The 72,089-nt window shown below is 43.9% G+C and overlaps 2 protein-coding genes and 1 pseudogene across 9 annotated transcripts; 2 read left to right on the top strand and 1 right to left on the bottom strand.

Moving 5' to 3' along the window:
• The first annotated feature begins 262 nt into the window (after positions 1–262).
• Positions 263–2,337, top strand: LOC137362835 (probable G-protein coupled receptor 139; annotated as a pseudogene).
• Positions 2,338–8,707: 6,370 nt separating this feature from the next.
• On the top strand, positions 8,708–13,075 carry LOC137362834 (probable G-protein coupled receptor 139). Its single transcript, XM_068027048.1, has 3 exons — positions 8,708–8,779; positions 10,803–10,806; positions 12,162–13,075. Exons 1-3 carry the CDS (start codon positions 8,708–8,710, stop codon positions 13,073–13,075), a joined length of 990 nt encoding a protein of 329 aa, XP_067883149.1.
• A 33,908-nt stretch (positions 13,076–46,983) lies between these two features.
• On the bottom strand, positions 46,984–71,649 carry LOC137362837 (major histocompatibility complex class I-related gene protein-like). 8 transcript variants are annotated; one of them, XR_010972690.1, is made up of 7 exons: positions 71,345–71,648; positions 70,530–70,805; positions 62,470–62,595; positions 61,518–61,553; positions 61,154–61,201; positions 55,662–55,769; positions 46,984–47,172 (listed from the first exon to the last, which is right to left on the bottom strand). XR_010972690.1 is itself a non-coding variant. In XM_068027051.1 (6 exons), exons 1-5 carry the CDS (start codon positions 71,595–71,597, stop codon positions 61,155–61,157), a joined length of 738 nt encoding a protein of 245 aa, XP_067883152.1. In that variant the 5' UTR covers positions 71,598–71,648; the 3' UTR covers positions 57,932–59,280; position 61,154. The 8 variants fall into 8 exon arrangements, 4 of the variants coding, with proteins under 4 accessions (XP_067883152.1, XP_067883154.1, XP_067883155.1 ...); XR_010972689.1 differs by having other exon boundaries at positions 55,707–55,769; XR_010972692.1 differs by lacking the exons at positions 61,518–61,553; positions 62,470–62,595 and adding an exon at positions 66,796–66,897 and having other exon boundaries at positions 55,707–55,769; positions 71,345–71,649.
• Between the last annotated feature and the right edge of the window lie 440 nt (positions 71,650–72,089).

Raw genomic sequence — 72,089 nt, 5'->3', positions numbered from 1 at the left:
CCGAATTTGATAGATATCTGAATACTAATGACATCAAGGCATATGGAGACAGTACGGGAAAGTGACGTTGAGGTAGATGACTAGTCATGGTCTAATTGAATGGCGGAGCAGGCTCCATGGGATGAATTGCCTACTCCTGTTCCTAAGTTCCTATGTTCCTATGATTAGCTGGACTCATAATTTGGCAGTCAACCATTTTGTCAGCATGGAAAGCTGAATCTTCATCGTGCCAGAGATATTAGATTGGTTAGATGGTTGGAGAATGGCAGAGGAAGAACTACAAATGGAAAAGAGAGTGAATAACTTGGAAATCAGGGCTTACTGTATGACTGCTGGAGTTGGAAGACAGATTGGCGAACTCGCATTTGTGCCATCTAAATTAGAAAGGTGAGTGAAAATCGATGCCAAGATGGGTATGGATGGGCAGGAATAAGCCAATCGGCTGCCCGTCTTCACCTGACTGGACATTCCTTCCCGTTGAACAGAGAAACATAGGAGCATCGGAGCAGGAGTCGACCATTCAGCCCATTGAGCTTGCCCCGTCATTCAATATGATCATGGCTGATCATCCACTTCAATGCCTTTTTCCCACACTATCCTCATATCCCCTTATGTCATTTGTATTTAGAAATCTGTCAATGTCTGCTTTAAACATACTCCATGACTGAGCTTCCACAGCCCTCTGGGGTAGAGAATTCCAAAGATTTACAACCATCTGAGTAAAGAAATTTCTCCTCATCTCTGTCCTAAGTGGCTTCCCCCTTATTTTGAAATTATTTCCCCTGGTTGTAGACTCTCCAATCATGGGAAACATCTTAGCTTCATCTACCCTGTCTGTCCCTTTAAGTATTTTGTAGGTTTCAATGAGATCTCCTCTCATTCTTCGAAATTCTGGAGAATACAGTCCCGGTTTCCCCAATCTCTCTTCATAGGACAGTCCTGCCATCCCAGGAACAAGTCTGGTGAACATTCACTCCACTCCCTCTAGGGCAATAATATCCTTCCTAAGTAAGGGTACCAAAACTGCACACAGTACTCCAAGTGCAGTCTAACCAAGGGTCTATACAACTGAAGCAAGACTTCACTGTTCCTGTACTCAAATGGGAAATGGGAAGTGAATGGGAATGAAATTCTCCTTGCAACTATCAGGCAGAAAAAAACAAATTTTGGTCTGGTCGAAATCTAAAAATGCAATCACGTGTTTCACTGTAGCAAATGTTGTTCTTTTGAAGTAACTCAGAATATGTTACCGAAGTCTATCCATAAAGACATGCATCTTTCCAGGATTATTAAACTTATGTGCTAGACTAACAGAAAGAGGGAGAGAGAGAGAGACAGTTTAAAAAAAAGATGAAATATTATGCAAGAACTGGCGACTGATCATCTTTCAGAGGAAGGAGAGTTCGTAATTTAATTTTGTCTGTTTGCAGCTAATTTTCTGACAACCGTCATTCTCTCTCGTGGAAACTGTGGTCTCTCTAAATGCATCACTCTTTACTTGGTGGCGATGGTAGTGGCTGATCTCATGGTCCTGATATTTGAAGTAATTTTGCTTGAGATTAAAGATGCTTATTTCCCATATTCATTCCTGAATTATACTCCTCTTTGGAGTCTAAATCTCACCCTGCTTTTTGTTTCGATTGATTGCTCTCTGTCTGGCTAACTTTAGCATTCACCTTTGATAGATTTGTCGTTATTTGTTACCAAACGTTGCGAACAAAATATTGCACCGAGAAAACTGCAGCCACGGTTATAGCAGTGGTGTGTTTCTTATGTATTTTAGAAAATGTTCCAGTCTACTTTATATATGAACCGAGGGAAATAATTAATAATGTACCATGGTCCTGCTATGTAAAATCAAGCTTCTACACCTTACCCATATGGATCACATACTTCTGGTTGGAAACAATTTTAACTCCGTTTGCACCATTTGTGTTGGTCGTGCTGTTCAATGCCCTGACCATCAGGTATATTGTGGTGTCCAACAGAGTGAGAAGCAGACTCAGAGGAAACAAGAATGTTAAGAATCACACTGACCCAGAGATGGAGAACCGAAGGAAGTCCATCATTTTATTGCTCTTAAAATCTGGCAGTTTTATATTGTCATGGATGCTATTTTTCATATGTTTCATATGTGTTCAGTTTACAGATGTTCAACTTTTAGAAGTTAATTACAACGAATCGTTCACCATTGCAAAACAATCCGGGTATATGCTTAGGTGTTTAAGTTCTTGTGCAAACAAATTAATTTATGCAGTTTCCCAGAGCAAATTCAGAGAGGAATTGAAAAATCTGATGGAGCGTCCACTAGCTTACTTCACTAAACTAATCAAGTAAGTTTAATAACTTCATAGAACTAGAATGCAAATGCACACATCCGATGCAAACTGAAGTTGTTCAATTGATATAAACATACCAATGGAGGCTGCCATCTGGTCCGGATACAACATAAAATTGCATAGTCTCACATAGAATATAGCAGTCAGAGCCAGGTCATTCAGCCCGTGCCACCACTCGAGCCATTGGTGTCATACTGATTGAGATCGAAGATGTTTGGAGTATTATTAATTTTTGCCGATAGTCTAAGACAGCACAGCAATAGCCTACATTTATTTAACCACTTTAACTTATTACAACTTTACAATGCAATTCGCAGGAGTATTATTAAAGCAAATGGCTCCAAGCTTTAAGGAGATATTAGGGCAGATGATGAAGAGCTTGGTCAAAGATGCAGATTTTAAGTAATTCTTAAAGGAGGAAAGGGAGCTAGAGAAGAGGACATAATTAAAGAGAGAATTCCTCCAAAGTTCATGGCATTGGCAGCTGAAGGCACAATCTTCAATGGTGCAGTCATTAAAATTGGGGATGTTCAAGAGGCCAGAATTAGAGGAATACAGATATCTCAAAGGACTCGATGGACCGAATGGTCTCCTTCTGTGCCATTATGTCTCTATAACTCTATAACTGCAGAGCTGAAGAAGATTACAGACATACAGAGGGTTGAGACCATGCAGAGATTTGAAATCAACAATGGAAATTGTAAAATCATGATATTGTTTAACTGGGAGGCAACAGATATCAGATCAGAGCAAACATATATCTATTTTTCAAAAGAGAAATAAATCAATTCTACAATCAAATGTGCATTGTTTAACTGTTCTAAAGTCAACAAGGAGTTCCCGAACATATTCTTCAACTCATATACCCTTCAGTAACACATACGGTTATCTGTTGAAACCACTGACTATTCTTTTCCATGGACTTTTTTTGGAGGGGGGGCGGGGTGGTGTTTGATGGTTTTAGTGATAATGTTATACCTGGTCTACATTGTTCCCAAGTTGCAAATTTATAATGTGTAATGTGAATTTTTAAATGTACAGCACATGGAATATTTTGGTCAAATAAAGTTGCTCAACACGTTTAAAATTTTCAACAATCCAATTAGATTGCTGCACGTCTATTCTTTCCCAAGGAAAAGGCAGCCTGCATCAACTATTCTCTAAATATAACATTGTGATACCCGAATAATCTCGTTTGCTGGACGAAGGCTGTAAATCAGTCATGTGTGATCTTTCTTTATTCACCTGTTCAATTCATTCTTTCATCATCGGACAATCCCATCCCACAGGAATCAGTCTAGTGAACATTCGTTTCACTCCCTTTAAATCAAGTATGTCCTTCCTTAGGTAAGGAGAGTAAAACTGTGCACCATACTCCAGGTATGGTCTCACCAATTCCTATACATATGTCATAGACTTTATACCATTATGCGCCAATCCCTTTGCATTAAATGCTAACATACCCTTTGCTTTCCTAATTGTTTGCTGTGCCTTCATGTTAAACTTCTGGGTTTGTGTATTACCAAGTTATGCTGAAAACAATATTCCCCAGTCCTTCCCCATTTAAAATATACTATGTTTTTCTAAGTTTCTATCAAATTGGGGAATTTTGCATTGCGCCACATTATGTTCCAGCTGCCACATTCCTGCTCATGCCTAAACCTGTCTTTAGCCTTTGCAAACTCTTTGCATCCTTCTCACAGCTTACATTCCCACCTAACTTTGCATCGTAAGCAAACTTGGATGCATTACACTCGATCCCCTCATCTAAATCATTGATATAATCTGTCAATAGTTGTGGTTTAAGCACTGATCCTTGTAGTTGGGTAACGATATGTTACTGGTCCAGTAATCCAGAGACTTAGAATAATGACCCAGAGACATTTGTTCAAATTTAAATTGAATTAATTAAATCAAATCTGGATACAATGCTAACATCAGTAACGTTGGTCATGAAACTACCAGATTGTCATAAAAACCCATCTGCTTTATTAATTTCTGGAAGGGAAGGAGAGCGGCCATCCTTTCCCACTCTGGCCTCCATGTGACACCTGACCCCTCTGAAAAGCCTGAGCAAGACATTCAATTGTAGCAAACTGAAACGAAGAAGTGTACTGAGAATAAAACCAGATGGACCACCGAATATCGACCGAAGCACCGGATACAGCAAAGGCACACCCAGCCCACTGGACCCTGCAGAGTCCTCCTCAGTAATATCTGGTGACTTGTGTGAAAATTGAGATAACTGTTCATAGAGTCATTTGTGGCACAGAGGGAGGCCATTTGGCCCATTGGGTCCATGCAGTCTCTCCACAGAGCTATGCTGCCAGTCTCACTCCCTGGCCCGATTCCCATAGCCTTGAAAGTCTATTTCTCTCAGGTGGCCATCCAACGTCCTCTTAAGTCATTGACCATCTCCTCTTCCACCTCCCTTGTGGGCAGCGAGTTCCAAGTCATTACCAACTGCAGTGGAAAAAAAAATGCTTCTTCATATTCTTCCTGCATCGCTTGCCCAAAACCTTCAATCTGTGTCCCTTAGACATTGTACCATTTGTTAATGGGAACAGCTTTTCCTCGTCCAGCTTAACTAAACCTGTCATAATCTTGTACACTTCCATTAAATCTCCACTCAATTTCCTTTGTTCTAAGGAGACCAAAATTAGCTTTTTCAACATAACCTTGTAACTAAAATATTCCATCCCTGGAACCATTCTGTTAAATCTCCTCTGCGCCCTCTCATGGTCCCTCACATCCTTCTTATAGTGTGGTGACAAGAACTTGATGCAATAGGGGCCTAACCAGAGTTTTATAAAGGATCAGCATAACTTATATGCTTTTGTGTTCAATGCTTGTCTCACAGGCTAGTTAAGCAAAGGCCTGTCATTGTCATACTCACAGAATCATACCTTTCAGACAACATCCCAGGCTTCTCCATCAGCATCCCCAGCTTGGTCTTGACTCACCAGCAGGACAGAACAACCAGACCTGGCAGCAAAGTTATACAGTTGGGAGGTCGTGGCCCTGCGAGTCCTCAATGTTGACTCTGCATCTAATTCCCATGGCATTAGATCAAACATGGGCAATGAAGCTTCTGCTGATTACCAACTACCATGCTCATTTAGCAGAGGAATCAATTTTCCGTCATGTTGAACACCACATGGAAGAAGCACTGAGGGTAGCAAGGGCACAGAATGTACTCTAGGTGAGGGACTTCAATGTCCAGCAGCAAAAGTGGCACGGCTCCACGAGTGACTGAGTTCCTCGAGTCCTGAAGGTCATAGCTGCCAGACTAGACCTGCAGCAGGTAATGAGAGAATCAGCACAGGCAAAATACCTAGCTGACCTCGTCCACAACAACCTACTGTTGTATTTTCATCTGTCCATGACAATGTTGGTTGGAGTGGACCACCGCACTGTCCTTATGGAAATAAAGTTTCATCGTCACATTGAGGACAAGATCTATTGTATTCTGTTACACTACCACTGTGCTAAAAGTGATGGACTCAGAACAGATCTAGCTGCTCAAAACTGGGCATCCATCGGCCATCAGCAGCAGAATTGGATTTCCCCACCATTTGAAATTTGTGGACCAGCATTGCCTCATTATACCATTACTATCAAGGCAAGGGACCAACCCTGGTTCAATGATGAGTGTAGGAGAGAATGGTAGGAGCAGCACACAGCAAACTAAAAATGAGGTACCAACCTGGTGAAGCTACAACACAGGAGCTACATGCATGTATACTAAACAGCGGAAGGAGCAGCAATGTATCAGATCAAAGCTCTGCAGTTTTGCCAGATCCAATCAAAAATGGCAGTAGACAATTAAACAACTAACAGCAGGAGGATGACACTCCATGAGCACCCCTATCCTCAATTATGGCGGAGCCCAGCACGTGAGTTCAAAAAACAAAGCTGATGTATTTGCACCGATCTCTTACTGAGGTTCCCAGCATCACAGATGCCAGTCTTCCACCAATTTGATTCACTCCACATGATATCAAGAAATGGCTGAGTTCACTGGACATAGCAAAGGCTATGGGCCCAACAATATCCCAGCTGTAGTACTGAAGATTTGTTCTTCAGAACTACCTGCACCCCAGCCAAGCTAGTCCAGTATGGCTGCAACACTGGCATCTACCTGACAAAGTAGAAAATTACCCAGCGGTGTTCTGTCCATTTTAAACAAACTGCCTAATTACCACACCATCAGTTTACTCTCAAGTATTATCAAGTTGTGGAAGGTGTTATCAGCAGTGTTATCAAGAGGCAGTTACTCATGAATAATGTCCGACATATCTAGGGCAGAGTCATGACACTTGAGGACAAATGGCCAGTCGCCTTGCAAAAGTCAAATACTCAAAAACTATTACCCCTTAGTTAGTCATAGAATCTACTATTGCAGTAGTGATGTAAGCAGATCTGGGGCCCCTGAGGAGATGTCTACTGTAAATAGGAGTGGGGAAGAAGAGGATTTGCTAGGAACTAGGAATAGCTGGGTGAATGATGAAGGCAACCCAAACCCGGAAGAAAGACTACCATCTAATGATTCTACTCACAAACCCAGACAAGAACTCTTGAAAATTGGAACTTGGAATGGGAAGACACTTTATCAGAGTGGTAAAATAGACAACTGGCTGAAAGATGTTAAGACTCAACATCAACATTGTAGGATTGGCAAAGCAAATCAGGTTATGATCTTCTCAGGTGGCAGTGAACATGGAATAGAATCAGAATAATGATGACAAAGAAGGTAGCAAGAACTATGCCGGGATATTGGTCAATATCAGAGACAGTGATTATGGCAGAATTTAAAGGGAAAGCAATGAATATTGCATGTTTACAACTGTATGGACCCACCAGGATCACAGTGATGAAGAAGTGGAAGTATTCTATGAGGAGTTGCAAAACTTATTGAAGCATGTGAAGAGTCGAGACATCTTGCTAGTCACTGGTGATTTGAACACATAAGTTGGCGGAGAGAGGCATGGAAAAGTGATAGGAGCGTTTTGACTAGGAACGAAGAACAGCGAAGCTGAACACCTGATACCCTGATACAGTCCCTGAGGAAAACAACGTGTTCATCTTGAGTGCATTGTTCAAACAACATCCAAGAAGGCTGTACACTTGGAAGATTCCAGGAGATGTTCACAAAAATCTAATAGATTTTCTGATGATCAATGAAAGGTACAAGAACAGCATCAAAAATGCGTTCACTTACACAGCAGCAGACAACAATTCAGATCACTGCCTGCTTATCGTGAAGGTGAAGTTCAAGCTGAAACTCGTGAAAAGAAATCCCATGAAAGACCAAGTTAACCTGGACAGACTGAGTAGAAGATCTGGTGAAGAAGTACACAGTGGAGGTTACTAACAGGTATGAAGCTATACTTCAGGAAGTGACAGATCAATATCTCAGTGAGGAGAAAACAACAGAAAGGCATTGGGAAAGGCTGAAACAGAGCATAAAACATACAAAAACTGAGATGGTGCCGAAAAAAAAGAGAGGAGGAAACCAGGAGTGTATGCTTAATGAAATACTAGATATGATTGAGAAATAGAGACAGAATAAGAAGAATAATTATGAATATGGTGAAATTAAAAAGCAGATCAGGAAAGATTGTAGAGCAGCCAAGGAAAGGTGGTATGAAGACTACTGCGTGGAAATAGAAGAACTGGAGAAAAGGCATAACATGAGGGCATTGCATGAGAAAGTTAAAGCGGGGACAGATAAGAAGTAAAGAATAACTACAAATAATGGCTGTATGAGGAGCAAGGAAGGTGAACTTCTCTTCGAAAAAGAAAGTGCAGAGGAACGATGGGTGAAGTACTTCAGAGAGCTGTATGATGATGAAGACAGATGTGAATTGGAATGATCAGAAGGAAGAGAATTACTGGAGATAATAGAAGCAGAAGTCAGTCCAGCAATCAACAAGCTGAGAACAAAGAAAGAACCTGGAATCGGTGAGATACCAACAGAATGCCTGAAAGCCCCGAATGATGTTCACATTGAGATACTGATTGAGACTGCAACAACATTTACAGAACAGGATTCTTACATGAAGATCTGATGCAGCCGGTGTTCATTAAGCTGCCAAAGAAACCAAAAGCCCGAGAGCGTTCAGAGAGCAGGACAATAAGCTTCTTGAGCCCTGTGATGAAAATGATACCAATAATCATTTTGGGAAGAAATGATCAGTCTATAGAAGCAGAGATAGATGATAATCAGTCAGGATTCAAATCAAAGAAAGGAACATCTTTAACTTGAAAGTAGTTATTGGAAGACACCTGGAAGTGCAAAAACAAACTGTGAATGTATGCTTTATAATCAATGAGAGGCATTTGATAGCATCTACCGTCAGAAAATAATGGAGTGCTTAAACAAACTAGAAATCAACAGAAATGAGAAAAGGATAATTCAGAATCTATATTGGATTAAGGTATTGGGACAAAAGTCGGTCATTCATCTCCTTTACTCTGTTCTGCCATTCAGTTGGATAATGGTTGATCAGTACATCACCTCTACTATATTATAATATCATTCACGAACTTTACTCCATTTCTCTTGATACCCATATTAAGCAAGAATCCATTGGTCTTAGTCTTTAAAAATGTCAGTTGAGGCCCAGCATCCACAGCCTTTTGACTGAGAGTTCCGCTATCTTTTGTGTGAAAAAGTATATCCTGATTTTATTGGCAAATCCCCTTGATTGAATTTGAGGAAATTGTCTCTCAGGTCATTTTATTTAGTATCTAATGGATGTTGCTGCTATCTCTTTTGAATACCACCAATTGTAGCCATCCTCACAATAGTCGCATCTTGAATGCTGGACCTGTTTATTTAAGGAGTTTTAATAAGTCGATAGTAATAGCGTTGGTGTTAATAGTCCCACTGGAGGTCCAGCACACAGGTTTGTTTCTCCAACTGGATCTAAATTGCACTGCTGAGCAGATCTGTTTACCAGGCTCACTCAGTGTTCAGGTGCCTGAGTGATAGGGGGCTCTGGTGCAAAATGTGATTGCCATCGTGAGAACTGCCTCCCTCCCTCGTATCTCCTTGAGCTTCCCGCAAGCTATTTAAGACAGATGGAGGTCCTGCTCCAATTGGGCACAATCATAAATTTGCAGCCCAATTCTGTCATCTGGGATGACATAAGCCAAGTGTGTACCACTTGCTCAGTGAATATTCAGTTCCTATACATCTGCAAAAATTGACAGTGCTAATCTTCTTCACAAACAAACATTTATAATGTCAAATACAACATATGTGTATTTTCCAGTCTGAAAGCATATTAATGAATATATTTGTTTGAATTGGCATGATCAATGATTCAGTAACTACAACTTTAAAAAGGTTGAAAATTTCAAAACTAATTAAATTAATATTCTCTCCTTGGTGTTCCTCATTACCACTGCGAAATGTAAATAACAATTTTCTATTCCCGCTGAGCATTGGAGTACAAACTGCTGCTTAACCTATTTGTTCAAGTGGCTGTAACTAATGTCAGTTATTGCCTGACCTAATTGCCTCACTTGACATTTCTCAAAAGTATAAATCGGGCTCAGTTCAATACATCTCATTAGTGTGTCAATCACACCAAGAGGTTGCTTCGTTTTTAAGAAAATGGGACTATTTATAATTCCACAGATAGAAGAAATTTACTATCCGCTTCTTGCCCTGGTTGGTGTTCCTTGTAAGTTACCATAATCAGTTATTCCTTGTTTTACAGAATGAGAGTGTGCTTGCTGTCAGTCTAGTATTGTCATCTGTCCAGATGTACAGTTTTAACTATTGTCAGTGGATTAGGAAAAAAATGGCTTTAATACAGTTAGCTCAGTGGGCCTGATTTATATGTAAACAACAGTTTACAGAATATTAAACTGGTGCCATTCAGTTTTCATGAATATGCTGCATTGAATAAACCTCTGTTACATAGGAGTCAATGGTCGTCCTGCAATTTGGTTGTTCGAATCGTTATTGGGTATTATAATTTAATTATTCTGTGTTCAATTATGTTATAACAATGAAAATAGTTTACATTTATATAATGTCGTTCATGCCGAATAAAATGCCCAAGATTCTTACAATATCTCTGTTCCCAATACAGACTTTGATATACTATCTAATACATTACACATCTAGTACATTTTCGGGATTTATTTTCCAAAGTCGTGAACAGAATGATTTTCCGTTGCCACATTTCCCTTCAATGTAAATTTTCGAGTTTGTTTGTAATTGTAGCTTTTGTAAAATAATATATTTTTCGTGCAATTTTAGCATTTAGGAATGTTGTTGGAGATGGTTCTTTCATCCAATGAGTTGGGATAGGAAAGTGTGCTCTCAAACCACACTTGTGGGAAAACCCTCATTCTGCAACAGCTGGTCCAACTCAAGGAATCAGACTGGCAGGAAAGCGCACTCAATAATAACTTAACAAATTGTCTTTCATCCTTGTGTCCCAGCAAGGTGAAGACTGCCTGGTGGGAAGCCTGATATATCAGGATGGTTTCTGTCTTTGATCAGGTTGCACTTCAAGTTGGTTTATCTAACAAAACAGGGAAATGAAATGGGATTCCTTAAGGGGAGATACGCTCCTGTTACATTTCTCAAATAGCTAATTCAATTATCCAGGAAAACTCTAAAACCTGGGTCAAGTCTTGCTGTTTGCAATAGTCTAATATAATGTGCAGGTTGACTATTTGTATTGCTGTTCTCGGATATTCTTTATTGTTTCTGTACAAATATGCACCTTATAAATAAAGGCAACCGAAAAGGTCGGCCGGCCGGCCGGAGCTGTACAATTTAAAAAAAAATCATCGTCCCACATTGAGCACCGGAATGAGTGGCGGATCAGCCCCAGTACAAGACATTACAGGAAAAGAGCGAATGTTAACAAACTGTGGACTGAGCATTTAAGATGGTTCAGCATCGAGATAAATTGGGCAGTGAATAAAATGAATCGTCCCTGGTATAAATTGGATGCAGTCCATCTCTAGGCGCGAGTCAAGTGTTTAGTCCAAAAGACTTAATGGCCAAGATTTTACCGAGTTTATAAAATTCTGCCTAACTGTGGGATATTCAGATAGCCGTTTAAAACACATGCAAGACATACCCAAGCATCTGTATTAGTATTTGACAAGGTTATGAATATTGTTTGGATGATTCAGTGATTGACTGGTCTGTTAATTATGTGATTGGTGGATTTACTGATTCATTTGGGGCAATTTTCACTTTGGCTGATGGGACGCCTGATGTTTATTTCTGCTCCGTTCAATGGAAATAAAAAACCGGTTAGAGAATGATAATGGGGAGCTGATCCAATACCGTCCATTTTACACTATTTCCCAGTTTTACATCTCTCTCGAATTTTATTTCCAATGAAGTCAATGGAAATGAAAATGGGGAGAACTGTACAATAGATTGCCGACACGCTATCATCCGTTTAGACTATTGCACAAAGTCAAGAACTGCCCCTTGGTCATCTCACTTTACTTGTGTGTTCTCATTAATTGTATGGAAGGTGCACTAGTGAGAATGATCACCGCATTGTATGTGTGCACCGGGTTACCTGAGAAATGTCTCTCCATTCTGTTGCAGTTAATTATTTTTAAGGTCCACATAAACTGGTCGCGTTATGAAACCGGTTCCAGAGTCAGTTTGGCGCCACCGCCTGGGACAAATTTCACCCAAAGCAAAAGGAAACTGAGTTGAGTAAATGCACAAAAGATTTAGTTAATTTCCGTATAACATATTCTTAAACTGACTGCCCCTGTGAATTGAATGCAATTAATAGTTTCCCTTGTATTCTCTTTTTCTTGTAGGTAATCTAGTGGCGATTGTGATTCTGTCCCGTGGGAGATGCGGACTTTCTAAATGTATCACTCATTACCTGGTGGCCATGGCAGCGGCAGATCTATTCGTGATAATATTCGATGTAATATTTTCTGAGATTAATGACATGTATTTCTCATATTCGTTCTTGGATTACACTCCCGTTTGCAGTCTCAATATCGCCTTGGTTTTTGCAGCCATTGATTGCTCTGTCTGGTTAACTGTTGCTTTCACTTTTGATCGATTCATTGCCATTTGTTGCCAGAGATTGAGAGTAAGATATTGCACTGAAAGAACCGCAGCCATAGTTACAGTGGCTGTGTTTGGACTGAGTTTTGTAGAAAATATTCCAATTTACTTTGAAAACGAACACTTGGAAATTATTGACAACATTGCGTGGTTCTGCAATGTAAAATCAAGCCTGTCTAATTTGCCTATATGGGTAGCATACTTCTTCTTTGACATTACATTAACACCCTTTGCACCATTTGTGCTGATTGTGTTACTCAATGCTGTAACCATCAGGTACATTATGCGGGCCAATAGATTGAGAAGAGGATTCCGGAGAAATAACAATAATGAGAATCACAGTGATCCAGAGATGGAGAACCGAAGGAAATCGATCATATTACTGCTGGCCATTTCTAGCTGTTTTATACTGTTATGGATGGTAACTTTTGTACATTCTGTATGTACACAATTTGCAGGCATTCAGTTTATGCTCACAGATTATAATGATCCATTTGCCATTATGGAGCACACTGGATATATGCTTCAGTGTTTGAGTTCATGCACAAACACATTTATCTATGCAGTAGCTCAGGCTAAATTTAGAGAGGAATTGAAGCATATTATTAAATATCCATTGACTCTAAGTTCGTGGCTTCAAAAAATTGAAACTTAATGTCATCTAATCTCAGCCAACATAGATCACAATATATTCTCTAAATCCATAGATAATTATATAGCACTTTATCGCTGTAGTTCTCCCTCTTCCTGGCAGTCTCTCTCTACATATTAATGCGTAAGAAAACCAATTTAGTGATGGAATGTGTCACTTGACTGAAACCAGGCAGATTCCAATGGGGATAAAATATGTTTGGGGCAGAATGGCAGTATGAGTGATTGCAGATCGATGAGTTGTTTCAATATCTGTCTTATTTTACTTCCCATTGCATTCAATGATTGTAATATTTACATTTGGTGATTGTGTCATACTGGTGATATGGCAGAGCAGGTGAGCTGTTATATTCCTCTCCTAATGTTCCTTTTCAAAGCGAGGGACAATCGGGAGAGGTGCCTAATGGTGGCTAATCCGAAATCACCCGTCTCCAAGGAACAGAAGTAGGCCATTCACTCCCTCGAGCTTGTTCAATGAGATCATGGCTGATCTGCAATCTAACTCTGCATACCTGTCTTTGCCTCATATCCTTTAATATCTTAGACTAACTAAAATCTATCAATCTCAGTTTTCAGTTTAACAATTGATCCAACATCAATTGCTGTTTATGAAAGGGAGCTCCATACTTCTACCACTCTTTGTGTGAACAATTATTTCTTAATTTCATTCCTGAAAGATTTGGCTCTAATTTTTGATGATAACGCCAAGTCTTAGACTCATCAACTATAACCAATCTCCCTTATCTGTTGCGTTAATGCCTTGGAAACTGTGATCTAACCACCGCTCACTCTTCCAAACTCCAAAGAATACAACCCTAGATTTTGTAATCTCTCCTTGTAATTTAGCCATTTAACATACAGGTATCATTCTGGTAAACCTACACTGTACTCCCTCCTATATCCTTCTCAAGGTATGCTGCCCAGAACTGGTCACAGTAGTCCAGATGCAGTCTGAACAATGCTTTGTATAACTGAAGCATGACATCTACCTCCTCATACTGTATTCCTCTTAATATAAAAGTTAGCATTCTGGTAGACCTTTTGACTATTTTCTGGACCTGGTCCTAACACTATATGTCCCTGGACACCAAGTGTCTCTGGACATGCACTGTTTATCTTTTTTCATCCTTTTGTTAGGTCCAAGTGGGATAATCTCACATTTGCCTATATTGGAATCCATTTTTCACACTTTTGTTCATTCAACTAATCAATGAATATCTCTTTGAAATTTTCAGCTTCCAGCTATACTGCTTACAATGCTGCCTATCTGTATGTCATTTTCAAAATTGGATAGGTTGTCTTCTATCCCAATTTCTAAGTCATGAATTAAAATAGTGAGGCCCCAACACAGATCCTTACCGGACCCCACTGGTCAAATCCTGCCAATTAGAGTGCATGCCCGTTATACCTACTCTCTGGCTCCTTCCATTCAGCCAATTTCCTAATGACATCAATGCTTTGTCTTCAATCCCATGACTTCAACTTTAGCTAATAGTCTCTTATGAGCGACTTCATTAAATGCCTTCTGGAAGTCCAGAATAATAACACCCATAGACATTCCCCTGTCAACTACTTTTGTCATATCTTCAAAACATTCCATCAGATTCCTTAGGCATAATCTGTTCTTCACAAATCCCTGCAGGCCCTTTCTGATCAGCTAAAAATTTTCAAGGTGTTCATTCGCCCCTATCCTTAGTTATGGACTCCAGTATTTTTGGATAACAAATGATAGACTAACTGGTCTATAACCCTTTTTTTTTTTTCTCTGTCACATTGTTTAAATAGTGGAGTGACATGGGCAATTTTGAATTCTAAAGGATCATTCCAAATCACGAGATCTATGGAAAATGAGACTTCAGGCATCTGCAATGTCTTGACCTATTTATTTTAAAGGCATGGAATGGAAACCATTTAGTCCTGGGATTTATCCCTCTTTCGTGCCATGTATTTCTCCATCATTACTCACGTAATTTTGTTAAGTGTCTGTCCCTGATTCAATAATAGTTTCCTTGAGATGGCTGGAATGCTGAATTCTTCCTCTACTGTAAATACTGAGGCAAAGTAATTGTTCAGCAGGTCTGTTATTTCCTTATTTTGATTGACAACATCACCGTTTCCAAGGGACCCACATTGCAGTTGACCATCCTCTTTTTCCTAATTCAATTTTTAGATGTTGTGTTGATTTTGAGATTCCTGCAAGTTTCTTTTCATATTCCTTTTTCGTGTGTCTCCTTCCATGTTTTGGTCACACGAAATAACACCCCACTGGAAGTGGTTGGCGTATTCTGCTCCCTTGGGTCTACGGTGAGGGACAATCTGTCCCTTGATGCAGAGCTCGATAAATGTGTTGGGAAAGCAGATACCACCTTTTGCCAACTTGTGAAAGGCACATGGGATAACTCCAAACTGACTCTTAGGACCAAACTGATGTTTTTTAAGGTCTGTATTCTCATCACCTTGCTGTACGGCTGTGGAACATAGGTGACTTACAGCTACCAGGAAAGGAAACTCAATCATTTCCATCTTCACTGTCTGCAGCACTTTATGGGAGTATCTTGGAAGGATAAAATCACAAATGTGACGGTCCTCTGAAAGGCAGAGCTCCCAAGTATGTTGTCACTAACCAAACAGAGGCAGCTCCAGTGCATCGGACATGTCTGCAAAATCGAAGATGGGCACATACCCAAGGACCTTCCGTACGGTGAGGCAGCCAGGACCAAACGACCAGTGGGGTGTCCAAAGTCCGCTTTAAGGATGCTTGCAAGAGAGAGGGAATCTGTGATTGGAGGAGCAGTGATTGTTGCAGAGATGGAATCTGTAATTTGAGGAGAATCGAGCACAGGCGAGAGGGAATCTGTGATTGAAAGAGCAACCAGCACAGGAGAGATGGAATCTGTGATTGAAAGAGCAACTAGCACAGGAGAGATGGAATCTGTGATTGGAGGAGAATCGAGCAGAGGAGAGATGGAATCTGTGATTGGAGGAGAATCGAGCACAGGAGAGATGGAATCTGTGATTGGAGGAGAATCGAGCACAGGAGAGATGGAATCTGTGATTGGAGGAGAATCGAGCACAGGAGAGATGGAATCTGTGATTGGAGGAGAATAGAGCACAGGAGAGATGGAATATGTGATTTAAAGAACAACCAGCACAGGAGAGATGGAATCTGTGATTGGAGGAGAATCGAGCACAGGAGAGATGGAATCTGTGATTGAAAGAGCAACTAGCACAGGAGAGATGGAATCTATGATTGGAAGAGCAACCAGCACAGGCGAGATGGAATCTATGATTGGAAGAGCAGTGAACACAGAAGAGAGGGCATCTGTGATTCGAAGTGCAGCGAGCGCAGACGCAAGGGAATCTGTGATTGGAGGATCAGCGAGCATGGGGAGAGGGAATCTGTGATTGGAGGAGCAGCAAGTGTGGGTGGGAGGGAATCTGTTATTGGATGAGTAGCGAGGGAGAGAGGAAATCTGTGATTAGAGGAGTTGTGAGCACTTGAGAGAGTGAATCTGTAATTGGAGAAGCAGTGAGCATTAGAGAGAGGGTATGTTCAGGGAGCGGAGAGGAACTGAACCTGCGAGGAACACTTGACATTGGGACAGGAGCTTCAGAGTTGGCGTGTCGCTGACTGAGTTTGAAAAAGGAATCAAACAGTGGCATGACAGGAAAGCTGTAAGGTGATTGGTTAGCGAGTAACTGCTGTTACAGAGCATCTGTAATTAGCTGGGTTACTACACTACTGTTAGTGTGCATGTGTTAATAGCTGGAAATTAGGAAAACATTAAACAAATTAAGTAGCTACCTTATAATTAATTCTGAGAGTAATTCTCCCTTCTACGGGAAATTATTGGAGCATATAAAAACGGTAATATATTAATTGTGGGGGACTTTAATCTGCATATAGACTGGGACAATCAAACTGGCAACAGTGGTCTAGAAGATGAATTTGGAGAATGCTTTTGTGACAGTTTCTTGGAGCAATACATTGCAGAACCGACTCGGGATAAAACTATCTTAAATCTCATATTGTGAAATGAAGCAGGGTTAATACGCAATGTCATAGTAAAAGATCCACTGTGAAATAATGATCATAATACCATTGAATTTCATGTTAAGTTTGAAAGTGACACATTTCAATCACAAACAAGAATCTTAAACTTAAACAAAGCCAATTACGAAGGTATGAGGGGAGAATTGGCTATGGTTAATTGGGTAAATAGACTGCAAGATATGGTGGTAAACGAACAGTAAGAAACATTAAAAGAAACATTACAAAAGGGTTCAACAAAAGTACATTCTATTCAAAAACAAAAACTTGCCCAGAGAGACCCATCTGTGGCTCACTAAGGAGAGTATTAGACTGAAAGAAAAGGCTTACAATGTTGCAAAAAAATTGTAGCAAGTCTGAGGATCGGGAATGTTTTAGAAACCAGCAAACAGCCATCAAAAAGTTGATAAAAAGGGAAAAAATAGAATGAGAGTAAACTAACCAGCAATATAAAAACAGATTGTAATAGCGTTTATAAGTAAATAAAAAGGAAGAGAGTAGCTAAAGTAGACATTGGTCCCTTAGAGGCAGTGGTAGGAGAAATCATCATGGAGAATGAAGAAATGGCAGAGACATCGAACAAATATTTTGTGTCTGTCTTCACAGCGGAAGTCACAAGTTCCATATCAGAACTAGGCAGTAACCTAGGGGCTAAATAGAGTGAGGAAATTAAGGATATTAAATACAGCCGAGAAAAAGTATTGGAGAAACTTGAAGGATGAAAATCTGACAAGTCACTGGGGCCAGATGGCCTACATCTCGGGTTCGAAAAGAAATAGCTGCAGAGATAGTAGATGCAATGGCAATGATTTTCCAGAATTCCTTAGATTCAGGAATGGTCCCATCAGATTGGAAGTTGGAAAATGTTATGCTGCTTTTCAAGAAAGGAGGTAGAGAGAAAACGGGCTAACCTAACATCAGTCATTGGGAAGATGCTGGAAACTATTATTAAAGAAGTCTTAACATTACACTTAGAAAAGCAGAGTATAATTTGAACACGTCAGCATGGTTTTTTTTTGAGAACATTACAGCGCAGTACAGGCCCTTCGGCCCTCGATGTTGCACCGACCTGTGAAACCATCTGACCTACACTATTCCATTTTCATCCATATGTCTATCCAATGACCACTTAAATGCCCTTAAAGTTGGAGAGTCTACTACTGTTGCAGGCAGGGCGTTCCACGCCCTTACTACTCTCTGAGTAAAGAAACTACCTCGAACATCTGTCCTATATCTATCACCCCTCAACTTAAAGCTATGTCCCCTCGTGTTTGCCATCACCATCCAAGGAAAAAGACTCTCACTATCCACCCTATCTAACCCTCTGATTATCTTATATGTCTCTATTAAGTCACCTCTCCTCCTCCTTCTCTCCAACGAAAACAACCTCAAGTCTCTCAGCCTTTCCTCGTAAGACCTTCCCTCCATACCAGGCAACATCCTAGTAAATCTCCTCTGCACCCTTTCCAAAGCTTCCACATCCTTCCTATAATGCGGTGACCAGAACTGCACGTAATACTCCAGGTGCGGTCTCACCTGAGTTTTGTACAGCTGCAGCATGACCTCGTGGCTCCGAAACTCGATCCCCCTACTAATAAAAGCTAACACACCATATGCCTTCTTAACAGCCCTATTAACCTGGGTAGCAACTTTCAGGGATTTATGTACCTGGGCACCAAGATCTCTCTATTCATCTACACTACCAAGAATCTTCCCATTAGCCCAGTACTCTGCATTCCTGTTACTCCTTCCAAAGTGAATCACCTCACACTTTTCCGCATTAAACTCCATTTGCCATCTCTCAGCCCAGCTCTGCAGCCTATCTATGTCCCTCTGTACCCTACAACATCCTTCGGCACTATCCACAACTCCACCGACCTTCGTGTCATCCGCAAATTTACTAACCCACCCTTCTGCACCCTCTTCCAGGTCATTTATAAAAATGACAAACAGCAGTGGCCCCAAAACAGATCCTTGCGGTACACCACTAGTAACTAAACTCCAGGATGAACATTTGCCATCAACCACCACCCTCTGTCTTCTTTCAGCGAGCCAATTTCTGATCCAAAGCTCTAAATCACCTTCAGCCCCATACTTCCATATTTTCTGCAATAGCCTACCGTGGGGAACCTTATCAAACGCCTTACTGAAATCCATATACACCACATCCACTGCTTTACCCTCATCCACCTGTTTGGTCACCTTCTCGAAAAACTCAATAAGGTTTGTGAGGCACGACCTACCCTTCACAAAACCGTGCTGACTATCGCTAATGAACTTGTTCTTTTCAAGATGATTATAAATCCTGTCTCTTATAACCTTTTCCAACATTTTACCCACAACCGAAGTAAGGCCCACAGGTCTATAATTACCAGGGCTGTCTCTACTCCCCTTCTTGAACAAGGGGACAACATTTGCTATCCTCCAGTCTTCCGGCACTATTCCTGTCGACAATGACGACATAAAGATCAAGGACAAAGGCTCTGCAATCTCCTCCCTGGCTTCCCAGAGAATCCTAGGATAAATCCCATCCAGCCCGGGGGACTTATCTATTTTCACACTTTCCAAAATTGCTAACACCTCCTCCTTGTGAACCTCAATCCCATCTAGCCTAGTAGTCTGAATCTCAGTATTCTCCTCGACAACATTTTCTTTCTCTACTGTAAATACTGACGAAAAATATTCATTTAACGCTTCCCCTATCTGCTCTGATTCCACACACAACTTCCCACTACTATCCTTGATTGGCCCTAATCTAACTCTAGTCATTCTTTTATTCCTGATATACCTATAGAAAGCCTTAGGGTTTTCCTTGATCCTATCCGCCAATGACTTCTCGTGTCCTCTCCTTGCTCTTCTTAGCTCTCCCTTTAGATCCTTCCTGGCTAGCTTGTAACTCTCAAGTGCCCTAACTGAGCCTTCACGTCTCATCTTAACATAAGCCTTCTTCTTCCTCTTGACAAGCGCTTCAACTTCTTTAGTAAACCACGGCTCCCTCGCTCGACAAATTCCTCCCTGCCTGACAGGTACATACTTATCAAGGACACGCAGTAGCTGCTCCTTGAATAAGCTCCACATTTCGATTGTTCCCATCCCCTGCAGTTTCCTTCCCCATCCTATGCATCCTAAATCTTGCCTAATCGCATCATAATTTCCTTTCCCCCAGCTATAATTCTTGCCCTGCGGTATATACCTGTCCCTGCCCATCGCTAAGGTAAACCTAACCGAATTGTGATCACTATCACTATTACTAAAGGGAGTTCCTGTTTGACAAATTTATTCAAGTTTTTTGAGAATGGAACTAGTAGGATAGATAAAGGGGAACCAGTAAATGTAGTATACCTAGATTTTCCAAAGGCATTTGATAAGGTGCCACAAAGAAGATTAATAGGCAAGAGAATGGCTCATGGAGTTGGGGATAATATATCAGAGTGGATAGAGGGTCGATTAACAGACAGGAAGCAGAGAATGGGCATAAATGGGGCATTTTCAAGTTGACAGCCAGTTAATAGTGGAGTGCTGGAAGGATCAGTGCTGGAAGGCCTCTGCTGTTTACACTCTTGGAATGCATCTAAGTTTGCTGATGATACAAAGCTCGGTGGAAAGGTAAGCTACAAGGAGGATTTAGAGAGGCAGAAGAGAGATATAGAAAGATTAAGTGAGTGGGCAACAAGATAGCAAATGGAGTATAATGTAGGGAAGTCTGAAGTTCTTCACTTTGGTCGTAAAAATAGAAAAGCAGAATATTTTTTAAAAGGCGTAAAACTAATAAGTGTTACTGTTCAGAGAGACTTGTGGGTACTCGTACAAGGAACACACAAAGTTGACATGCAGGTGCAGCAGACTATTAGGAAGGCAAATGGCATATTGGCCTTAATTGCAAGGGGTTTGGAGTACAGGAATAAAGAAGCCTTATTAAAATTTTACAGGGCTTTGGTGAGACCGCACCTGGAATACTGTGTGCAGTTTTGGGCTCCACATTTAAGGAAGGATATACTTGCACTGAAGGCAGTCCAGCGAAGATTTACTGGATTGGTCCCTGGGATGAGGGGGTTGTCCATTGATGAGAGGCTGAGTAAATTGAGCCTATATTCTCTGGAGTTTAGAAGAATGAAAGGCAGCTCAGCCATGTGGAATGTACAATCTGTGACATGTGGGAAATTGTGAGTCACGGATGCTTCCCATGGAAGATGACCATGTGTGCAGAATGTATCACCAGCTGAAGAAACTTGAGCTCCGGGTTTCAGAACTTGAGCGACGGTTGGCGTCACTGTGGCATGTTTATGAGGCTGAGAACTATGTGGAAAACATGTTTAGAGAGGTGGTCACACTACAGGTTAAGACAGTGCAGGCAGAGAGGGATTGGGTGACCACCAGACAGTCTCGGAGGACCAGGCAGGTAATGCAGGAGTTCCCTGGGTCCATCTTGCTCACTAACCGGTTTTCCATTTTGGATGCTGATGAGGGCGATATTTCTTCAGAAAAGTGCAGCCAGAGCCAAATCCGTGGCACCACAAGTAGCTCAGCTGCACAGGAGGGGAGGAAGAAGAGTGAAAGAGCAATGGTGCTAGGAAATTCAATAGTTAAGGGAACGGACTGGCGTTTCTGTGGCCATAGATGTGAATCCAGAATGGTATGTTTCCTCCCTGGTGTCAGGGTCAAAGAGGTCACTGTGCGGCTGCAGGACATTCCAATGGGGGAGGGTGAACAGCCCGATGTCATGGTCCACATCAGTACCAATACACAGTGGCGCAGTGGTTAGCACCGCAGCCTCACAGCTCCAGCGACCCGGGTTCAATTCTGGGTACTGCCTGTGTGGAGTTTGCAAGTTCTCCCTGTGTCTGCGTGGGTTTCCTCCGGGTGCTCCGGTTTCCTCCCACAGCCAAAAGACTTGCAGGTTGATAGGTGAATTGGCCATTATAAATTGCCCCTAGTAGAGGTAGGTGGTAGGGAAATATAGGAACAGGTGGGGATGTGGTAGGAATATGGGATTAGTGTAGGATTAATATAAATGGGTGGTTGATCGTCGGCACAGACTCGGTGGGCCGAAGGGCCTGTTTCAGTGCTGTATCTCTAAACATAGGTAGAAAGAGGGATGAGGTCCTGAAAGCAGATATCAGAGAGCTAGGAAAGAGATCAAAAACTAGGACTTAAAAGGTAGTAGTTTCAAGATTACTCCTGGTGCCATGTGCTAGTGATTAAAGCATAGCTACCTGACCTGAAGCCGACCAGACCCGATGACATGTGTTGGGATCAGGTCAGGTCTCTCTTCTGGGTCCGGCATTCGGGCTCGGGTCGGGTCGGGCTGGACGCAGATACAGTGTTACCTTGCTCAGGGAGGGAACTTCTGCATGATTCTGCAGAATTTGCAGAATCACAACATTTGGACAAGGTATGTTTGATATAATTAAGTTTATTACGGTAGTTGGGTCGGGTCGGGTTGGGTCGGGCGCGGAGAAAACAATCCAAGGACTCGGGCCCGGGTTGGGTTCGGGTTGGATGTGATCGGGTCAGGCTCGGGTCGGGTTTCAATTTCATACCCGAGCAGGCCTTTACTAGTGAGTACGGAAATCGGAGGATAGTGCAAATGATCGCATAGCTGGAGAGATGGTGCAGGAGGGAGGACTTTAGATTTCTGAGGCATTGGGACCGGTTCTGGAGCAGGTGGGACCTGCACAAGGAGGACAGGTTACACATTAGCAGGGCCAGAACCAATATCCTCGCAGAGTGATTTGCTAATGCTGTTGGGGAGGGTTTAAACTAGCTTGGCTGGGGGATGTGAACCCGAGAGGAATTTCAGATAGAGAAACAAAGCTGCTAATGATAGGAAGAAAAGTAGTGCATGAAATTGGAAGGCAGCAGAAACAAAGGCCAGCATCATGTAGAGCCAAAATACAGAAACATGTCAAAAAGGCACTCGATCTGAATGTGCATATTATTCACAACAAGGTAGATGAATTGATGGCACAAAGAGAATTGAATGATCTAATTACCTTTACAGAGACATGGCTGCAGGATGACCAAAGCTGGGAACTGAATATTCAAAGGTATTTGACATTTGGGAAGGATAGGCAAAAAGGGAAAGGAGGTGGGTAGCGTTGTTAATAAAGGATGAGATCAGTACATTAGTAAGAGAGGATCTTGGATCAGAAGTTCAAGATGTGGAATCAGTTTAGGTGGAGCTAAGAAACAGCTGGGGGCAGCAAACATTGGTGGGATTTGTTTAGATGCCACCAAACGTAGTAACGTAGGACACAGTACAAATCGGGAAATTAGAGGTGCATGTAACAAGAGTAATACAGTAATCATGGGGTCTGCAATATATATATAGACTCAGTAAACTGAATGCCGTGGAGGACGAATATCTGGAAAATATACAAGATGTTTTTCTAGAACAGTATGTTGAGGAACCAACTAGAGTTTGGGCTATTTTAGATCTAGTATTATACAATGAGAAAGGGCTAATTAATAGTCTCATTGCAGAGGAGCCTTTAGGGAAGAATGACCATAATGTGATAGAATTTTACATTGTGATTGAAAATGATGTAGCTCAATCTGAATCTAAGGTTTTAAATCTAAACAAAGGAAACGATGATGATATGAGGGGCAAGTTGGGCTGTGGTAGATTGGGAAACTACATTAAAAAGTATGACTGTCGAAAGGCAATGGCTAGCATTTAAAGAATTAATACATGGTTTACAATAAATATGCATTCCTTTCAGGCACAAAAACCCAAGAGAAAAAGTGATGCAACTGTGACTAACGAGACTTTAAAGATTGTGTACGATTTATTTAGAGATACAGCACTGAAACAGGCCCTTCGGCCCACCGAGTCTGTGCCGACCATCAACCACCCATTTATACTAATCCGACATTAATCCCATATTCCTATTACATCCCCACCTGTCCCTATATTTCCCTACCACCTACCTCTACTAGGGGAAATTTATAATGGCCAATTTACCTATCAACCTGCAAGTCTTTGGCATGTGGGAGGAAACCGGAACACCCGGAGAAAACCCACACAGACACAGGGAGAACTTGCAAACTCTGCACAGGCAGTACCCAGAATTGAACCCGGGTCCCTGGAGCTGTGAATCTGCGGTGCTAACCACTGCGCCACTGTGCCGCTCAAAGGAGGGGGCTTATAAAGTTACCAAAAAGTAGAAATCCTGAGGATTTGGAGCATTTTAGAATTCAGCAAAGGAGGATTAAGATACTGATAAAGAAAGGGAGAATTCGTTGAGGAAGTGACAAAGTTGATTGATGAGGGAAGGGCTGTAGATGTCATATACATTGACTTCAGTAAGGCGTTTGATAAGGTTCCCCATGGTAGGCTGATGGAGAAAGTGAAGTCGCATGGGGTCCAGGGTGTACGAGCGAGATGGATAAAGAACTGGCTGGGCAACAGGAGACAGAGAGTAGCAGTGGAAGGGAGTTTCTCAAAATGGAGACGTGTGACCAGTGGTGTTCCACAGGGATCCGTGCTGGGACCACTGTTGTTTGTGATATACATAAATGATTTGGAGGAAAGTATAGGTGGTCTGTTTAGCAAGTTTGCAGATGACACTAAGATTGGTGGAGTAGCAGACAGTGAAGGGGACTGTCAGGGAATACAGCAGAATATAGATAGATTGGAGAGTTGGGCAGAGAAATGGCAGATGGAGTTCAATCCGGGCAAATGCGAGGTGATGCATTTTGGAAGATCCAATTCAAGAGTGAACTATACAGTAAATGGAAAAGTCCTGGGGAAAATTGATGTACAGAGAGATTTGGGTGTTCAGGTCCATTGTTCCCTGAAGGTGGCAACGCAGGTCAATAGAGTGGTCAAGAAGGCATACGGCATGCTTTCCTTCATCAGACGGGGTATTGAGTACAAGGGTTGGCAGGTCATGTTACAGTTGTATAGGACTTTGGTTCGGCCACATTTGGAATACTGCATGCAGTTCTGGTCGCCACATTACCAAAAGGATGTAGATGCTTTGGAGAGGGTGCAGAGGAGGTTCACCAGGATGTTGCCTGGTATGGAGGGAGCTAGCTATGAAGAGAGGTTGAGTAGATTAGGATTATTTTCATGAGAAAGACGGAGGTTGAGGGGGACCTGATTGAGGTGTATAAAATCATGAGAGGTATAGACAGGGTGGATAGCAAGAAGCTTTTTCCCAGAGTGGGGGATTCAATTACTAGGGGTCACGAGTTCAAAGTGAGAGGGGAAAAGTTTAGGGGGGATATGCGTGGAAAGTTCTTTAAGCAGAGGGTGGTGGGTGCCTGGAACGCGTTGCCAGCGGAGGTGGTAGACGCGGGCACGATAGACGTATTTTAAGATGCATCTAGACAGATACATAAATGGGCAGGAAGCAAAGAGATACAGACCCTTAGAAAATAGGCGACAGGTTCAGATAGAGGATCTGGATAGGCGCAGGCTTGGAGGGCCGAAGGGCCTGTTCCTGTGCTGTAAGTTTCTTTGTTCTTTGTTTGTAAACTGGCAAGAAGCATAAAAACAGACTGTAAAAGCTTCTATAAGTATGTAAAAAGGAAAAGATTAGCAGAGATAAATGCAGGCCCATTACAGGTAGAGACAGGAGAATTTATATTGGGAATAAGGAAATGGTAGAGAAACTAAACAAATACTTTGTAACTGTCTTCACGGAGGAAGGTACAAAAAAAAATCCTCCCAGAAATACTGGAGAACCAAGGGACTCGTGAGAATGGGAAACTGAAAGAAATTAATATTTGTAAAAAAAATAGTGCTGGAGAAAATCATCTTCTTCTTCTTTGGCCTCCTCGTCTCGAGAGACAATGGGTAAGCACCTGGAGGTGGTCAATGGTTTGTGAAGCAGCATCTGGAGTGGCTATAAAGGCCAATTCTAGAGTGACAGACACTTCACATGCCCTGCAGATAAAATTGGTTATCAGGGCTGTTACACAGTTGGCTCTCTCCTTGCGCTTCTGTCTTTTTTCCTGCCAACAGCTAAGTGTCTTCGACTTGCCAGTCTTTAGCCCTGCCTTTATGGCTGTCCACCAGCTCTGGCCATCACTGGCAACTGACTCCCACAACTTGTGGTCAATGTCACAGGATTTCATGTTGCATTTGCAGATGTCATTAAAGTGGAGACATGGGCGGCCGATGGGTCTGATACCAGTGACGAGATCGCTGTACATTGCGTCCTTGGGGATCCTGCCATCTTCCATGCAGCTCATATGGCCAAGCCATCTTAAGGGCCGCTGGCTCAGTAGGGTGTATATGCTGGGGATGTTGGCCGTCTCGAGGACTTCTGCCACCTGATGCCAAGGATTCCCCTCCGGAGGCAGCGAAGATGGAATGAATTGAGACGTCACTCTTGGCTGACATACGTTGTCCAGGCCTCGCTGCCGTAGAGAAAGGTACTGAGGACACAGGCTTGATACACTCGGCCTTTCGTGTTCCGTGTCAGTGAGCCACACCCTCTCGGCCAGTCTGGACATCGCAGCGGATGCCTTTCCCATACGCTTGTTGATTTCTGCATCTAGAGACAGGTTACTGGTGATAGTTGAGCCTAGGTAGGTGAACTCTTGAACCACTTCCAGAGCGTGGTCACCGATATTGATGGATGGAGCATTTCTGACATCCTGTCCCATGATGTTCATTTTCCTGAGGCTGATGGTAAGGCCAAATTTGTTGCAGGCAGCCGCAATCCTGTCAATGAGTCTCTGCAGACACTCTTCAGTGTGAGATGTTAATGCAGCAGCGTCAGAAAGAGACGTTCCCTGGTGAGGACGTTCCGTACTTTTGTCTTCGCTCTTAGACGGGCAAGGTTGAACAACCTGCCATCTGATCTTGTGTGGAGGAAAATTCCTTCTTCTGAAGACTCGAATGCATCTGAGAGCAGCAGGGAGAAGAGCATCCCAAACGGTGTAGGTGCGAGAACACAGCCCTGTTTCACGCCATTCAGGATAGGAAAGGGGTCTGATGAGGCACCGCTATGCTGATTTGTGCCTTTCAGATTGTCTTGTAATGAGGTGATGATACTTAGTAGCGTTGGTGGACATCCGATCTTTTCTAGTAGTCTGAAGAGACCACGTCTGCTGATGAGGTCAAAGGCTTTGGTGAGATCTATGAAAGCAACGTAGAGGGGCATCTGTTGTTCACGGCATTCCTCCTGCAGCTGGCGAAGGGAGAATAGCATGTCAATGGTAGATCTCTCTGCTCGAAAGCTGCACTGTGCCTCAGGGTAGACACGTTCAGCAAGCTTCTGGAGCCTGTTTAAAATGACACGAGCGAAGACTTTCCCCACTATGCTGAGCAGGGAGATTCCACGGTGGTTGTTGCAGTCACCGCGGTCACCCTTGTTCTTATAGAGGGTGATGATATTGGCATTGCGCATGTCCTGTGGTACTGCACCCTCGTCCCAGCACAGGCAAAGCAGTTCATGGAGTGCTGAGAGTATAGCAGGCTTGGCACTCTTGATTATTTCAGTGGTAATGCCGTCCTTCCCGGGTGCTTTTCCACTGGCTAGAGAGTCATTGGCATCACTGAGTTCCGATTTTGTTGGCTGTACATCCAGCTCATCCATGACTGGCAGAGACTGGGCTGCATTGAGGGAGGTCTCAGTGACAACATTTTCCCTGGAGTACAGTTCTAGGTAGTGCTCCACCCAGCGGTCCATTTGCTTGCGTTGGTCAGTGATCATGACCCTGATTTAGATTTGAGGGGGGGGGGCGAGCTTCTTGATGGTTGGCGCAAAAGCTCTCTTAATGCCATCATATATTCCTCTGATGTTTCCGGTGTCTGAGGCCAGCTGAATATGACTGCATAGGTGTTGCCAGTAGTCATTTGTGCAGCGCCTGGCTGTTCTTTGTGCAGTGCTTCTGGCTGCTTTAAGTGCTACGGATGTTTACTCGCTGGGGGCTTTCTTGTAGTTCAACAGTGCAATGCGCTTTGCGGCTATGACAGGTTCCAGCTCTTCAATGTGAGATTGAAACCAATCTGCATTCTGCTTCTCACGTTTGCCATAGATGGTCATTGCTGAGTCATGGATGGCGTCTCTGATGTGGGCCCACTTGGTCTCTGCATCCCATGTCGGAGTGTTTTTAAGGGCTTTTTCAAGTGAATTTAGAAACTTATGTAACAGCTGTGGATGAGAAATTCTGCTCGTGTTGATGCGCGGGCGGCCCTTCTGCTTGGAGTGATGCAGCTTCTTTGGTTTGAGTCTAACCTTGCTGCACACCAGGGAGTGGTCAGTGTCGCAGTCCGCACTGTGGAAGCTGCGGGTGATTTGAACGCTGTTTATAGAGGCTCGCCTTGTGATGATGAGCTCCAGCTGGTGCCAACGACGTGATCTTGGGTGCCTCCATAAAACCTGGTGACAGGGTTTAGTGTGAAAGAATGAGTTGGTGATGCAGAGGTTATGATAGGTACATAACTCAAGCAGTCTCTGTCCATTCTCATTCATCCTTCCAATGCCATAGCGCCCAAGGCAGGAGGGCCATGAGTCATGGTCGGCCCCAACCCTGGTGTTAAAGTCCCCCAGAGGAACAGATGGTAGTAAAATATAGTACTGGAGAAATTAATGGGACTGAAAGTTGTTCTGGACCTGATGATTTATATCCCAGAGTGTTGAAAGAGGTATTTGGCGAGATAATGGATGCATTGATGGTTATCTTTCAAAATGTAATAGATTCTGGAGCAGTTCCAGCAGATTGGAAGGTAGCAAATGTCACCCCACTATTTAAGAGAGGAAGGAGAGAAAACAGAAAACTACAGACCAGTTAGCCTGACATCAGATGTAGGGAAAAGGCTAGAATCTATTATAAAGGATGTGATAAATGGACACTTCGGGCTGAATTGCACTGCCATGCTGCTGCAATCTACCCTGCGGTGGCCCAACATAATATACCAGTCAGGTCTCCCCTCCCTCTCTCCACTGGCCCCCCAATCACGTGGAGGGGGTGGGCTCTCCAAGGCCCACAACAGCAACAGCTGCCTGTGCGCAGGCTCGGCGCTGTTTTTAAAGGACAGCCAGTCCTGCCAGTACATTGAAATTTTTAAAGGTCTACCCCCCCAATTACACTGAAAAATAAACTATCGCCCCTCTCCCCCCAATAATAATTAAATGTAATAGTTGTCTCTCTTCCGCACCCACCCCCCCACCCAACAACAAAACACTTACCTGTAAGTCTTGACCTTTGCCCCCCAAAACTGATCAAAGTACAGAGGTCACCCCTTCACCCCACTCCTCTATACTACTAATGCTGATCAGACACCTCCCCCAACCCATCCCCACTGCAGTAAAAATCCGAAGTACTTCCCCACCTCGGTGGCACCAGCTTTCCCTGGACAGGAAAGTGAAGGTGCATGAGTGCTGGCCACCGCTCAGAAGATCCTGTGCAGCAGCTAAGATTGTTGTGAATTCTACTTAAATTTATTCATTTACTTAATTTAAATATGTAAAGCCAGGTCCCATCACCCAGAGGTGGGGGGGCGCCATGGAGCCGGTACAATCTTCCAGCGTCCTCCGCCACAGACTCTGACGTCGGGACCTCAACTAAATCTAACCATTAGAAAATAATGGTAGGATTGGGCAGAGTCAACATGGATTTATGAAAGGGAAATCATGTTTGACAAACCTGTTGGAGTATTTTTGAGGATGTAATTAGCAGGAAAGTTTAGTTTAGTTTAGAGATACAGCACTGAAACAGGCCCTTCGGCCCATCGAGTCTGTGCTGACCATCAACCTCCCATTTATACTAATCCTACACTAATTCCATATTCCTACCACATCCCCACCTGTCCATATATTTCCCTCCCACCTACCTAAACTAGGGGCAATTTATATAATGGCCAATTTACCTATCATAAGGGGGAAACAGTGGATGTGGTGTATTTGGATTTTCAGAAGGCGTTCAATAAGTTCTCAAACATGAGGTAATATACTCGTAATTTTCTTATTTATTTCATGGGCTGTGGGCATCACCGGCCAGGCCAGCATTTATTGCCCAGCCCTAATTGCCCAAGAGAAGGTGGTGGTGAACCACCTTCTTGAAAAGCCACAGTCCTAGTGTGGTAGGTACACCCACAGTGCTGTTAGGAAGGGAGTTCCAGGATTTTGACCCAGCGGCAGTGAAGGAATGGCAATATAGTTCCAAGTCAGGATGGTGTGTGACTTGGAGGGGAACTTGAAGGTTGTGGTGTTCCCACACATCTGCTGCCCTTATCTTCTAGGTTGTAGGGGTCGTGGATTTGGAAGGTGCTGCCTGAGTGGCCTTGGTGCATTGCTGCAGTGCATCTTGTAGATGTACACACTGCTGCTACTGTGTGTCAGTAGTGGAGGGAGTGAATGTTTGTAGACGGGGTGCCAATCAAGCTGGCTGCTTTGTCCTGGATGGTGTCGAGCTTCTTGAATGTTGTTGGAGCTGCACCCAACCAGGCAAGTGGAGAGTGTTCCATCACACTTCTGACTTATGCCTTGTACATGGTGGACAGGCTTTGGGGAGTCAGGAGGTGAGCTACTTGCTGCGGGATTCCTAGCCTCTGACCTGCTCTTGTAGCCACGGTATTTATATGGCTACTCCAGTTCAGTTTCTGGTCAAGGGTAACCCCTAGGATGTTGATAATGGGGGATTCAGCAATCGTAATGCCATCGAAAGTCGAGAGGAGATGGTTAGACTCACTCTTGTTGGAGATGGTCATTGCCTGGCACTTGTGTGGCACGAATGTTGCTTGCCACTTATCAGCCCAAGCCTGGATATTGTCCAGGTCTTGCTGCATTTCTAAACAGACTGCTTCAGTATTTGAGGAGTTGCGAATGGTGCTGAACATTGTGCAATCATCAGCGAACATCCCCACTTCTAGACCTTATTTTTGAAGAAAGGTCATTGAAGAAGAAGCTGAAGATGATTAGGCCGAGGACACTACCCTCAGGAACTCCTGCAGTGATGTCCTGGAGCTCAGATGATTGATCTCCAATGACCACAACCATCTTCCTTTCCGCTAGGTACGATTTCAACCAGTGGAGAGTTTTCCCCCTGATTCCCATTAACTGAAGTTTTGCTCGGGCTCCTTGATGCCATACTTGCTGCGGGAGAATGAATGGGAGTAGTGAGCGGAGAGAGAGAGAATGGGAGAGTGAGAGGAGAGAGAGAGAGAATGGGAGCAGTGAGCGGAGAGAGAGAGAATGGGAGAGTGAGAGGAGAGAGAGAGAATGGGGGCAGTGAGAGGAGAGAGAGAGAATGGGGGCAGTGAGAGGAGAGAGAGAGAGAATGGGAGCAGTGAGAGGAGAGACAGGGATTGGGAGCTGTGAGAGGAGAGAGAGAGAGAATGGGGGCAGTGAGAGGAGAGAGAGAGAGAATGGGGGCAGTGAGAGGAGAGAGAGAGAGAATGGGGGCAGTGAGAGGTGAGAGGAGAGAGAGAGAATGGGGGCAGTGAGAGGAGAGAGAGAGAATGGGGGCAGTGAGAGGAGAGAGAGAGAGAATGGGAGCAGTGAGAGGAGAGATAGGGATTGGGAGCTGTGAGAGGAGAGAGAGAGAGAATGGGGGCAGTGAGAGGAGAGAGAGAGAATGGGGGCAGTGAGAGGAGAGAGAGAGAATGGGGGCAGTGAGAGGAGAGAGAGAGAGAATGGGAGCAGTGAGAGGAGAGATAGGGATTGGGAGCTGTGAGAGGAGAGAGAGAGAGAATGGGGGCAGTGAGAGGAGAGAGAGAGAGAATGGGAGCAGTGAGAGGAGAGAGAGAGAATGGGAGCAGTGAGAGGAGAGAACGAGAATGAGACCTGTGAGAGGAGAGGGTGAATGGGACCATGGGACTTCAAGAAGGACAATATTCTCTCGAAGGTGCCTGTGTGCATAGCCAGATACTATCCAGAATTTGCCTTGAATTGTAATGAACAAGCTACTGACAACTTTGCTTAAGATCAGTTAATTTTAAAATGTAAATTTCCCATGGCCAATACTCAAGTGCTCAGGAGTTTCTAGTTCGCCTGTTACAGATAAAATTTACACAGAAAATTTCTGAGTACAATGAGTGATACACAGAGTCAGCAGTAGAGGAGATTGATAAAGTGAGCCTCAGAACAGTGATACCGAGACACACTGATCTATCTGTCCCTGGCGTTGCTGAGAATGTGTCTGGCCATGTTGTTGCTTCAAGCTCCATTCAGTTGGACCGTGCCGTACTATCTGTCTCTCGTGGCAACGTTTGTACAGAAAAACACCTTTGATCACTAGTCCATCAGGCAGTATTCCACACATAACATCCTTGAGGCCCTGCGGGAAAAGGAGATGGTGGACCCTGTCGGTTGGTTCTCTGTGCAGACTGTCAAATGCATTTCCAGATGGTGTCATTGCCAGAACTTCCAAACAAGCACATAGATATAGCAATCCTGGTGGTGAGAAGGGCCCTCCCTGTCAGTTCTGCATGGCCAGAGCCTGCCTGCCTGCCTCCGCACACTGCCCTTGAGGTGACTGCGGTGGGGAAGAGACCATCACCCACCTCTTTCTGGAATGTGCCTTTACAAAGCAGCTCTGGAAAGAGATGCAGTGGTTTTCCACAAAGTTGATCCTGAGCAGCTCTGTAATACAGGACTCAGTGCTCTATGGCTGTTCCCCAGGACACATACTGAGATAAACATCAGCTGCTGCTGGAGGACCATCAACTTGCTGAAAGATGCTCTTTGGTCTGCACAAAACCTACTGGTCTTCCAGTGCAAAGAGCTGTCAATAACCGAGTGTTGCAGACTGGCACAGTCCGAGGTCCGGGCCTATGTATTGAGGGATGTATTGGGGCAGCTGCCACAAAGGCCCAATGGGAAAATGCCACTATCTAAGGCCTTCTCACTATGGTAAGCCGAGAGGCTGGAACCCGTGGAAAACCCCTTGGGCTATATGCACCAGAGAATGATATCAAATGCAAATGTACCTGTAATGGCAAGTGTTGTGAATCACCTCATATACTGTATTGAAAGAAATTGGTCTGTATTGCATTTTATGCAATGTCAACTTTGACCTATATGTGTTGTACTTACAAATTTTGTGAACAGCATATTTTTGTGGTAAAAGAACCCGAAAGACACAAACCAAGGGTGATTGACAAAGGTGAGACTGAATACAGTGATACAGAGAGACACAAACAGAGAGTGATTGATAAAGGTGAGACTGAATACAGTGATACAGAGAGACACAAACCGAGGGTGATTGATAAAGGTGAGACTTGAATACAGTGATACAGAGAGACACAAACAGAGAGTGATTGATAAAGGTGAGACTTGAATACAGTGATACAGAGAGACACAAACAGAGAGTGATTGATAAAGGTGAGACTTGAATACAGTGATAGAGAGACACAAACAGAGAGTGATTGATAAAGGTGAGAGTGAATACAGTGATAGAGAGACACAAACAGAGAGTGATTGATAAAGGTGAGACTGAATACAGTGATACAGAGAGACACAAACAGAGAGTGATTGATAAAGGTGAGACTGAATACAGTGATACAGAGAGACACAAACAGAGAGTGATTGATAAAGGTGAGACTGAATACAGTGATACAGAGAGACACAAATAGAGAGTGATTGATAAAGGTGAGAGTGAATACAGTGATACAGAGACACAAACAGAGAGTGATTGATAAAGGTGAGACTTGAATACAGTGATACAGAGAGACACAAACAGAGAGTGATTGATAAAGGTGAGACTTGAACACAGTGATACAGAGAGACACAAACAGAGGGTGATTGATAAAGCTGCGACTTGAACACAGTGATACAGAGAGACACAAACAGAGGGTGATTGATAAAGGTGAGAGTGAATGCAGTGATACAGAGAGACACAAACAGAGGGTGATTGATAAAGGTGAGACTGAATACAGTGATACAGAGAGTCACAAACAGAGAGTGATTGATAAAGGTGAGACTGAATACAGTGATACAGAGAGACACAAACAGAGAGTGATTGATAAAGGTGAGACTGAATACAGTGATACAGAGAGACACAAACAGAGACTGATTGATAAAGGTGAGAGTGAATGCAGTGATACAGAGAGACACAAATAGAGGGTGATTGATAAAGGTGAGACTGAATACAGTGATACAGAGAGACACAAACAGAGAGTGATTGATAAAGGTGAGACTGAATACAGTGATACAGAGAGACACAAACAGAGGAGATTGATAAAGGTGAGAATGAATACAGTGATACAGAGTGACACAAACAGAGGGTGATTGATAAAGGTGAGACTGAATACAGTGATACAGAGAGACACAAACAGAGAGTGATTGATAAAGGTGAGAATGAATACAGTGATACAGAGAGACACAAACAGAGAGTGATTGATAAAGGTGAGAGTGAATACAGTGATACAGTGTGAGACACAAACAGAGAGTGATTGATAAAGGTGAGACTGAATACAGTGATACAGAGTGAGACGCACAAACAGAGGGTGATTGATAAAGGTAAGACTGAATACAGTGATACAGTGTGAGACACAAACAGAGGAGATTGATAAAGGTGAGAATGAATACAGTGATACAGAGTGAGACGCACAAACAGAGGGTGATTGATAAAGGTAAGACTGAATACAGTGATACAGTGTGAGACACAAACAGAGGAGATTGATAAAGGTGAGAATGAATACAGTGATACAGAGAGACACAAACAGAGAGTGATTGATAAAGGTGAGAATGAATACAGTGATACAGAGTGAGACGCACAAACAGAGGAGATTGATAAAGGTGAGACTGAATACAGTGATACAGAGAGACACAAACAGAGGAGATTGATAAAGGTGAGAATGAATACAGCGATACAGAGTGAGACGCACAAACAGAGGGTGATTGATAAAGGTAAGACTGAATACAGTGATACAGAGTGAGACGCACAAACAGAGGGTGATTGATAAAGGTGAGACAGAATACAGTGATACAGAGTGAGACACAAATAGAGGAGGTTGATAAATGTGTATATATTGTAAAGTGCAGGGACATGGAATGGGATGGGTTTATTCCATGTGACCTTGTACAGGGTAGGAAAGGAATCTGTGCTGTTTTGTGTAGAACAAATTGAGAATGAACAGGATCAGTAAAAGGAAATGATTCCACATGAGCCCAGAGTGGGACAGGCAGACACAGCCCGAATCTCACTGTATAAAGTAGTGGTCCTCAGACTGGGGCTCACTGGACCGCAGGATGTCTCTATTGCCTTTCCAGAGGGTTTGCTGCATAATCTCTGGCGTGGGACTGAGAGAGAAAAAACAGAAGGGGGAGAAAGGGAATGAACAATAAAAAGGCAAGCCGCCAGCTTTTTATGAATTAACAGTGGTTTGTGTTAGAACCTGACATTTACTTTCAATGGGAGTGAAGGTGGGAGGCCAGCTTCTGCTGTGATTCTCGGGTGCATTTAATTTTGACTCATGCAGTTAGCAAGTGCCATTATAATGCTAAAATAAAAGCAAAATACTGCAGATGCTGAAAATCTGAAATGAAAACAAAAATTGCTGGAAATTCTCAGCAGGTCTGGCAGCATCTGTGGAGAGAGAAGCAGAGTTAACGTTTCAGGTCAGTGACCTTTCATCAGAACACATAATGCTACCTGCCTGCTGAGCATTTCCACCATTTTATCTTGATATTAATCTCTTGTTGGTTTAATTCTTATAATCATGGAAATTCTGTCAGTTGGCCGAACTAAAATCTTCCACCATATATATAAATCCCTTGCATTGTTAAATAACACTGAAACTAGGCTGGGTTTGAACTGTTCTGTAAAATAATCCCAAGAATGTCACTTTCCAGTGAGTACTAGGTAATGGAATTAGAGGGAAAGGAACTCGTCTGTTTAAAGGATGTTTTAAAAAAAAAAGTAACCTGCTTTGAGTCTGTTAAACGTCTGAAATGGTGTGACTGCTGTTAATACTGATTTAGCCAACAGCTGTTTGTATTGGATATGAACTGATTGCGTGTGTAGACCATTAAGAAACAATATTTAATGACATTAAAAGCAGTTCAGTTGGCATCATTAGAATGTTAGCAGATCCGCACAGAATCACAGAATCGTTACAGCACAGAAGGAGGCCATTCGGCCCATCATGTCTGCACCAGCTCTCGGAGTGAGTAATTGGCTTAGTGCAGTTCCCACCCCCACCCCCGCCTTCTCTCCATAACCCTGTGCATTCTTCATTTTCAGGTAACTGACTAATTCCCTATTGAATGGCTTGTTTGAACCTGCCTCCACCACGCTATCAGGCAGTGCATTCCAGATCCCAACCACTCGCTGTGTGAAAAGGTTTTTCCTCATGTCACCATTGCTTCCTATGTCAATTATCTTAAATCTGTGCCCTCCCGTTCTCGATCCTTTCATGAATTTCTCCTTCTCTATTCTGTCCAGATCCCTCATGATTTTGAATACCTCTATCAAAACTCCTCTCAGCTTTCTCTTCTCCAAAGAAAACAGTCCAAATTTCTCCAGTCTATCCTCGTAAATGAAGTTTCTTATCCTTGGAACCATTCTTGTGAATCTTTTCTGGATTCTTTCCAATCCCTTCAAGTCTTTCCTTAAATGTGGCACCCAGAACTGGATGCAATACTCCAGCTGAGGCCAAACTAGTGTCTTATAGAAGTTCAACATAACCTCCTTGCTCTTGTACTCTATGCACCTATTAATAAAACCTAGGATACTGCATACATTATTGACCGCACTCTCAACCTATCCTGCCATCTTCAATGACTTATGCACATATACTCACAGGTCCCTCTGTTCCTGCACCACCCTTTAGAATTGTACCCTTTATTTTATATTGTCTCCATGTTCTTCCTACCAAAATGAATCATTTCATATTTCTCTGCATTGAACTTCTTCTGCCACTTGTCCACCCATTCCACCAGCTTGTCTATGTGCTTTTGAAGTTCTACACTATCCCCCTCATAGTTCACAATGTTTCCAAGTTTCGTATCATCCGCAAATTTTGAAATTGTGCCCTGTACACCAAGGTCAAAGTCATTAATATAGATTAGGAAGAGCAAAGGCCCTAACACTGACCCCTGGGGAACTCCACTACAAACCTTCCTCCAGCCCGTAAAACATCCATTAGTCACTACTCTCTGTTTCCTGTCACTCAGCCAATTTCGTATCCATGTTGCTACTGTCCCTTTTATTCCATGAGCTATGACTGAGCTCACAAGTCGGTTGTGTGTCACTGTATCAAATGTCTTTTGGATGTCCATGTACACCACATCAACAGCATTGCACTCATCAACCATCTCAGTTGCCCCTTCCAAAACTCCAGCAAGTTAGTTAAACATGATTTTCCCGAGACAGATCCATGCTGGCTTTTCTTAATTAACCCGCATCTGTCCATGTGACTATTAATTTTGTCCTGAATTATTGTTTCTATAAGTTTCCCCACCACCAATGTTAAACTGATTGGCCTGTAGTTGCTGGGCTTATCTTTACATCCTTTAACTTTGTTTTATCTAGTTATCTCATTACTGTCTATGTGTTAATTGCATATGAATTGTGTTTAATTATATGCAGGTGGAGGGCATTAATTAGGATTTCACTTGAGCACATGTAAAGAGACACTTACTGAAACTGTGGTTGAGTTAGGAGCTGTGTCCATGTAATGTTTGACTCTGTAAATAAATGTGAGATTGACTAAAGATTGGCTCCAGTGCTTTCCTTCACCAACTGGCTTCCTGGAATATAATATGGTAGCAGAGGATAGTTGCCTAAAGGTGAAGGTAGAAAAGCAAGAAAAAAAATGAGACAGAAGACTACAATCCTAATAGCCATTGTGAGAAATGACAGAAAGTGAGTGTAAATTATCTGGGTTTGATTACCCTCCAATGTTCTCAGAGTGAGCCATGTAACCAGTGGAAGCACGAAGTGGATTGGTGGACATGGGTTATGCCCCTACCAAACAGGAAACAAGGTATGGCCTTGACATTGTCAATTCTTACAAGAAGTAAAATCAGAAGAAAAGTATTTTGTGAGCGAAGTGCTCATCAGTTGAATACTGATGAAGGTTTGGATCTTCCATGAGAGTTCTTGGATGAAATCTACAAGAAATATCATCTATTAAATGCCTATGAGGCATGGTCAGAATTTGATAGATTTCAGAAGACAGATAGTTAGTCAATGGAAGAATATACCATGGATTCTAACAGACTGCATAAAGATTGAGGAAATTCAATTTAGAGATCCCTGGTTCAGTGCTAGCATTTAAATTGCTGGATTATACTAAGGTTGCATATGGATAGGCTCCTGGTTCGAAATGGTTTTTGGTTCTCAGAGAGAATCCTGTTGGATTAGATGTCTGCTGCCTTGAAAAAAATCCAGAGGAAACAGTCATTTGCTGCAGTCTTTGTCGAACAGATGGAATATTTTGCAGTGACACAAAGAATAGAAAACTCAATGATTGCCAGATTTGAAATGGTCCAGATATTGGATGCAGGCAGACAAAGGAAGAATGACAGACAGGTGGAATGAGTATGAAAGCTATTTACATTCAATTAATGAATAAAAAATCTGGAATTGAGAGCTAGTCTCAGTAATGGTGCTATGAAACTATCATTGATTATTGCAAAAAACCCATCTGGTTCACATATGTCCTCTACAGAATGAAATCTGTCATCCTTACCTGGTCTGGCCTACATGTGACCCACATGAGATTTGGCTACTACAGCAGAAGACAGAATTGGAATAGCAATAATAGGTGAATCCCAGGAATGCCAAGGAACAGTTAATAAGTGTTTCAGGTGTGACTCAAAGTGTTGTTATGTGATGAACTGCCCACAGCAAAGAGGCAGGGTCCTCGAAAGGGCATTTTTTTTTTTTATTCATTCATGGGATGTGGGCATCACTGGCAAGGCCAGCATTTGTTGCCAGTCCCTAATTGCCCTTGAACTGAATGGCTTTCGAGGCCATTTCAGAGGGCATTTTAAGAGTCAATCACATTCCTGTGCGTCACATGTAGGCTCTGCCTCTCAAGGATTGGCCTTCACAGCCATCAGCAAAGGTGCACCAAAAGAAGACACTCCACCTAAATAGATTGTTTGCTCCGTGTCCATCATGTTTGATCGATGGAGTTTCCGGCTGGAGTAAGCCACTTTATCAGTCCTGATACAATCTCCAGTGACATACCTCTGCTGCTGAATAAAGCACAAATGAAACTTGACACGGAACATAACAAGGCAGTGGATCTGGAGTTTATCCAATCAGGACATTATTGTATCCCCCTAACACAACCTAATGTTTCACATCAGAGTGTAAGACAAGAATTAATGGCATCAGGTGATAAGAATCAGAGAGGAAAACAAACAAATTGTCTTAAAGTTGCATAGACAATTTACACACTCCACTTGTCAATGGTTAAAAATCCTGTTAAAAGATGCTGGTGTGGTTGATGAAGGTTCTATGAGGTTAATAGAAGAGATTAGTGAGAATTGTGAAATCTGTAAAAAGTATCGAAGGACACTGCCGCGGCCTATTGCCAGCCTTCCATTGACAAGTGACTTTAACAAGGGAGTTGTCCTGGATCTAAAGGTGTGGGACAAAGACAGAAATATTTTTATTCTACATTTTATTGACCAGACAATTTGATTCCGTCTTTTAATAATAATTCATAGCAAGGACAAAAGGGTGATTATAGATACAATCATGGAGAAATGGATAGGGACTGGACTTGGGGCACTGACTGATAATGGAGGGGAATTTGCCAATGATGAGTTCAGACACATGTGTGAAAAGATAAACATTATGGTCATGAATTCGACTGCTGAAAGTCCTAGTCTAGAACTAGGGGTCACTGTTTTAAAATAAGGGGTCACCCATTTAAGACAAAGATGAGAATTTTTTTTTCTCTCAGAGGGTTGTGAGTCTTTGGAATTCTCCTCCTCAAAAAGCGATGGAAGCAGAGTCTTTTAATATTTTTAAGGCAGAGGTAGATAGATTCTTGATAAGCAAGGGGGGAAAGGTTATTGGGGGAAGGTGGGAATGTGGAGTTGAGCTTACAATCAGATCAGCCATGATCTTATTGAATGGCGGAATAGGCTCAAGGAGCCAGGTGGCCTACTCCTGCTCCTAATTTGTATGTTCGTATATCCTTTCAGCAATGGACTCTGTGAAAGGAATCACACGGCAATCAATGAAATGCTGCTTAAAATCCAGATGATCAAGCAAACTGCAAGTTGGCAACTGCTCTGGCATGGGCAGTTCATGCAAAGAATCCGTGTCAGATGGTTGGGGGATATAGTCCCTCTCAATTGGTCTATGGGCGAAATCTAAAATTGCTTTCTGTGCTGTGCGATAGTCCTCCAGCACGAGAAGGTACTACAGTTAGTTCCATTTTTGCTGCACACTTGACTTCTTTACATGCAGGGAGACGGGCTTTCATCAAGACTGAGTTCTCTGAGAAAATTTGAAGAGCTGTGAGGCATCAAGTAAGGCCATTTTAAACAGAATTTAATTCAGGAGGTTTGGTGTATTATGAAAGAGAGGGTCATAGGAAATGGAAATGCCCTGGTAATGTAATAGATCATGATGGGAAGACACTACTTATCAAACATTTCAATCAAACTGTTAAGCTTCATTCTTCATGATTAGTCAGAGTTGATTACAAAATCTCAGAATCTGAGCAGCTGATAGAAGGAAACAAGGCACCTTGTACCTCAAATGCTCATGTGTTTTGTGAGAAGGTCCTGAGGAACAAAATACAGTGATCAAGGGCGGATACTGGTAACATGAGTGATCATGAAACACAGGACAGAGCTATTACATCCAAAGACCAATTGTCCACAGTGGGTCCATGAGTGATGTATATTCCAGAGGTTCTGAAGAAAGGTCACTGACCTGAAACGTTAACTCTACTTCTCTCTCCACAGATGCTGCCAGACCTGCTGAGTATTTCCAGTGTTTCTCATGTTTATATTCCAGAGGGGTCTGGAAAATGAAGGGATGTGACAATTGGGGGGCATGCAGGAAAAGCTACGGCCAAGTTTAAATATTGGTTGAATGTTCAGGATGGTGGTCAAGAAGTGAGGTCCATGGACTGGCAGAATTGGGTGAATGAATGGAGAGTAAGAAAGCGCAGTGCAAGTTCTAAATGGGTTCAAAGGTGACTCTAGTCAGAAAACAGTCATATACCAGAGAAGGAGCATGCTATAGTGTGAGATAGAGATCTCACAGCAATAGTCCCAAAAAACATCAACGTGCAAGTACAAGCTATATCTTGAATAGATTACACAATGAAATGAGGGCTACAGAACAGTCTTGAGCAGAACCAGAAGCAGAAAAAGGAATGAAACCAGACGGACCACCCGGCATCGACCTAGGCACCAGAAATGACAACAGCAAACCCAACCCTGTCGACCCTGCAAAGTCCTCCTTACTAACATCTGGGGGCATGTGCCAAAGTTGGGAGAGCTGTCCCACAAACTAGTCAAGCAACTGCCTGGCATAGTCATACTCACGGAATCATACCTTACAGATAATGTCCCAGACACTGCAATCACTATCCCTGGGTATGTCCTGTCCCACTTCAGGACAGACCCATCAGAGGTGGTGGCACAGTGGTATACAGTTGGGAGGGAGTTGCCCTGGGAGTCCTCAACATTGAATCCGGACCCCATGAAGTCTCATGGCATCAGGTCAAACATGGGCAAGGTAACCTCCTACTGATTACCACCTACCGCCCTCCCTCAGCTGATGACTCAGTACTACACCATGTTGAACACCACTTGGAGGAATCACTGAGGGTGGCAAGGGCACAGAATGTACTCTGGGTGGGGGACTTCAATGTTCATCACCAAGCGTGGCTCGGTAGCACCACTACTGACCGAGCTGGCCGAGTCCTAAAGGACATAGCTGCTAGACTGGGTCTGTGGCAGGTGGTGGGGGAACCAACACAAGGGAAAAACCTACTTGACCTCGTCCTCACCAATCTGCCTGCTGCAAATGCTTCTGTCCATGACTGTATTGGTAGGAGTGACCACCTCACAGTCCTTGTGGAGGTGAGGTCCCGCCTTCACATTGAGGATACTGTCCATCGTGTTGTGTGGCACTATCACCGTGCTAAATGGGATAGATTTTGAACAGATCTAGCAATGCAAAACTGGGCATCCATGAGGCGCTGTGGGCCATCAGCAGCAGCAGAATTGTACTCAACCACAATCTGTAACCTCATGGCCCGGCATATCCCCCACTCTACCATGACCATCAAGCCAGAAGACCAACCCTGGTTCAATGAAGAGTGCAGGAGGGCATGCCAGGAGCAGCACCAGGCATACCTCAAAATGAGGTGTCAACCTGGTGAAGCTACAACACAGGACTCTCTGCGTGCCAAACTGTGTAAGCAGCATGCGATAGACAGAGCTAAGTGATCCCATAACCAACGTATCAGATCTAAGCTCTGCAGTCCTGCTACATCCAGCTGTGAATGGTGGTGGACAATTAAACAACTAACTGGAGGAGGTGGCTCTTAAATATCCCCATCCTCAATGTTGGGGGAGCCCAGCACATCAGTGCGAAAGATAAGGCTGAAGCATTTGCAACAATCTTCAGCCAGAAGTGCCGATGATCCATCTCGGCCTCTTCCTGAAGTCCCCAGCATCACAGATGCCTGATTTCAGCCAATTCGATTCACTCCGCGTGATATCAAGAAAAGACTGAAGACACTGGATACTGCAAAAGCTACGGCCCTGATAAAATTCCGGCAATAGTACTGAAGATCTGTGCTCCAGAACTTGCCGCGCGCCCTAGCCAAGCTGTTCCAGTACAGCTACAACACTGGCATCTACCCTGCAATGTGGAAAATTGCCCAGGTATGTCCTGTACACAAAAAACAGGACAAATCCAACCCGGCCAATTACTGCCCCATCAGCCTACTCTCTATCATCAGTAATGTGATGGAAGGGGTCATCAACAGTGCCATCAAGCGGCACTTGCTAAGCAATAACCTGTCCAGTGACGCTCAATTTGGGTTGCGCCAGGGCTACTCAGCTCCTGACCTCATTAGAGCCTTGGTTCAAACATGGACAAAAGAGCTGAACTCAAAAGGTGAGGTGAGAGTGACTGCCCTTGACATCAAGGCAGCATTTGACCGAGTATGGCATCAAGGAGCCCGAGCAAAACTGAGGTCAATGGGAATCAGGGGGAAAACCCTCCGCTGGTTGGAGTCATACCTAGGGCAAAGGAAGATGGTTGTGGTTGTTGGAGGTCAATCATCTGAGCTCCAGGACATCACTGCTGGAGTTCCTCAGGGTAGTCTCCTAGGCCCAACCATCTTTAGCTGCTTCATCAATGATCTTCCTTCAATCATAAGGTCAGAAGTGGGGATGTTCGCTGATGATTACACAATGTTCAGCACCATTTGTGACTCCTCAGATACTGAAGCAGTCTGTGTAGAAATGCAGCAAGACCTGGACAATATCCAGGCTTGGGCTGATAAGTGGCAAGTAACATTCGCGAGTAACTCTCCTCCTGACTCCCCAAAGCCTGTCCACCATCTACAAGGCACAAGTCAGGAGTATGATGGAATACTCTCCACTTGTCTGGATGGGTGCAGCTCCAACAACACTGAAGAAGCTCGACACCATCCAGGACAAAGCAGCCCGCTTGATTGGCACCCCATCTACAAACATTCACTCCCTCCACCACCGACGCACAGTGGCAGCAGTGTGTACATTCTAGAAGATGCACTGCAGCAATGCACCAAGGCTCCTTGGACAGCACCTTCCAAACCCGCGACCTCTACCACCTAGAAGGACAAGGGCAGCACATACATAGGAACATCACCACCTGCAAGTTCGCGTCCAAGTCACACACCATCCTGACTTGGAACTATATCGCCGTTCCTTCACTATCGCTGGGCCAAAATCCTGGAACTCGCTTCCTTTCAGTGGGTGTACCTACCCCACATGGACTGCAGCGGTTGAAGAAGGCAGCTCATCACCACCTTCTCAAGGGCAATTAGGGATGGGCAATAAATGCTGGCCTGGCCAGCGTCGCCCACATCCCATGAATGAATAAAAAAAAAGAAACCCTCATGACCATCAAGTGTTAGTGGCTGCCAACTTTTCAGCGTGAAATGTTTCTGAAACTGACTAGAGGCAGCAGATACAGAAGGAAAACTATGGAAACTAAACAAATGCATCAATGGCCTGAATGATGCTTCCAGGGTGTGGTATCTTTCAGTGAGATCTGTTTTGCTGAAAATAGCTTCTGTTCAACTAAAAGTAGATCCGCAATGTTTTATTTGTATCCTAAAGGAACACTTTCAGGAATCTTCATGATACGTGTTAGTGATTTCTTATGGGGTGGTATTGGAGAATTTGAGAAATGTGTTCTTTCTCAGATTAGATTAGAATTTAAAATTGGGAGTCAGACCAGTGGGACTTTTAAATATATTGGTTTAGATATGAAGCAAAGTAGATCTGAAGTAACTTTAATCACAATCCTAATAGAGAGGTGTTACTCCCATCCTGGTTAATTGGTCATCAGAGAAAGATGATGTTATATCTGAAGAAGAGACAGAACAATTTCAAAGCTGATTTTTTTCCCAAAGATATGCTTTATTTATAAAATTTTTAAAAGTATACTGCAAAATTCAAATTGTATATTTCATCAAGTGCAATAAAGTTCAGTTTCTTTCAATGCGGTCCAGGAGGTGCCTCACAACTCTTGCCATACAGCCCGAGGGGTTTTACATGGGTTCCACCCTTGTTACACTTTGACAGTAGGACCTTACATAGTGGTCTTTCCCCATTGAGCCTTTGCTGCCCCAAGCTTTAATGCATCCCTCAACATGTAGTTCTATACCTTGGAATGTGCCAGTCTGCAACACTTGGTTGTGGACAACTCTTTGCACTGGAAGACCAGCATGTTTTGGGCAGATCAAAGTGAGTCTTTCATCTGGTTGATGATTATCTCAGTGTGCGTCCCTGGTAACAGCCTATAGAGCACAGAGTCCTGCATTATGGAGCTGCTCGGGATGAACCTCGACAAAATCCACTGCATCTCTTTGCAGACCTGCCTTGCAAATGCACATTCCAGAAGGAGGTGGGTGACAGTCTCTCCCCCACCACAGCCACCTCGAGGGCAGTGTGCAGAGGCGGTGAGACTCTGGCTATGCAGGAAGGATCTGATGGGGAGGGCCCTTGTCACCGCCAGCCAAGCTATGTCTTGGTGCTTGTTTGAATGTTCTGGCAATGAGGCATTCTGCCAAATGACTCTGACAGTCTGCTCGGGGAACCATCCGACAGGATCCACCATCTCCTTTTCCCGCAGGGCCTTGAGGACGTTCTGTGCGGACCAATGCCTGATGGACTTCTGGTCAAAGATGTTTTTCAGTACAAACATTTCCACAAGGGAGAGGTGGTACTGGACAGTCCAACTGAATGGAGCGTTCCACGGTAACGTAGCCAGACCCATCCTTCACAATACTGAGGACAGACAGATCAACAGCACATAGTGACAGCTTGTGTCTGCATACCCGAGGTCTACGCACAGCTTGATGCAGCCACAGACAAAGGTGGCCATCAGGATGAGGGTGATGGGGTGATGTTGGGTACGTTTCCCCTCCCCCCCTTTATCTAGAGGTTTGAACATCATGTCCCTGCGGACGTGGTCCATTTTCAATCTCCAGGTAAAGTAGAAGAAAGCTCTGGTGACCGCCATGACGCAGAAGTGGATATGGGCCGTCCTGTGCCATGTACAGCAACACTGAGAGCGCCTCACACCTGATGACCAGGTTCTTAGCCACAATATAGAGGGAGTGCCACTCCCACATGACCAGTTTCTGTTTCCCCATGGCTACTCACTCCTTCCGGTTTTTGTCCCCAGCCCCAGTCCCTCCGAGCCATATCCCCAGCACCTTCAGACAGTCTGACCTGACAGTGAAGGAGACAAAGGATCGATTGGCACAATTCCCAAAGAACTTGGCCTCTTTCTTGCCACAATTTACTTTGGCTCTAGAGGCCAGTTCAAAGTGGTCACAGATGCTCATCAGTGTGCGAACTGACAGCGGATCTGAGCAGAAGACGGCAACATCATCCATGCAAAGCTTGATCGGTCACTTGAACTGGTTGTGCACTCAGACTAGACCAGATTCTAGTTTTGATATGTTGGTGTTAAGTTCTATGATGAAACACCATAAAGTCAAAAAGGTTTGAAGGGCAAATAAAATGTTGAAAAAATAAATCTGGAGAAATGTGTACTTAAGTTCCCAACTTAGGTGACCCAAAGAACATGCAATAGTTATTTTTAGTGAGGCTTCACCTGCTAATCTTCCTGATAGGTATTAGAGTGCAGCTGGTTTCATGTTATTTCTAATGGGTGAAAATGGGAAATGTTGTCCTTTAGTTAGGGAGGCTAAGAAAATAAAGCAGGCCTATTAAAAGTACTTTAGTGCAGAAACACTGGCTTTTGTGAGGCAGTGGGATTCTATTTGACAAACATTTTAAGTAGGATTCTATACAATGGACATACTGGGAGATAGTCTACCCATTGAATGCCATGTAGATAATCGTTCCTTTTGGGATAATGTACACTCTATGAAACATGTGAGTGAGAAAAGGATATGGATTGACTTTACTGGCTTAAAACAAATGTTGGAGAGAAATGAAATCTCTAAAATTAAATGGGTAGCTGCAAGTCACCAACAATCTGAATTGTTTTACAAAAAGAAATGCTTGTACAAAGAACTTGTTAGGGGTCTTTGGGCCGAAGGGCCTGTTTCGGTGCTGTATCTCTCTCTCTCTCTCTTTGACTCTCCATGTCCTCGAGGAGGAGCATCTGGCAATATAACGCTCTGTACTGAATATGGAAATTGTTTCTGATTTTCTTTTGAAATGTTATTTGTGCATATTAACTCTTAAGATTTATTTAAAAAGAAAGAAGGGAATCTGTTAATTGTATATCAATTGTGTTTATTTATATGCAGGTGAAGGGCATTAATTGGAGTTTTATTTTAGCACATATAAAGTGACACTTACTGAAACTGTGTGGTCAAGTTAGGAGGTATATGCTTGTAATGTTTCACACTGTAAAGACTGAGTAAAGTTTGGGTCCCATATCATCCTTCATCAGTTGGTTTTCTGCAATAGAACAAGAGAGACAGACACTGCATTAAGATTGTACAGTAAGCACCAGTTATAAAGTTCCAGTTGAAGGCCATTGAAGGATCTGTTTTTTTTTAAATTCATTCATGAGGTGTGACAGTCACTGGCAAGGCCACAGCATTTATTTCCCATCCCTTATTGCCCATGAGAAGGTAGTAATGAGCTGCCTTCTTGAACCGCTGCTGCCCGTGTGGTGTAGGTACACCCACAGTGCTGTTAGGGAGGGAAACCAGGATTTTGTCCCAGCGACAGTGAAAGAACAGTGATATACTTTCAAGTCGCATGATGTGTGACTTGGAGGGGAATTTACAGGTGATGGTGTTCCCATATGTCTGCTGTCCTTGTCCTTGTAGGTGGTAAAGGTTGAGGATTTGGAGAATGCTGTTGAAGGAGGCTTGGTAAGTTGTTGCAATGGATCTTGTAGATGGTACACACTGCTACACTGTGCACTGGTGGTGGATGGGTGCAGATCAAGAGGTTGATTTTTCCTGGATGGTGTCGAGCTTCTTGAATGTTGTTGGAGCTGCACTCATCCAGGCAAGTGGAGAGTATTTCATCACACACCTGACTTAAGCTTTCCAAATATTGAGCAGAATTTGGGGAATTACTCACATCAGAATTCCCAGATGCTGACCTGCTCTTGTCGGTACAGTATATAGCTGCTTAAGCTAATTTTCTGGTCAATGGTAAACCCCACTGCCTTCCTCCAAATGTTGAACGTGGTATTTCAGTGACGGTAATGTTGTTGAATGTCAAAGGGAGATGGTTAGATTCTCTCTTGTTGGAGATGGTCATTGCCTGGCATTGTGTGGCATGAATATTACTTACCACTTATCAGCATAAGCCTGAAGGTTAAATGTTGTCCAGATCTTGCTACAGGTGGGCATGGACTGCTTCAGTATCTGAGGAGTGGCACACGGTACTGAACACTGTGCCATCCTCAGTGAATATGCAATATCCTTGGGAGAGATGATTGGCCTCCTAACCACAACCATCTTCCCTTTGTGCTGGGTATGATTCCAACCAGTGGAGAGTTTTCCCCCGATTCCCATTGACTTCCAATTTTGTGAGTGCTCCTTGATGTCATACTCAGTCAAAGGCTGCCTTGATGTCAAGGGCAGTCACTCTCACCTCACTTCTTGAATTCATCTCTTTTGTCCAAGTTTGATCCAAGCTGTAGTGAGGTCTGGAGCCGAGTGCCCTGGTGGAACCCAAACTGAGCATTGGTTAGCAGGTTGCTGCTGAGTAAGTGCCGCTTGACAGCGCTGTCGACAACACCTTCTCTCACTTTGCTGATGATTAGAGTAGACTGATGGGGCGGTAATTGTCTGGATTGAATTGGGCTGCTATATGTGGACAGGACACACCTGGGCAATGTTCCACATTGTCGAGTAGATGCCAGTGTTGTAGCTGTACTGGAACTGCTTGGCGAGGGGTGCAGCTAGTTCTGGAGCACGAATTTTCAGTACTACAACTTGGATGTTTTCAGGGCCCATAGCCTTTGCTGTATCCACAGTGCGCTGCTATTTCTCAGAGTCATAGAGTTATACAGCACAGAAACAGGCCCTTTGGCCCACTGTGGTCTGCGCCGGCCATCAAGCCTATCTATTCTAATCCCATTTTCCAGCACTTGGCCCGTAGCCTTGTATGCTATGGCATTTCAAGTGCACATCTAAATACTTCTTAAATGTTGTGAGGGTTCCTGCCTCTACCACCCCTTCAGGCAGTGTGTTCCAGATTCCAACCACCTGCTGGGTGAAATTTTTTTTCCTCAAATCCCCTCTAAACCTCCTCCCCTTAAATCTATGCCCCCTGGTTATTGACCCCTCTGCTAAGGGAAAAAGTTTCTTCCTATCTACCCAATCTATGCCCCTCATAATTTTGTATTCCTCTGTCAGATCTCCCGTCAGCCTTCTCTGCTCTAAGGAAAACAATCCTAGCCTATCCAGTCTCTCTTCATAGCTGAAATGCTCCAGCCCAGGCAATTTCCTCTGCACCCTCTGCAGTGCAATCACATCCTTCCTATAATGTGGCGACCAGAACTGTACACAATACTCCAGCTGTGGCCTAACTAGCATTTGAAACAGCTCCATCATAACCTCCCTGCTCTTATATTCTATGCCTTGGCTAATAAATGCAAGTATCTCATATACCTTCCTCGCCACCTTATCTACCTATCTTGATATCATGTGGAGTGAAACTGGCTGCAGACTGGCATCTATGATGCTGGGGTCCTCAGTAGGAGGCCAAGATGGATCATGCACTCCACACATATGGCTGGAGATGGTTGAAAATATTTCAAACTTGTCTTTTGCACTGACATCCTGGGCTCCCCCATCATTGAGGATGGGGTTGTTTGTGAAGCCTCCTCCTCCTGTTAGTTGTTTAATTGTTCTCCACCATTCCTGACTGGATGTGACAGGACTGCAGAGCCTGGATCTGATTCGTTGGTTGTGGGATCGATTAGCTCTCTCTATCCCATGCTGTTTCTTCTGCTTATCATACATGTAGTCCTGTGTTGTAGCTTCACCAGGTTGGCACCTCATTTTTAGGTATGCCTGGTGCTGCTCCTGGCATGCTCTCCTGCACTCCTCATAGGACCAGGATAGGTCCTCTGGCTTGATGCTAATGGTAGAGTGGAGGATATGAAAGGCCATGAGGTTACAGATTGTGGTTGAATATAATTCTGCTGCTGCTGATGGCCCACAGTGTCTCATGGATTCCCAGCTTTGAGCTGCCACACCTGTTTTGAATCTATCCCATTTATCATGGTGATAGTGCCATGCAACATGATGGAGGGTCTCCTCAGTGTGAAGATGGGACTTCATCTGCTCAAGAACTATGTGTAGCCACTCCTACCAAGACTGACATGGGCAGTTGGTGAGGTAAAGTATGTTTTTCCCTCTTGTTGGTTCTCTCATCACCTGCTGCAGGCCCAGTCTGGCAGATATGCCCTTCAGGACTTGGGCAGCTTGGTCAGTAATGGTGCTGCCAAACTGCTGTTGGTGATGGACATTGAAGTCCCCTACCCTGAGTACATTCTGTACCCTTGCTGCCCTCAGTGCTTCTTCCAAGTGATGTTTATCATGGATGAGTGATTCAACAGCTGAGGGGGAGCTGTCGGTGGTATTCAGCAGGAGGTTTCCTTGTTTATTTTTGACCTGATGACATGAGACATCATGGGGTCTGGAGTCGATGTTGAGGACTTCCAGGACAACTACCTCCCAACTGTATACCACTGTGCTGCCACCAATGGTGGTTCTGTCCTGTCGGTGGGACAGGACATACCCAGGGATGGTGATGGAGGAGTCTAGGACATTGGCTGTAAGGTATGATTCTGTGAGTATGACTATGTCAGGCTCTTGTTTGACTGGTCTGTGGCGCAGCTCTCCCAATTTCGGCACAAGTCCCCAGATGTTAGCGACGAGAGCTTTGCAGGGTTGACTGGGCAGGGTGGAGCCTTTGTTTTTTTCGCTGTCTAGGTCAATGCCGGGTGGTCTGTCTATTTTTATTCTTTGACTTTTCTGTCATGGTTTGATACAATTGAGTGGCTTGCTAGGCCATTTCAGAGGGCAGTTAAGAGTCAACCAAATTACAGTCAGTCTGAAGTCACATGTAGGTCAGACCAGGTAAGGACAGCAGTGAACCAGATGGGTTTTTATGACAATCTGGTAACTTGATGATTCCAATTTCTGAGACATACTTTTTATTTTATTTTATTTATGAAATTATTGAATTTAAACTGCACCCGCTTTAATTGAGGGATTTGAACTCATGCCTATGGAGTATTAGTCTGAGCTTCTGGATTAGTTGTCCAGTAACATTACTACTATACTATTGATCCGTTGAGACAGAAGATGAGCCATGATCATAGTGAATGGTGGGGAAGGCTCGATGGGCCTTATCATCGACTCCTCCTATTTCTTCTGTGCTTAGAATCCTATTTTTACAACATATCTGCAAATGAGTCAGTAAAACAAATATGAATAAATTAATCCATGATAATCTTATTCAACATCAGGAATAACAACTTTTTCCACATTACGTGACATTTAAAAGAATATAAGAAATAGGAGCAGCAGTAGACCATACGGTTCGTCAAGCCTGCTCCACTTTTCAATTTGATCATGGCTGATCTTCTGCCTCAATTCCACTTTCCATCCCATTCCCCATATCCCTTGATTCCCTGAGTGACCTGTCTCTCTCAGCCTTAAATATATTCAACGATGGAGCATCCACAACCCTCTGGGGTAGAGAATTCCAAAGATTCACAACGCTTGGAGTGAAGTAATTTCTCCTCATCTCATTCCTAAATGATCGGTCCTGTATCCTGACACTGTGCCCCCGGATTCTAGATTCCCTGATCAGTGGAAACAATCTCTCAGTATCTACCCTATCCAGCACCTCCAGAATGCTGTATGTTTCAATGAGATCACCTCTCATTCTTCTAAACTCCAGAGAACATGAACCCAATTTACTCAGCCTCTTATCATAGGACAATTCTCTCATCCTAGGAACCAATCTAGTGAACCTTTAAAGTACAGCCTCCAATGCAAATAGATCTTTCCTTCAGTATAGTGATTGGAACTGCACAAAGCATTCCAGATGTGGTCTCACCAAAGCCCTGTGCAATTGTGGCAAGATTTCCTTATTCCTGGACTCCAATTCCCTTGCATTTGCCTTCCTAATTGCTTGCTGTACCTACATGTTAACTTTCTATGAGTACACCTAAGCACTGCTGAACACCAATGTTTGGAAGTTTCACACCTTTTAAAAAATAATCTGCTTTTCTATTTTTTCACACTAGGTCACAACAGGATGCATCTGTCCTTAGCTCAGCATTTCAAGGCATCAACAGTTTAGCTAATATTTACATATCCTTTCACACCTTATGTGACAATTTGCATACTGCAATTTATTCTTACACATCTTGTTAAATACTTGTTATTAAAAATGGAGAAGAGAAAGTTTATCCCATGTATACTCTTCACCTTGAAGAGAAGGAATCCTATCCAACTCCTCACATTTAGACAATTAGTTTTTAATTAATGCAGCCAATTTAAAACTCGAATATTTTGTCAAACATTTCATTAAGCATCACAAATAACATACATCATGATTATTAGTACAATGATTACAATTCTCTGAGCACAAATTATAATCATAGACCAAATCCCTCTCCATGGGTGCTGACTGACATTATACCCTACTTTGCACCATTTATTATTGCCTAACATTACTGTGCCCCTTTCCATGGTAGCATTAGTTTATATGACAGTGACTACAAACATCAGTTATATTACAGCTTGGTGGCATAGTGACATTCAGACACATTTTATCTGTCTCACTCTAGACAAGGACAAACTGTACCGATTAACTAATGGTACAAGGACTAGGGGACACAGATTGAAGGTTTTGGGCAAGAGAAGCGGGGGAATATGAGAAAGAACTTGTTACACAGCGGGTGGTAATGATCTCGAACTCGCTGCCCACAAGGGTGGTGGAATCGGAGGCAATCAATGACTTCAAAAGGAAATTAGATGGCCAATTGAAGGAAATATATCTTCAGGAGATTGAGTGGGGGAGTAGGACTCATTAGGTAGCTCCGTGGAGAACTGGCATGGACTTGATGGGCCGAATGGCCTCCTTCTGTGCTGGATATGACTCTATGACTCTCCATACGATCTCTGTAGTAGTAGGTAGCCTCTCAAGGTAGGTAACCAGACCTAGAACAATTAATACTCTAAGAAACACATTCCACCTGCCGGCAAGGTGTAGTATTTATTCCTTGACAGTTTTGAGCTGATTGATGTGATACTATTTGATATAACTCAGACATTTCTTACTTAAAAACTGAACTATATACATGGCAGGACTGGCCTGATCAGTGATAGGGTATAGTCCTGCCGTTTTTGTTCTAACAAAATGGTCCTTTTTACCATAATTTAGGACCATTACAGAGTCTCCAATTTGATACTCAAATGGATGATCCTATTTGTCAAAGTACTTTTAGACCTGATTCTTGGATTCTCCCAAATTCCATGCTACGAATTGATTCATCTGATCAATGTAATGGATCATCTGGTTCAACCACTCAGTGGTACAACTGCTTTAAAGCAAAGGACCTGCTGTGGGCACCAGTAGGTGTCCAGGCATACACATCAGACATCCTGTCATTACCCGATAGGGGTAAATTCATGTAGTACGACACTGTCTAGATCACATCACCAGTAAATACATTGGTAACATGCTCACCCATTGAAAGGGGTGATCTGCACAGAACTTTTTAAACATTGTTTGAAGTCCTATTCTCTCTTTCCACTACTCCAGATCATTGAGGATGGTGACATATGGGCAATTTGTATTTAATCCTCATCAATTTCTGTCGTTCAGTAAAAACGTTTCCTGTAAGATGTGATCCTTGATCACTAGCTACCTGTATGTGCACTCCCCACCTGCAGATCACCTCAATCAATGATATTTTAGCCTCAACCAAAGCACGATTATTATGGTAAGGAAAAGCCTCTGTCCATTTGATCAACTTGTCTAATATAAGTAGCACATGTTACTGGTTAACTGGAGGAGTTGGCAATGAACTGATAACATCGAGCTGAAGGTGCATCCAGGGTCCTGCAGGAGGTCATAGAGTCATTACAACACAGATTGAAGCCATTTGGCCCATTGTGTCCATGCCAGCTCCCTATACAGAGTCAGTCCCATTCCCTCGCCCTACCCCCGTAGGCCGGAAAGTTTCTTTCTCTCAAGTGTCGATCCAATTTCCTTTTGAAATCATTGATCGGCCCTGCTTCCATCACCCTCGTAGGCAGTAAGTTACAGGTCATTACCACTCGCTGCATATAAAAATTCTTCTTCATATTTCCCCTGCATCTTTTGTCCAAAACCTTAAATCTGTGTCCCCTCGTCCTTGCACCATCAGCCAATGGGAACAGATTTTCTTTGTCTACCTTATCTAAATCTGACATAAATGTGTACCTCTCTGTTAAATCTCCCCTCAACTTCCTTTGCTCCAAGAAGAATAACCCCAGTTTCTCCAACCTAACCATGTAACTAAAATCCTGCAGCTGGAATTTTACACCCCCTGCAGGAGCGGTCTGGAGGTGGAGGAGGGAGGTTGTAAAACTGAGTGGGAGGTGGGGGGGTGCCGTTCCCGTCGCCTTCCAGCACTCGCTGCAGTTTCACGTGCGGTGGTGGCGGCAAGAAACGGCCCACCCGCCTCAGGCCAATTAAAGCCCTTAAGTAGCCAATTAACAGCCACTTCAGGGCCTCCTCCCATCACTGCTAGTCCATTACCAGCAGCATGTGGGCAGCTCAAGACCTTAAGAGGCCACTCGGCAAAACCTAGCAGCCACCACTGCAGCACATTCCTCCCCTCCGCCCCCACAACTGACTCCGCTTGCCTTGACAGGGCCCGGCCGATTGTCCCCGGTGAGGCCCCGCACACTTAGCTTCATTCTAAGGCCAGCATCCATGCTGCACCTCGCGCTGGGTGCAGTACCAGTCGTGCCACCGCTCCTGGTGGCACTGCTGGGACTGAGAGCTGACAGCCCGCTGATTGGCAGCTCCTGGAGGTTGGAGTTCCTGCCTCAGAGGGGTTGAACTCCTGCCCGAGGACAATTAACGGCCAGGGGCACGTAAAATCTCTGCATGGCTTCCAGGTGGGATGGAGGCGGGCTCGCCCCCGAATTCTTGGCCATTGGGTGGGGCCTCCAGCCCAACGTACAATTCCAGCCTGCATCCCTGGAACCATTCTGGTAAATCTCCTCCGCACCCTCTCAAAGACTCTCACAACCTTCCTAAAGTGTGATGTTCAGAACTGGATGCAATACTTTAGTTGTGGCCTAACCAGAGCTTCAAAATGGTAAAGCATAATTTCTATTCAATTATTTATCTATTTATGCAGTACAAGTTCCCACATGCTCTGCTAATTATTCTCTCAACATGTTCTGCCACCTTCAAAGGTCTACGCACATGAATACCCTGGTCCCTCTGTTCCTTCAAACTGTGTTGTTAAGTCTCTATTGCTTCTTCCTATTTCTTCTGCCAAAATGCAACATCTCACATTGCTCTGTAGTAAATTCCATCTGCTACTTGTACAGGAAAGTGCAGTTGGTGTTTGTAGGAGGATTGTACTGTGCTTACAGGTAATGTTACTTGTCTTATCTGGCTCCCATACAGTTTGAGCTATTTTCTGGACAGTTAATATCCACAAAGAAATGTGCTCCCAGGACGACTGTGAAACAGCTCAAAGAGCTCCTCCCCCACCCCCCTTCTCACATCATATCACATTCATTTCTCATCAGTTCATAACAGGATGCACCTGTCCTGAGCTTTGCATTTTGTAGGCATCAACAGTTTAGCTTTATATTTGACACAGATCCTTTTGCACCTCGCATGACCATTTGCATACTGTAATTTATTTTTACACACGTATTATTGCTGCATACTTGTAATTAAAAATCGAGAAGAGAAAGCTTATTCCGTGCCCTTACAGTGCCTCATCTCCAGGCCGATCCTCCAATGTCATCCAACCATCTGTGCTCAGACTGTTTCAACTGGAACAAAGGAGACAAGAGGAGATTTCATTGAGGGATTTTCAAATGATGAAGGGTTTTGATCAAGTGAATCGGGAAATACGATTTCCTCTGTTTTAGGGGCCATTGAAGAGGGGGCAATAATTTAAATGCTCATTGAGTGAGGAGAGAAGATAGGAGACATTCCTTCTGAGTTGTTTGGAACATGGAATGCCCTACAAACAGGGAGTGGGTGATGGAAAGAGCTTTGCATCTTTTAAAGGGAAATTGGATCAATATTTGAAGGAGTGAAAGAGACTGGTTGGTCAGATTGCAGAGCTCACAGAGGCTGTCTATAGTGTGTGAGTCAGAGTTTGGAGAGTAAGGTCACTGAGTCTGTCATCCCTACCACTTCCACCTTCGGGATTCTGACATTGATTTCTATTGTTAAATATATAAATTGACCCCGTCTCCCCTTGTGCTGGACCTCCACATCCAGACATCCTGTCCCCACATCAGCATCAAGCAGCAAACCTGCTCCAGCTCCAGCTCCACTTCACCATTGCTTGGGGTTAATGACACTGAAACTGGTTAGTGCCAAGTCCATACAGTCATCTCCCACTGATGTCAGCTGTGGGTTCACCTTGGGACTGAACAGGACAGGCTCAGGATGGGGAGGCTCCTGTTGTCTTGATGGTTCAGAGTGGGACAGGATGCTTATGGCCACTCACCAACCTGTCCCTGATATCCCAGTCCACACCATCAGGTGAAGCCTTGTTAACAGCTTCTATTGAGACCTCCCAGGATGAAGACAAATGGTCCTCTTTGGGCACCAGCGCCTCTGAGGTGTCTGTGCACAGACACAATGGGCTGAATGGCCTCCTTCTGTGCTGTAATTGTTCTGTGGGTCTATGGTGCCAGAGTCAGGCTGGTTCACCCAGGCAGCACCAGCTACTGTCGGTGAGTCCATCACCCGAGGCATCTGCCATCCCCTCTGGTGCCACTAACCCAGCCCTGGGACATTGGTCTCCAGTTGGCACTGGCTCATTTGGGGACATCACCCTCTGAGGACTCAACCATGCTGAGGATCGTCGATGTTGTGGGTGATTTCCACCTTGGTGAGGGCAGTCGCAGGTCTCTGTTCACTTTTTATAGATCAGTGTCTCCCCCACCATCACTGTGGAGCCACCTTCAACCTCTCCCTCTAACTGCTGAGGGACAGCCAGATTGCGAGGGCACCCTCTCCCAGGGAGGGTACATGTGTCTCAGTGCCACTTCCCCCAAGTGGCAGGGGTTCACATCTCGAAGGTTTAACCAATGACTTGTATTCATCAGTTTATAGCTGCCTTGATCCCTGCTCCCAGGACTCCCTATCAACCTTCCCTGTCGGCTCAGCCTGTGGAAGCTTCCTGGAATTGGGAGCCAGAGTCGGAACACAACCAGCATCTGCTGAGGCCTTTTCATGAGAGAGAGAGAGAGTCAGAGACCAGGAGCAGGTTGGTATCTGCCATCCCACACTGCTGCCACAGAGGGATTGGGCCAGTAGTTAACAGGGACGTCTCCAAAGGCCATTCCTAATTTACTGCTGGGTTGGAGAGAGCTCTTGGCTGTGGCTTTCTGTTCCTTCAAGGAATATTATACCTACATTCCCTCCGTTCAGGGGCAGTGCCAGGAGCCAGTGGACAGTCAGTTCCTCAGGGAGCCAGTAATTGTCCAGTCTTTGGTTGGCAGGGTAAGTGAGAACACTGTCCGGTCAATGCAAATACAGGCAAACGGCAGACTGTGGTAGTGGGGCTAAGCTGCTCGTGATGGAGGTGGAATGAAAGGCTGGTCTGTCCAAAGACACAGGGAACTGTCTCAAACTGTTCATAGTGTAACCAGTCCACTGGCCTACTCTAAATAGTAGAGCAGGAGGGACAGGCAAGATTTCCCTGAGAGGCAGCAGAGAGGGAAGGAGGGTAATGGGAAAGCAATAACTGAGCTCTGGATAGACATGGAACTTTCATCCAGGTAGGATGGTGAAGGCCAGTGAGAATTACTGGCTGCTCTGGGAATTCCCTGTCTAGTATTGTACTGGTCATGGGGCAGGGGGAAGGGATGGTCAGGGTGATGGTTTCAAAGTCAACCCTGATCAAATGATTCTTAGTGATCCTGGTTCTTTGTGTCAGGGTCTGGGACTGGACAGAGTGAACACACAGATACAGTTTGTGGAACAAGTGTTTTTATTATTCAATAGGTACAAATGTAAACTTTAATCCAGTACGTAGAGTGGTACAGAGTGCAATCCCAAACATTTTACATTCCCCACCCTCGGTTCATACAACAGGCCAGTGACAGACTGGGTTCAGGGAAGTGAAGCTGTTCATTTCATTTAATAAACCACATTCCCGGGAAACACAGGATCCAACCTCAGGCACCAATGAAGACGGACAGTTAAAAAACAGAAACTTAAACTGATCAGAGAATTAAAACGTCGAACCTCCCAGAGGGAAGAGATAGAAACATAGTCAGTGATCTGTGATTGGTCAGTGGCCTGTCGATCCCTCCCTGTGCTCAGTGATCTGTGATTGGTCAGTGGCCTGTCGATCCCTCCCTATGCTCAGTGATTTGTGATTGGTCAGTGGCCTGTCGATCCCTCCCTGTGCTCAGTGATCTGTGATTGGTCGCCTGCCTACCGATCCCTCCCTGTGTTCAGTGATCTGTGATTAGTTACGGCCTGTCGATCCCTCCCTGTGCTCAGTGATCTGTGATTGGTCAGTGGCCTGTCGATCCCTCCCTGTGCTCAGTGATCTGTGATTGGTCGCCTGCCTGTCGATCCCTCCCTGTGCTCAGTGATCTGTGATTGGTCGCCTGCCTACCGATCCCTCCCTGTGTTCAGTGATCTGTGACCGGTCACCGGCCTGTCGATCCCTCCCTGTGCTCAGTGATTCGTCACCAGCCTGTCGATCCCTCCCTGTGCTCAGTGATCTGTGATTGGTCACCTGCCTGTCGATCCCTCCCTGTGCTCAGTGATCTGTGATTGGTCACCGGCCTGTCGATCCCTCCCTGTGCTCAGTGATCTGTGATTGGTCACGGCCTGTCGATCCCTCCCTGTGCTCAGTGATCTGTGATTGGTCACGGCCTGTTGATCCCTCCCTGTGCTCAGTGATCTATGATTGGTCACGGCCTGTCGATCCCTCCCTGTGCTCAGTGATCTGTGATTGGTCACTGGCCTGTCGATCCCTCCCTGTGCTCAGTGATCTGTGATTGGTCACGGCCTGTCGATCCCTTCCCTTTACTGGTTTAAATGAACATTTCTCAGATGCAGGAATGCAAGCAACAACAGCAATTAGAAACATCTCAATATTAAACTCCAAAATATTCAACTGGAGATTTCTACCAAATTACCAAGCAGAAAATAAACTCAGAATTCCAATAAATGATAGATGTATTGTTTCACTATATAAAACACAGCCAAATAAAGATAAAACATCCAGATTGTTTCTAAATGAATCCTCCCAGTGACACAGCCAGTCCAATCACTAGTTCGAGTAATCTTCAATTCGGAATCAACCTGGCAAATGAAAGATGGACAGAATCACATGGAGGCTTCACACCCAGTACAGGAGTTGGAACCCAGAAAGATCAATGTGGAAACTCTGTTCCTTAGACACTTACTCCATCCCTCTCCCTGGTCACTGTCAGACTGAACCAGATTGTTCACAACCTCAGTGTCCTATTTATTCCTGAGCTGAGCTTCCAACACCATAACCTCTCCATCACCAAGATCCCCTCTTGATCCAGCGCAGTAACACTAACCTACTCCATCTCTGCCTCAGCTCATCTGCTGCTGAAACTCTCATCAATACCTTCATTACCCCCAGACACTGCTGACCAACCTCTCATATTTCATCCTCCATAAACTTCAGGTCATCCAAAACTCTGCTGCCCGAATCCTAACTCACACCAAGTCCCATTCACCATCACCCCTGCATTCTCTATCCTACATAGGTTCCTGGTCCGGTAATGTCTCAAATGATTTTAAGGTTCTCATCCTCATTGTCAAATCCCTCCATATCTTCATAACCTCTGTAGCCCCCCAACTCAGAGATCTCTACGCACCTCCAATTCTGACCTCTTTCTTCCCCCCCTCCCCCCCAATCCCACTCCCTTTAACACATCATTGGCAGCTGTTCCAGGTGTCATGGGACAGGTTCCCTACAGTCACAGGTAAAGAGTGCAGTGATATGACTGAACCCAGACTGACCAGCCTGAACCCACAATCCATCCCCTGAAACTTCTCCAGGAGCACCATATCTCAGTGAAGATCGAGTGTCCCAGCACTGGATCACCAGGCTCACTGCACAATCTATCAGTCTAAGACCCAGGCTCCAAAATGAAGTCTAATCTCTGTCCCCACGTACACAGCACAACTATCTCCCCCTCTCCAGGTGACAGATCCCATCCTCCTGTATATTAAACAGCTGCAGTGTCTCACTAAGCAGCTGACAGCATCCGGAAGTTTGTTGCTCACCAGACCAGCTTTAGAAAGTTCCAGTTCTCCGTGTGATTCATGTCTTTGCTGCCTGGAATATTAACCTGCACAATCCAGTCACACTCCTGGAATCACCTGCTCCCTTCCCAACATATTGACCTCCCATTGGTCCAAAACAGTTGTACGTTTAATTCATTGGCTCAAGGGAACTGGATGCAGGTCAGGCACATTTAACAGAACAAGAGAATCCCAGGAGGTTCGTGTTACACCATCAGTGCAGGACCAGGGGTACAAAGTAACAAGACAAGTTCAGAACAAGTCAGCAGTACTTAGACTGGTCTCTGGATAGAGACGTGGACAGCAGTTAGACATGGGGGAGTGTGAGGAATCATAGCAGTCTGAGCAAGGAGGAGCCAGAGAGGCTGAATGGCCTCCCTGTGGTTTGTAATATACAAGTATATCTTTGTGATGGGGAAGAGCAGCAATGAATGGTGAAGAGCAGTAGGAGAATGAAAGGAGGTGACTCGAGGTTAAATTGAGGAGGACAGCTTCACTCTACCTGACCAGACCTGGGCCTGCTCGATACTGATGGTGGGTTAAAAAAACTGCTCCTTGTCACAAAACCAGCTGATATTGATGGAACTCCTGTGTATTAAACCAGAGTTGATCAATGGTAGGCCACTACTATCAGAGTTAGTCACTTTACCATTGGAGCTTGTGTCTCTTACAGACTGGCTCATGAAACTCAACTTACACTTTATTTATTTATTTTTATTTCTATTTAGAGATACAGCACTATGTGAGAAATTTATGTAAACAAGTAAAAACACTGCGAGCCAGTGGTGAAACTCAGTAAAGTCCCTTCCGATACCCTGAGCTCACAGTTACTGCTGTTTATAAACTGCTTTGATGCTAGTTTAGCTGCTGTTAAACTCCAGTGAGTGATTCATACCTCAGGCCAGGGCTGATGAGTTCGAGGATGATTCCACTCCTCTTACAGCTGTGAAAAAGAAAGATTTCAGTCACACAGTCACTTTACAACATGGTGAATGTTCCATATAGAGACAGAGAGAGAGACAGAGAGAGAGACAGAGACAGAGACAGAGACAGAGACAGAGACAGAGATAGAGAGAGACAGAGAGAGAGACAGAGAGAAACAGAGAGGTAAACACACACAGAGACAAAGTAATGGAGCTATACTGTCTTAACAGACCAGAAATGGCTGTTCAGCCAATCGAGTCCATGCCAGAAAGTTCTGCCTCGAAGACAAGGCAGCTAACAACTGAACCAGACTATTGTAATATTTGCACACTTACGATTTGCTGAGCTGTAACTGTGTTTATATTCTCCTCCTACAAAGATCAGAAACAGAACTTCAGTTAACAAAAGCTCCCCCACCCACCCCTCACCCACACAAACTTACTGTAGTCATGGGGGGAATGACCAGCTTAACCTGAGCTCGCTTACAGGAGACTCTGCTCCTCACTCAACCCTTTACTCTGCATTCAGCCCAGTCCCTTCATCCCCTGTACAGGCCCCCCAGTCCCCTCACTCCCTGTAGGGGACCTCAGTCCCCTGACTCCCCATATGGGCCCTCAGTCACCTCACACCCTGTACGGGACCTCAGTCCCCTCACCCCCTGTACGGGATCTCAGTCCCCTCACTCCCTGTAGGGGACCTCAGTCCCCTGACTCCCTATATGGGCCCTCAGTCACCTCACACCCTGTACGGGACCTCAGTCACCTCACTCCCTGTACGGGATCTCAGTCCCCTCACTCCCTGTACGGGACCTCAGTCCTCTCACTCCCTGTACGGGACCTCAGTCACCTCACTCCATGTAAGGGTCCCTCAGTCCCCTGACTCCCCATATAGGCCCTCAGTCACCTCACTCCCTGTACGGGACCTCAGTCCCCTGACTCCCGATATGGGCCCTCAGTCACCTCACTCCCTGTACAGGCCCCCAGTCCCCTCACTCCCTGTACAGGCCCTCAGTCACCTCACTCCCTGTACAGGCCCCCAGTCCCCTCACTCCATGTACGGGACCCCCAGTCCCCTCACTCCGTGTAAGAGTCCCTCAGTCCCAGCTCCCCATATGGGCCCTCGGTCCTCTCACTTCCTGTTCCTCAGCCCCCTCACGCTCTGTACATCACTGGACTGTGTGTGCATTTCCCACATGTGTAGGAAAGTCTCTAATGCTTTGATATTTGTGCTTTAACATTTTAAAACTGCTGATACCAGAGAGTGACAGACCCTGCCCTCACTTCCTACCTCTCCTTTTCAACGCAACTGCACCGATGACAACAGCAATCAGAGCGATGGCAGCAACAACAATTCCAACAATCAGTCTGATATTTGTTCCCTCTGAAGATCCTACAGTCACTGGGAGCATCCTGGCTGTGGGGGGGGGGGAGGGGGGAAATGAGGAGGAGATCAATGAATAACCACAATCGCTGCTCATTCAGAAGCAAGTGTACCAAAGCGGGGCCTGAGTTTGAATGAGATTCAAGTCTGTGATGTAATGGGCAGTCTCTGAGCAGAGCATGTTGTAGGTTAGAAAGGTTCAGCATGACTTGGATTACACTCCTGTGAAGCACTTTGGGATGTTTATCTACATTAAAGGAGATAAATAAATGCAGACATTGGAATTCCACATCATTCCAAAGACACTTCCAGTCACCCAAACAAGTGATTAATTCCCACATCAATCTCAGAATAGGCTTGTTGCAGCATAGTGATGGGAGGTAGGGAGTTTCTAGGGAAAGGAAAGAGGGGGTGCCATATTGATCAAAGATACTGTTACAGCACTGGAAAGGGGTGACATGCTGGAGGATTCAATGTCAGAATCTATTTGGGTAGAGTTAAGGAACAATAGAGGAGCTATTTCATTGCTGGGTGTAAACTATTGGTCACCCCAAATATAGGGAAGGAGGTCGAGAAGCAAATCTGCAGGTAGATTGCAGAAAGATGTAAGAACTTTAGAATGGTGATAATGGGGGAGTTCAATCATCCTAATATAGACTGGGATAGTAACAATGTAAAGGCAAAGGTCAGAAAGGAATTCCTGAAATGTATACAAGAGAACTTTATTGATCATTGTGTTTCCAGTTCAATGTGGAAGGAGGCAGTGTTGGATCTAGTTCTGGGGAATGAAGTAGGGCAAGTGGAGCATGTTTTAATTGGGGTGCATTTGGGAAACAGTGATCACAATATCATCAGGTTTACAGTAGTTATGGAAAATGACATGGAACAATTGAACATGAAATTACTCAACTGGAGGAGGGCTAATTTCAGTGAGTTGAAAAGCAGTCGATTGGTTTGATAAACATCACTAAAGAGGGTGCTGCTAATTTCACAGTAGAGGAAGAGGTAGTAGAGAAACTGAATAGAATAAAAATTGATAAAGAGGAGGTAGTTAAAAGGTTGGCAATGCTGAAAGTAGAAAAGTCACTGAGATTACTGAGGGAATTAAAGGTGGAGATATCGGAGGCTGTGGTCACAATCTTGCAATCCTCCTTCGGTAGTGGGATGGTGCCAGAGGACTGGAGAGGTGCAAATGTCAAATGTTACACACACACACACACACACACACACACACACACACACACACACACACACACACACACACACACACACACACACACACACACACACACCTGGGCAACTACTGTTAGCCTGACTTCAGTGGTGCGAGAATGTTGAGACAACAGGAATAGGAGTAGACCATTCAATCCTTAGAGCCTGTTCTGCCATTCAGTGATATTGAGGGTGATCTGTGTCCTAACTCCATATACCTCAATAGATTAGCTAGCAAAAAAATCTATTGACCTCAGATCTGAATTTAATTGAGCTAGCATTTACTGCTTTTTATGGAACAGAGTTACACACTTCTCCCACCATCTGTTTGAAGAAACGCTTCCTAACTTCTCTCCTGAATGGTCTGGGTCTGATTTCAATGTTATATCCCCTTTGTCCGAGACTCCACCACCAGCAGAAAAGTTTCTTTCCATCTACCTTACCCTCAATTCCTTCCAAAATCCTGAAAACCTCAATCGTCCTTTAACCTTCTCTATCCCAGGGAACACAAGCCTAGTCTGTGTAATCTCTCCTCATAATTAAACCTTTGTAGCCAAGTAACATTCTGTTGAATCTGTGCTGCACTCCTTCCAAGGCCAGTATATTTATACCTTTCTAAAGATGAGGTGCCCAGAACTGTACACAGTTCTCCAGGTCTGGTCCGAGACAAGGCTTTCCACCATTTAGAAAATACGCTGATCTACCCTTATTTCATCCAAAATGGATGACTTCACGTTTGCCTGCACGGAAATACATCTGCCACAATTTTGCCCACCCAAACAATCAATGTCTCTTGTAATTTTATGCTCCTGTCTACTCTGCTTGCTATGCCACTGAACCTGGTGTCATCAGTAAACTTGGATATGTGTCGCTCTATTGTGCTTTTTAAGACTTTAAATACTGAATGGTTGAGGCCCCAGCACAGATCCCCGTGAGATAACACTGGTCATTTCCTTCCAATTCATACATACCCATTATCCCTACAGTCTGTCTACTGCCAAATCAATTTCCTAATCAGCTCAATAATATGCTTTCAATTCCAAGAGCTTTAAGAAATCTCTTATGTGGAACCTTATCGAAAGTCTTCAGCAAGTCCACATAAACTATATCCATAGACATTCCCCTATCCACTACTTTAGTTACTTCCTCAAAAAAATTCAATTTGTTTCATTAGACATGACCTCCCCCTTACAAATCCACATTGGCTCTCTTCAATCAGCTCAAATTTCTCTAAGTACTCAGTCACTCTGTCTTAATGATAGATTCCATAACCTTCCCCACAACAGATGTTAGACTAACAGATTTATAATTTCTTGGTTTCTCTCTCACCTTTCTTTAATAATGAAGTTATGTATACAATTTTCCAATCGATAGGAATAATTCCTGCATCGAGGGAGCTTTGGAAGATTATGGCGAAATTATCTACAATTTCCTCACCTACTTTCTTTAAAACCCAGGGGTGAAACCAACAGGTCCTGGGCATTTCTCAGTCTCTACAGTCATTTTTCTAAATACTATTTTCCAGCTTACATTGTCATTGGTTCATTATTTGTTTCCCTGCAATGTCAGGTATATTATCCTTTCCCATTCCTATGAAGATTGAAGCCTGGAAAAAGTAAAGCAGTAACAGAGCAATGGAGAACATTCGGGAAGAGATAGTTCAGACAGAAACATATAAACTAGATATGTTCCTTTGAAGGGGAAAGGGCAGAGCATCCAAAGCTAATGTGCCCTGGATGACAAAGGAAGTAAAAGTTAAACTAAAGCAGAGAAAAAAGGAGGCTATGACAGATGTCACTAGCAAGATTCAGTTAATAACCAGGAAGATTATGAAAAGTACAGGAATGTACAAATACACCAATCACTACAGGTTAGCAAGGCTTTCTTTCCAGAGGAATAGAATTGAAAAGTACTGAAATTATGTTAAACCTGTATCAAACCGCGCGACGTCCCAGTTGCCATATTATAAAAAAAGAGATAGAAGCACTCAAGAGAGTGAAAGAAGATTTACAAGGACAATACAGGAAATACATGGGTATACATATCAGGAAAGGATGAACAGCTGGGTCTCTTTTCTCTTTAAAAACAAGGATGAATTGTGACTGAAAAGAGGTCTTTAAAATTTGACAGGATTTCACAGAGTGGATAGAGAGAGAAATTTTCCACTTGTTGGGAAGACCATAACAGGAGGAGATCAATAACAGATAGCTACCATGTGAACACAGAATTCGCTATCACAGGGAGTGATTGAAGCAAATAGTATCGATCTATTTAAGGAGAAACTAGACAAGCATATGAGGGAGAAGGGAATACAGAGTTACGATGATAGATTTTTTTTAGTTTAGAGATACAGCACTGAAACAGGCCCTTCGGCCCACCGAGTCTGTGCTGACCATCAACCACTCATTTATACTAATCCAACACTAATTCCATTTTCCTACCACATCCCCACCTGTCCCTATATTTCCCTCCCTATACTAGGAGCAATTGCTAATGGCCAATTCACCTGTCAACCTGCAAGTCTTTGGCATGTGGGAGGAAACCGGAGCACCCGGAGGAAACCCACGCAGACACAGGGAGAACTTGCAAACTCCACAGAGGCAGTACCCAGAATTGAACCCGGGCCGCTGGAGCTGTGAGGCTGCGGTGCTAACCACTGCGCCACTGTGCCGCCCTTTAAATGAGGAAAGATGGGAGGAGGCTTGAGTGGTGCATAAACACCAACATGGACTGGTTGGGCCGAATGGCCAGTTTCTCTACTATTTATCCTATGTAATCTTTCAATCTTCATTGGATATAGGAGCGCTATTGGAGAACTGGAGGGTTGCTAATGTTATACCACTATTAAAGAAAGGGGAGAGGGATAAACCAGGAAATCACAGGCCAGTCAGCTGATAATTGGTAGTGGGGAAGTTATTCAAATCCAGTATCAAGGACAAAATTAACTTTCAATTGGAAAGGCATGGGTTAATCAAGAAGAGCCAGCATGGGTTTGTTAAAGGCAAATTGTGTCTGACCAACTTGATTGAATTCTTTGATGAGGTAACGAAGAAGATTGATCAACATAGTTCAATAGATATAAAAACAAGAAATGCTGGAACCACTCAGTAGGTCTGGCAGCATCTGTGAAAAGAGAAGCAGAGTTAATGTTTCGGATCAGTGACCCGTCTTTGGAACTGACAAATAGTTCAATAGATGTTGCACATATGGACTTTTGGAAGGTGTTCAGTAAAATGCTGCACAGGAGGCTTATTAAGGAGATGTCAGCCCATGGAACCAAGGGGATATGAAACTGGCTCAGTGACTGGAAGCAAAGGATGTTGGTAGATGTTTTTCAGATTGGGAAGTGGGGGGCAGTGTTGTTTCCCAAGGGTCAGTTTTGGGTCCATTACTCTTGGCAACTTTTATAAATGGCTTAGGCTTAGGTGTAGGGAACAGCATTATAAAGTTTGCAAATGATAAAACTTTTGGCAAAGTAGTATGGAGTAATGAGGATAGGACGAACATGGAGAGACAATATAGAATAAAGGGTACAATTCAGAAGGGGGTGCAGGAGCAGAGGGACCTATGTGTATATGTGCAAAAGTCATTGAAGGTGGCAGGACAGGTTGAAAGAGAGGTTAATAAAGCATACAGTATCCTGTGCTTTATTAGTAGGGGGATAGAGTACAAGAGCAAGGAAGTTATGTTGAATTTATATAAGACACTAGTTTGGCCTCAGCTGGAGCATTGCATCCAGTTCTGGTGGCCGCACTTTAGGAAAGATGTGAAGGCATTGGAGAGATTACAGAAAGGGTTCACGAGAATGGTTCAGTTATGAAGATAGATTGGAGAAGTTAAGACTGTTTTCCTTGGAGAAGAGAAGGCTGAGAGGTGATTTGATAGAGGTATTCAAAATCATGAGGGGTCTGAACAGAGTAGAGAGAGAGAAACTGTTCCCACTCGTGAAAGGATCGAGAATGAGAGGGCACAGATTTCAAGTATTTGGTAAAGTTAAGCAAAAGTGACATGAGGAAAAGCTGTTTCATGCAGCGAGTGGTTATGGTTTAGAATGCACTGCCTGAGAACGTGGTGGAGGCAGGTTCAATTGAAGCATTCAAAAGGGAATTAGACAGTTATATGAAAAGGAAGAATGTGCAGGGTTACAGGGAGAAGGCAGCTGAATGGAACTGAGGAAATTGCTCTTTCAGAGAGCCAGTGTAGACAAGATGGACCAAATGGCCTTCTCCTGCACGGTAACGATTCTGTGATTCAATCATTCTAGGCTTCAGGGTGACAGGATGGTGAAATGGACAAAGACGTGGCAGGTGAAGTTCAATGTAGGGAAGTGTGAAGTGATGCACTTTGGAAGGACTAATGTTGAAAGAATGTAGACGATATTTTGAAAAGTGTAGATGAATAAAGAGACCTTGGTTTCCATATGCACAAATCCTTAAAGATGGCACAGCAAGTTGATAAGGTGGTTGTAAAAGTATATGGGTTACATGGATTTATAAATCGAGGTACAGAATATAAAAGTAAAGTGATCATGCTAGAACTTTATAAATCACTGGTTAGGCCTCGGTTGGAGTATTGTGGACAATTCCGGGCACCACACTTCCGAAAAGATGTAAAGGCCTTAGAAAGGGCACAGAGGAGGTTTATCAGGATGTTAACAGAGATAACAGACTATAGTTATGAGGAGAGGTTGGAAAAGTTAGGACTGTTCCCCTTGGAATAGAGAAGGTTAAGAGGTGACCTAATAGATTTTTTTCAAGATGATGAGCAGTTTTGCTAAGGTAGAGAGAGGAAAGTTATTCCCTCCGGTGAGTGGGTCAATAACCAGAGGTTATAGATTTAAAATCATTGGTAAAAGATAGAGAGGGGAAATGAGGATTTTATTTTACTCAGCTGTCGGGATCTGGAATGTTCTACCTGAAAAGAAGTGGAAGCTGATTCCAGAAACAATTTTAAACAGGGTGTTGTACAGATATTTGAGGATGATGAGCTGACACATTTAGGGACAAAAAGCAGACACATGGGACTAAGAATGACTACTCATCCCAAGAGCCAGCATAGGCTCGATGGGCCAAATGGCCTCCTACTGTGCTGTAGGGTTCTATGATTCAATGACACGAAGTTCCAACAAAATAAAACACTGCAGATGCTGGAAATCTGAAATAAAAACATAACATTCTAGAAATACTCAGCAGGTCAGGCAGCATCTATGACGTGAGCAACAGAGTTAATGTTTCAGGTCAATACCACTTTGTCAGAATGGAGGTCACTGATCTGAAAGGTTAACATTATTGCTCTCTGTACAGATGCTACCTGACCTGCTGAGTATTTCCAACATTGTCTGTTTTTATTGTATTATTCTAAAAGTCCTACCCTTTCCTTATTCACATTTGCAGTATGACCGCAATGATTTTTAAAGGGCCACATGGGCCTTTTTCTTCTGACATAATTGTAAAAGCTTTGTGTTAATCTTGATACCCTCATAAATGTCTGTTGATATTTCTGCTCTTACTGTATGTTCTTTCGCTCTCTCCCAGTCCCCTCGATCTATACTATGCTTTGCTTTATCCTTTAGTTTTAGGTTACCTTTCACTTCTTCTCGAGTAGACCTCTCGGCCCTTCTCGTTTCTGTATTAAGCTAAATTCTTTTCTGAACACCTCCCACTGTTCATCTGTAGTTTTACCCAATAACAGTTTTGTTCAGTTTGCGGTCATCAGTCTCTGTCTCATCCTATTAAAAGTTAGCCTTACCAAATTCGAGGATCTTCATAACAGTATTATGTTTTTCCTTTTCAAACATGTCAGGCTCGCAGTTAAGTAAATGTTCCCTTACCGTTAGATTAACTATGTCTGGCTCACTACTAGAGCTAGTGTGGCCTGCCTGTTTGTTGGTTCCAGAAAACTATGTTGAATGCAGTCAAGAAATTCACAAGCTTTCTGACTTGAGCTACTCTGTTCTTCCCAATCTATATGGGAATTAAAGTCTCCCATTAAAACATCTCTTCATTTACTACAAGTCTCTTTGATCTCTGAATTAACAGCTATGCAGTGGAAGAATGTATTATCAGGAAGCCTGTAGCCAACTCCCATTACAATTCTTATCACAGTCTCCATTGATTGCTTTCACTTACCTCGATCCTCTCTTGTTAATGTTGTAACAATCTGGGACAAACTTAATGTCAGGTTGAAAAACATGGGTTAATAAATTGAAAGCGAGCACAGAATTGTCAAAGGCAAACTTGTCAAACTTGATCAAGTTCTCTGATGAATAGACGGACAGTGTTGATGAGGGTAGTGTGCTGTATGTTGTGTATATGGGCTTTCAGAAGGCATTTGATAAAGTGCCACAAAATAGACTTACTAGTAAAATTGAAGCCAATGGGATTAGAGGGACAGTGTCAGAGTGGATATGGAATTGGATCAGGGACAGAAATCAGAGAGGAATGGTGAATGATTATTTTTCAGACTGGAAGGAAGTAGAAAGTGAAGGATTGGTATGAGGATCACATCTCTTTTTGATATATATTAATAATCTGGACTTGGGTATAAGGGCATAAATTCAAGGTGTGCAATGACACAAAACTCAGAAATGCAGTAACCAATGAAGAGGATTAGAACAGATTTCAGGAGGACATAGACAGACTGGTGAAATGGGCAGACATGTGACAAATGCAGTTTAATGCAGAGAAGTGTTAGGTGATTGATTTTGGAAGGCAGAATGAGGAGAGGTGATTCTAAACAGTCACTGTTCCTCTTACCCCAGTCTAGGATCTCCATTCCTTCTTTTTCGCTTTGCTCATACTGACAGGAATAGTTGGCACCATTCTCAGGTGCGATCTGAACCCATCTCCTGAGCTGGTAGGTGCCATCGTGGTTGGGTAGGATGCCAGTGGAACATGTGTCTGCAATCGGTGCGCCATTTCTCAAGAGGGTGACTTCGATATCGCGAGGGTAAAATCCTGTGACGAGGCAGCAGAGTTGTGTCGGTTTAGCAGCTGATGCCTTGTCCGCGGAAAGAAACACTTGAGGAGCAACTGAGAGTAAAACAGATCAGAGGCAGGTCAGTGTGAGAGACAGGGAATGGCAAATATCCCTTTAAATTGGGGATTAGACCCCTGACCCCAGGGAAAGGTACATACCCCTTTAAACTGGGGTTTAGACACCCTGACTCTCAGTCACCTCTTCTGACTCACCGACTCTCAGTCACCTCTTCTGACTCACCGACTCTCAGTCCCCCCTTTACTCACCAACACTCAGTCCCTTCCCCCTCACTCACCGACTCTCAGTCCCTCCTCCCTCGCTCACCGACTCTCAGTCCCCCCTCACTCACCAACTCTCAGTCCCCCCTCACTCGCTGAGTCTCAGTCCCCCCCTCACTCGCTGAGTCTCAGTCCCACCTTACTCGCTGACTCTCAGTCCCCCCTCACTCGCTGACTCTCAGTCCCCCCTCACTCGCTGACTCTCAGTCCCCCCCCCCACTAACTAACTCTCAGACCCCCCTCACTCACTGACTCTCAGTCCCACCTCATTCACTGACTCTCCCCCCTCCCCCCACCCCCATCCACTCACTCACCGTGTCTCAGTTCCTTTTCTCCAAGTTTCAGGTACTTCTTCAGCCATTCGATGCAGGTCCCCTCCAGGTAACCCTTCCTCTGCTGATTCCTGGCCTTGTCCTGGTCCCACTTGTTCTTGGTAATCAGTCCCCAGCTTACCGGTGTTACCCACACCATGTTATCCTTATCAAAGCTGATGTAATCCCGCCCGTCCCAGCCTTCCTGGTGGAACCCGTTGGTACTCCCGTCATCCCGCAGCTCACAGCCATACATCACCTGTACTGTGTGGATCCCTGTCAATCAAACACACACAGCCAATCAGAGCCAAATAACAGAGAGCCAACAGTTCTGACTGCCTTCCACAACTGTCAGTGAAACACACACAGCCAAACAGATCCAGGAGCAGAGTGAAGGGGAGGTGGGGGAAAGCCGGGAATGATTGGGAGTTGGTAAAGAGCTGGTCCTGTCTTTCAGCCCCACAACAAAGTGCATCACTCCACCCAATTCCCGGCTTCTGTTTACTATATAGTGGAGAGACCATTACGGTTGGAACGTCTGAAACAAAAATTGTGTTTGGAAAATATGTTTGAGATTTTTGAAGAAGTAACTGATAAGATGAATAAGGGGTACCAATGGATGTAGTGTATTTGAATTTTCAAAAAGCATTCAATGAGGTGCCATCCAAGAGCTTTTTTCCACTAAATTAGGACTCAAGGCTTTGAGGATTAGTTAAAGGACAGAAAACAGAGAGTAGGAATAAACGGG

This window comes from Heterodontus francisci, unplaced genomic scaffold, assembly GCF_036365525.1.
Source record: "Heterodontus francisci isolate sHetFra1 unplaced genomic scaffold, sHetFra1.hap1 HAP1_SCAFFOLD_1252, whole genome shotgun sequence".
In the NCBI taxonomy this organism is placed as follows: Eukaryota; Metazoa; Chordata; class Chondrichthyes; order Heterodontiformes; family Heterodontidae; genus Heterodontus; species Heterodontus francisci.
Note: the sequence above shows the minus strand (reverse complement) of the source record. Positions and strands in the feature narration are given on the sequence as shown.

Excerpts from the sequence above, each read along its gene's own strand:
- LOC137362837 (XM_068027051.1), bottom strand. The coding sequence starts at position 71,597 with ATGTATGGCTGTGAGCTGCGGGATGACGGGAGTACCAACGGGTTCCAC. Across the intron at positions 70,806-71,344 it reads AGAAAAGGAACTGAGACACG|TTGCTCCTCAAGTGTTTCTT; the intron begins GTGAGTGAGTGG and ends TTTTACTCTCAG. Across the intron at positions 61,554-62,469 it reads AGTTGCGTTGAAAAGGAGAG|GAGGAGAATATAAACACAGT; the intron begins GTAGGAAGTGAG and ends TGATCTTTGTAG.
- LOC137362834 (XM_068027048.1), top strand. The coding sequence starts at position 8,708 with ATGGAGTGCTTAAACAAACTAGAAATCAACAGAAATGAGAAAAGGATA.